Source organism: Mastigoproctus giganteus, chromosome 2 (assembly GCF_048544385.1).
Source record: "Mastigoproctus giganteus isolate SK-2022 chromosome 2, ASM4854438v1, whole genome shotgun sequence".
In the NCBI taxonomy this organism is placed as follows: domain Eukaryota; kingdom Metazoa; phylum Arthropoda; class Arachnida; order Uropygi; family Thelyphonidae; genus Mastigoproctus; species Mastigoproctus giganteus.
Window position 1 is genome coordinate 55496068 of NC_143576.1, and position 72089 is coordinate 55568156.

General features: G+C 38.4%; 1 protein-coding gene across 1 annotated transcript; it reads left to right on the forward strand.

The window, feature by feature from the left end:
• Window positions 1–3408: 3408 nt before the first annotated feature.
• On the forward strand, window positions 3409–51552 carry LOC150089308 (cytochrome b-c1 complex subunit 10-like). Its single transcript, XM_090368487.1, has 3 exons — window positions 3409–3538; window positions 27192–27314; window positions 51314–51552. Exons 1-3 carry the CDS (start codon window positions 3495–3497, stop codon window positions 51315–51317), a joined length of 171 nt encoding a protein of 56 aa, XP_090224613.1. The 5' UTR covers window positions 3409–3494; the 3' UTR covers window positions 51318–51552.
• The last annotated feature ends 20537 nt before the right edge of the window (window positions 51553–72089 follow it).

Consider the following 72089-nt stretch of genomic DNA (forward strand, 5'->3'; position numbering starts at 1 on the left):
ATAATGGACCCAACACTGAGCCCTGAGGGACTCCACTAATAACATTAGTCCACGATGAGCAGTGTCCATTGATTACCACTCGCTGTCTTCTCCCCCTCAACCACCCCTTTATCCATAGCAGCAATTTGCCTCCAATGTCACACTGCTCCAATTTGTGTAGCAGTCTTCCATGTGCAACAGTATCAAAAGCCTTTCTAAGATCCAAGTATGTAATATCAAAGTTATTCCCTGCATCCAGTTCTTTTGTGACTGCATCATAGTATCCAATCAAGTTGGTCAGGCAAGACTCCCCCTTAACAAAACCATGCTGTGTCTGAGCTATAACTGAAGTCTTGTCTAAATGATCCTGCAGTGCTTCTTTAACCAGTGCCTCCATTAATTTTCCTGGAACAGAAGTTAAGCTCACAGGTCTATAATTACTTGTGTCAGCCTTTGATCCTCCTTTGTGAATTGGGGTCACATTTGCACATTTCCAGTCTATGGATACCTCCCCTGAGTCCAAGGAAGCTCTCATAATTATGGCTAAGGGTTTGCTTACTTCCTTTGCTGCCTCCTTTAATATAACTGGATAGATCCCATCCACCCCGGGTGCGTTTCTTGTGTTTATCTTCAACAGTTTCTCCTCCACTTTACTCCCAGTTATTTCAAGATTCTCTAGCTTACTGCTAGAGTTGAATACACCTCTGGCATTCCCCTTGCTGAATAACTCCTCATGTGTGAATGTCGATGCAAAATATTCATTTAGTTTGTTAGCTACCTGAGCAGGATCATCAACAGTTGACCCATCAATATCAAGTGGACCAATCTGATTCATCCCTTCTCTTCTAGAATTTACATAAGTAAAGAACTCTTTGCTGTTTTTTTGCATCCCTTGCCAAGGATTTCTCGTAATCTGCCTTCGCCTGCCTAACCTTCTTTGTAACTTGGTTGCATATCAACTTGTATCTATCATAGGCTTCTGTGTCATGTGTTAATTTGTAAGTATCCCATGCATTTTTCTTCTCTGCCATATGCCTCATTAGTTCATCTGACATCCATTTTGGCCTAAACCTTGAACAATATTTCTTAGTTGGTATGTAAAGCCTAGTAGCTTCCAAGATAATTTCTTTGAATGCTTCCCATTTTGAATTTGCTGTTAGTAACATCATCAGTTGGTCCCACTGTATAGAATTTAAATACTGTCTCAGTCCATCGTAGTCGCCTTTACGGAAGCAATAACCCTTCCCTTTACCCCTAATGGTAGTTACCTCTTTGAGTAAATCCCACTTCAGCACACTGTGATCACTGCCACTTAGTGGTTCATTTATCTGCAGATTCTTAATGCATGAAGAATCACTGCTGATAATCAAATCAAGAGTATTACTCCCTCTAGTTGCCTCCCGAACATGCTGATGAAGAAAACAATCATCCAATAAATCCACAAAAGCCCTGCTAGTGTGTGAGTAACCAGCCCCCAAATTCCAGTCAATATCTGGGAAATTAAAATCTCCCATTATTAGACTCTCTGATTTACTGGCCCACTCTATTTCCCTGTACAGTTCCTTATTATACTCATTGGAGTCATTAGGCCTATAGCATACTCCTACTCTCAATTTTGATCTCCCAATGCTTATGTCACACCAAACTGACTCAACACTGCACTGTCCAGCGATGTCGACTGGCTTCACTTCCTTGGTGTTTATGTGTTTCTTAACTAATAGCATAACCCCTCCCCCCTTCCTATCCTGTCTATCCTTTCTGTAGACGTTGTACTCCCCAAATTGCAGTTCTGCATCCCTTATATCTGTGTGACACCACGTCTCTGATATCCCAACAATATCTGCCTTTGATGTTTTGAGCAATACCTCAAATTCATCAAATTTATTACTAAACTCCTAGCATTGGTGTACACGCAAGTATACCTGCAATTGTGGTTCCACTGTTTGCTCTATCAGTTTATCATTGGTTTCTTTGGAATTTTTACCTTCTGTAGCTGGTCCTGGTCCAAGAGCCTGGTTATCAAGATCAGCGTGGTCATTCTCCGATTCACATTGATGGTGATTGTCTAATTACGAAGTTGGTAATTGATTTGGATTTTTTGATAGTTTCTTGCAATTTGGCACGCTTTCTCTTTGCTGCACCACATTCATATTTTTTCATTTTCCCACAAAACTGATCTGAAGTAAAATCAAAGAAAAAGAAAACAATATTAAGTAACAAATCTTAATTTTGTTCAACTTACCAGGGGGAGTAAGTCCCCTTAAAATCGTAGGCCCATACCAACTGGCCCACTTGGCTCCCCCCCCGAAGTGGCCTGGGCAATGAGTATGTATGGATTCTGTATGAGTAGCCCTCGTGGGTAACATAGTTGGTAGGATCGCCGTCACCTCCACCCCGGTGTTTATAGAGCTGAGTTCGATGACTGGAAGAATTTTTATGGGACTTTTTTACAACGTGGTTTGAGACCAACATGGTTGGTCTCAGGCGAGGACAGCATGGTTTTTCTTCCTGACCGCAAACTCGGGTTTTTCGTGGCAGCAAACAGAAAATCGGTCACAGAACAGACAAATTTACAGACAATATATACAGAGCAATATAGCCTTAGTCGCTGATGATCCTAAAACATTACTACTACTACTACTACTGTTGTTTTAATTATATTACAACAACAAAAATGTAGTAGATTTATGGGGGTGACCACATCTTGAAGGCTATTTACAAGCCAAATCAAAGCCAGTAGAAAATAAATTCAAGGAGGAAGTGGACAAACTTTTAGAGGGAATGGATGTGTGAAATTGTCTTTTTTTGGCTGATGCTACATAATCTTGCTCTCTTGCATCAATCTCATGTCCTCAATTACTACTACTACTACTTTGTCACAATCACGGTAGTTAATTACGTTATTTAGACAAGATCTCCCCTTATCAAATTCACACAGTGATTGCCATATAACTGCATTTCTGTAGCGATAAATCCTGTATTACATATTTAATCACTGACTTCGTTATTCTCCCTGGCATTAAAATCAAGATTACTAGTCTGAATTACTCATTTCCTCTTCGCAATCCCCTTTGTCAATTGAAGAGACTTTGGAAAGCATTGGTGGTATGGAAGTGTGTAGTTTTAACACGTTTTAAAGGAGGTTTTGGCAAATTAGTAGTGTAATGAATAAAGTAAGTTTTTTTTTTTATGCTGCATTATAAGATTTTCTTCTTTGAAATTTAGCTATATTTTACGATCTACTCATAAATTTGTGGATGGTTGGCCATGTTTGTTGAAAACCAGTGCGTTTAATAATTTCGTTCATATTTTCTTGGCCAGAAAGCTAAAGTTATTATATCGGTGTATGGATGTAATTATATTTCCAAAGAAACTTCCGGTTTGAGCCACCGAGTAGTAAGATATAGTACTACTCCGTGGCTTGAGCGTGCGTAGTCGAAAGCGCTTCCTGTTTTGTCTGAAGTGTACAGAACGTTATTTGTAATCTGAGAGTACGCAATTTTTTAAATTATAATATGTCTGTTATACCACCGTTATATAGCCAATTTGTGAAATCATGGTAGGTAACACATTTAACACAAAATGTTAAACTAATAGCAGAACCAGGGCAATGCACACCCAGGGTCCTGAGCTGGATATCATTCTTCTCTTTCTTGATGATTCTTTCTACTTTTGACTCTCTCATGATAACTCGGGAATTTTTTTTGTTTGGTGCAGCATAAGCTTCAGGCTTCCTTGCACCATATGGCTAATAATAATAATAATAATAATAATAATAATAATAATAATGCTACATTCGTACTGTTAGTGGTATAACATGCTTCATTTGGAAGCTCTAAATACACAAGTTTTATAAATGTCTTTCTAATTAAATTCATCCATCCCTTTATATAGTTTGCGAAATCATGGTAGGTGGGTAATAAGGCAGAAAAGCGTGCAGTTAGCGGTTGTTTCAACCGTGCAACCGTTTTCAGATATGGAAGTGTCAAGGCATTTTTCTCTTCATATATTGCGGATAGACAAAAGCATAAAATTTTGAGGCTGGGATATACTTTGCTCAAAAATTAAAAAAAAACCTCTAAATATCAGGACAAAGTGCCTCAAGCCATGAAAGCTATAAAAAGTCGTGTAGTGTTAGGCATAGCCTTTTTGCTTCATAGTGCCTTGAGCTCATATTGTAGTATCACTTTGCCAGGAGTTGCCTTGGTATTGCACAATTACTTAATTTAAAACAGTGCTCCAGTGGAGAGGCATATTGCTTTTTTTATTTAAAGCTGCCTTTACCCAGATCCAGGTTGCAATCCTTGCCTAACTTACTGTCTACTTTACTCACTACCATTTTGCATCTCACATATTGTGACCATATCTTGTCACTCGGTCAGTTAAGTCTTCACAATAACTGTGTGCCTACCAATGAGATTCTAAAAGGATCAAAACCCAGAACAGTTCCTTGCAAAGTGGTGCCACAATATGGCATTGATGCACTAAAATAAAATAAAAAAATACATTGATAGATCCAAGCATGCATTAATAAATATAGGCATATTATGTCTGTATCTGTGGGTTGTGTTCACAATGTGATTTGCTTGTTGGCTGAAAACCAGAATAACAGGAAAAAACCATACACCCTCTGCATGAGATTGGCTATTAGTAGGACTTCAGAAATTCCCTTGGGTGTCGATGGGAATTGAACCCAGACCAATCCAAATGAGTGGCAGACTGCCATGTAGATTGCCATATACAGCATCACTGAAATAGGGAGAAAACCCATTTTTCTCAAAGAAAGGGCTTGGCTAAAATAAATTTGATAGATCCTTACTGGAGCAGTTGCCTTTCTGACAGTTGGGTTGGATCATGCCAGGTTTGGGTTTCAGGATTTGTTGACATTTCTCTGTGGTACAGAAAATATAAAATTTCCATTCCACTTCAAAACAAATCTATTATACATTACCAGAATTGTGCTCGATATCAGTTACATATACTGGGTGTCCCAGGAGGAAAGGTCAATATTCCAGGAGGTGAAAGGATAGGTCATTTTAAGCAAAAAAGTTCATATAAACATGTACCCTATCCCGAATGGTTTCCGAGATAGAACTACTTTAATGTACATTTGTTTTGAAATTGGCACGCAATATTTTCCTTCCCTCCCATCAGACTGTGCCATTTGATTGTCAGTTGCCACTTCTCAGTTGATTGTTGTGACTGTAGAAGTGAATCAGACTGCGAGTGAATCAGTGAGTAGCGTCAGTTGTCAGTGCTAATTGTAGAAGTGTTTGCTAAAAATGCTTCACATTTTTAATAATGCCAAATATGCAGATACGCTATATGTTTACGGCTTCTGCAATGGTAGTGCCCCTGCTGCTGTTGAAGAATACTGTCGGCGCTTTCCTACACGTTGAATTCCGGATCATAGAGCGTTTTCCAAAGTTTTCAACATATTGTGTGAAAGTGGTATGCTTCCCAGTGCTCATGTTTCATCTGAACGAGGATATCAAGAAAATGTGCAGGAACGGGAACACATTCTCAACATGGTTCAGTGTAGTCCTACAATTAGCACGCGAAGACTTTCTGCATGTTTCAGTGTTTCACAAACACGTGTATGGCGAACACTACAGAAGAGAGCTTGTACCCATTTCACCCACAGCATGTGCAAAATCTTCATGTAGGTGATAGTGCCACGCATCTTGAATTTTGTCAAAATTTGTCAAAAATGTGTACTGATGAAGCCACGTTTACCAGGAATGGAATCAACAACATACGTAACACTCATAGATGGTCGCACGAGAACCCACATGGTAAAGTGGAAACAAATTTCCAAGTTTGTTTCTCAATCAATGTGTGGTGCGGTTATGATCGATAACCTGTTGATAGGTCCTGTTATTTTAGAACGTCTAATGACAGGACACAATTACCTTCAGTTTTTGCAAAATACATTAGGTGAATAACTAGAGGATGTTCTTTTGGCCACACAGTGTGCTATGTACTTTCAGCACGATGGGGCCCCTTCCCATTCTACCAGACATGCGAAGCAACATCTGGACAAAATTTTCCCTAATTGGTGGATTGGTCATGGTGGTGCCATTAACTGGCCACTAAGATCTCCAGACCTAACCCATTAGATTTTTGTTTATGGGGTTGGATGAAGAGATCATCTCTTGTATCCACCTTTCTTCTGTACAGAAGTTTACAGAAGAAAGGTGGATACAAGAGATGATCTGCTATCTTGCATAATGGACGCTGTTGCCCATATAAAGGAATGTGAAGATACTTAGACAAGCAACATGCCATGTTCTCATGAGAGTAGAAAAGTGCATAGAAGTTGATGGTGACGTTTTTGAAAATTTATTATAAACTGTTCCAAATTTGTCACTTGAAAAATAAATATTTAAATCCCTCCATCTTGGAAACCATTCGGGATAGGGCACATGTTTATATGAACTTTTTGCTTAAAATGACCTATCCTTTCACCTCCTGGAATATTGACCTTTCCTCACCCTGTATGTTGCAACTGAAGCATTGCAGATAGACAAAATTGTTGCCATGTGATGGTGGATGCACAGAAACAAAATGTTCTCAGTTCGTGCATAAAAGTCATTGCTTTTTATTCGTGTTTGTGTGTGTATATGTTTATAATTGTTAATTAATACTATATGCTGATGCATATTTAATGTAACACACTACATTCATTAATTAACTTGTTGCCATGTGTGTAGTGTTTAAAAACATTTATTTGAACAAAAGTATATTTTTCAAGAAGTGGTTATTAAAATTTTGGAAGTTGAACAATGCACTTAAGAAAATAATTATTATTTGAATTAATATGAATAATTATATTTTGAATCAATTCATTCATTATTAGCAGACTTGACAGAGAATTTCTGATAGAAAATTTTTAGTTTTAACATTATGTAGTTATTGTTTAACTTATCTATAAATTGATATATGTATATATATATATATTTTTTTTTTTTCTTTTTAAGAAGGAAAATTGTGCTTGCTTGAATGTAGTAGTTAGTAGTGGTGAATAATACAAGAAAGCAAGTTTATATAGCATCACCCAAAAAAAAAATGCACTGTATGCTTCTCCCATCTGTACACCCAAAGAATTTGTCTAGTTCTTTGAATTTATTCAAACCATCCACTTCCACAGCAACAGATGAAAGATTGTGCCAACAATCAACTACCCACTGGTTAAGGCAAACTTCTGCACATCTATCCTGCACCATACTTCCTCAACTTAAATTTATGCCCCCTCGTGTGTATTCTCAGCAAAAGAAGAAAGACCATTCACATTCAGCTTACTCAATGCATTCAAAGCTGTAAACACCTCAATCAGATCACCCTGCAGGTGCCTAGTCTCCAGAAGCTGCAATTTGCAGAACTGAAGCCTTTCTAAGTAAGAGCACCCTTCTGTTACTTCCTCATTGGCCTTCTCTGCACCTGTTACAACAGATCTACATCCTTCCTGAAGTGAGCCCTTCAGATTCTGTATACAGTATTCAAGATGCAGCCTAACCATGGCCTTGTACAAAGGGATGATCACTTCCTTATCCCTGCTAGCAAAGTTTCTGTATATCATTGGCAAAACCCCATGAACTATTCTGGCAGAATGTCTGCTAGAATAGTTCTTTTGGATTCTTAGACATAAGAAATAGCCTTATTTTAAGAAAGAAAGATATAAATACTTAATGAAATGTTGTTCATTTATTCTTGCTATCTGTAATGTATTATTTCTCATAAAATGCACAGATTAGCATGAAATTCTAAAAACTATGGAATGATGTGGCATTCATACCTCATGTAACAAAAAGCAGCAGATTTCATTATACAGCTGAAGCTCTTTATAGCGATCCTCTTTTTAAGCTAGTCTGTACTCACACACTAGTCAGACTTTTGTCGATTTATTGGATGATTGTTTTCTGCAGCAGCATGTTCGAGAGGCAACCAGAGAAAGTAACACTCTTGATCTGGTTATCAGCAGTGATCATTCGTGTATTAAGAATTTGCAGATAAAGGAACCACTAGGTGGCAGTGATCACAGTGTGTTGAAGTGGGATTTACTCAAAGAGGTAACTACCGTCAGGGGTAAAGGAAAGGGTTTTTGCTTCCGTAAAGGCGAGTACAGTGGTCTCAGACAGTTTTTAAATTCTGTACAGTGGGATCAACTGACGATGTTACAAACAGTAAATTCTAAGTGGGAAGCATTCAAGGAATTAATCGTGGAAGCTACTAGACTTTATATACCGATTAAGAAATATTGTTCAAGGTTTAGGCCTAAATGGTTATCAAATGAACTAATGAGACTCGTGACAGAGAAGAAAAATGCATGGGATGCATATAAATTATCAGGTGACGCAGAAGCCTGTGGCAGTTATAAGCTAGTCTGTAATCAGGTCACAAAGGAGGTTCGGCAGGTGAAGGCGGATTACGAGAAATCTTTGGCAAAAGATGCTAAGAAAAACAGCAAGGATTTCTTCACTTATATAAACTCTAAAAGGAAGGGGATGAATATGATTGGTCCACTTGACATCGATGGTTCGACTGTTGATGATCCTGCTCAGATAGCAAACAGATTGAATGAGTATTTTGCATCTACATTCACACGTGAGGAATTATTACAGTTTGAAAATGGAAGGTTATCAAATTGTAGCAGTGTGCTTAATGATTTTGTAATAACTGAGAGCAAAGTGGAGGAGAAATTGTTGAAGTTAAACATAAGAAAGGCACCTGGGGTGGATGGGATCTATCCAGTTATTTTAAAGGAGGCGGCAAAGCAACTAAGCAAACCCTTAGCCATAATTATGAGAGCATCCTTGGACTCAGGGGAGGTTCCCACGGACTGGAGATGTGCAAATGTATCCCCAATTCACAAAGAGGGATCGAAGGGTGACACGAGTAATTACAGACCAGTTAGTTTAACTTCTGTTCCGGGTAAAATAATGGAGTCACTGGTTAAAGATGCATTGCAGGATCATCTAGACAAGACTGCAGCAATAATTCAAACACAGCATGGGTTTGTTAAGGGAAAGTCTTGTCTGACCAATTTGATTGGTTATTATGATGTGGTCACAAAGGAACTGGATGCAAAAAATAATTTTGATATCATATACTTGGATTTCAGGAAAGCTTTTGACACTGTTGCGCATGGAAGACTACTGTACAAATTGGAGCAGAATGGTATTAAGGGTAAGTTGCTACAATGGATAAAAGGATGGTTAAGTGGGAGAAGACAGAGGGTGGTAATCAATGGGCGCTGCTCTTCGTGGACTAATGTTATTAGTGGAGTCCCACAGGGTTCGGTGTTGGGTCCACTGTTGTTTTGTGTATTTATCAATGATATTGATGAAGGTATATCAGGCTTAATGTCGAAGTTTGCAGATGACACAAAGGTTGGCAGGGTTGTTAATGACAGTAATGGCAGTGTGCTACTGCAACAGGATCTAGATAATTTGGGCAGATGGGCTAAGAAGTGGCAACTGAAGTTTAACCTTGACAAATGCAAAGTACTGCATATGGGTAGAAGTAACCCCAGAGAAACGTACCAACTGTGTGGTACTACACTTAAGGTGGTAGAAAATGAAAAAGACCTGGGAGTAATTGTGCAGTCAGATATGAAGTTTTCTGAGCAATGCAGACAGGCTGCTAGGGCAGGTCATGGGGTTTTGTCAATGATATATAGGAATTTTGCTAGCAGGTAAAAGGAGGTGATTGTCCCTCTGTATAAGGCAATGGTCAGGCCACGCCTTGAGTACTGCGTACAGGTCTGGAGGCCTCATTTTAGGAAGGATGTAGATTTGCTTGAGCGTGTACAGAGAAGAGCAACACGATTGGTGAGGGGAATGAAGGGATCCTCTTACCAAGAGAGGCTTAAGTTCTGCAAATTGCAGTGGCTGGAGACTAGGCACCTGCGCGGTGATCTGATTGAGGTCTATAAGGCCTTGAATGGGTTGAGCACGCTGAATTCTGATGGGATCCTTCCACTTGTCCAGATTACGAACCTACGGGGACATAAGTTCAAATTAAGAAAGGACAGATGTAGAATAGATGTGCGGAAATTTGCCTTTAGCCAGCGGGTGGTTAATTGCTGGAACAAACTTCCATCTGTCGTTGTGGAAGTTGATAGGTTAAATAAATTTAAGGAGGAACTGGACAGGCATTTGGAGGGAATGGTGTGATTTTTTTTTTTTTTTTTTTTGGCTGATGCTGCATAAGCTCCTACACTTGCTTTCTTGCATCATGTGCCACTACTACTACTACTACTACATCCCACATGTTATAACGTCCTATGTGGTTGGTCCCTGCCAATTTCTCATTAACCTAATGCTATTTTATGAACAATCGATATAACACCCTTCTGATAAATGACCATTTTTCTCATTCCTCTTGGGGGGTCATTATATAGAGCTTCTACTATATGGTGATTTTTTTTATAAGATTTGAAGCAAATGATGGAAGCAAGGAAACTTATAGAGCATCGCAAATAAAATGGGAAAAAATAACCACCATCCACTTCATTGTCCATCCCCTCTAATACATTCTCAAATTCTTAAACTTATCTAAACTACCTACCTCCACAACACCAAATGGAAGTTTGTTCCAACAATCAGTCACTCTGGCTGAAAACAAATTTTCATACATCTATTATAATATTCCCTTGTGTGTCATTAGGATGCCATCACATTTAATATAAACTACCCTTTAAAGTCTTAAACAGTCAGGTCTCTTTGCATGTGCCTAGTTTTCAGACACTGCAGTTCGCAAAACTGAAGTCTTTCTTGGTAGGGCACTCATTAATGTTCCTGATTATTGATCTTATTGCTCTTCTCTGGACCTGTTTCAAAAGATCCATATCCTTCCGAAAATGAGGCTTCCAGACCAGTATGCCATATTCGAGTTGTAGTCTAATCATTGCTTTTTACAACAGATCAGTCACCTCCCCGCTAGTTAAATTCCTATGTATCATTGTCAGAACCCCCCCCCCCCCCCACCCTCTCTACATTGCTCAGAGGGCTTTGTGTTGGACTGTACAATTATTTCCAAATCTTTTTCTGGAGAAGGTAAAGAAAGCCAACATGAGAACCATGGGTAACTTCGGGAAGCTTTTAGCGGTCAAATGCGTTTCTCGGTAAACAGATGACACGTGTTATCGATAATGGCAGTAGAAGTCGATAACAATGTATTGATTAGTTTTTTCTCATTATTAAAAGCAGATTATTGGAGTTCACGAATGGCTGAAATTTACTTATGAGTACACTCAACAGACTGCCTCATCTTAGGGTGTTTATCCCCCCTTCCTGCTGTTTTAACCCAGTAGGAAAACAACTTCTACTGCAACTACTGATAACACGCACTATCTATAGAAGTCGTTTTTGTATCAGGTTAAAACAGCAGGAAGTGGGGGGTAAACACCCCAAGACTGGGACGGTCTGGAGGGTTACTCATAATTAAATTTCAGCCCACTCATGAACTCTGATAATCTGCTTTTAATAATAAGAAAAAACTAATCAATACATCATTATTGACTTTTACTGCCACTACCGATAACGCACACCATCTGTTTTACGAGTATGAGTGAGAAGCTGCGGTACCAGGAAACGCTTTTGACCAGTAAAAGTTTCCTGTCATTCTCGTGTTGGCTTTCTTTACCTTAGCCCTTTTTCTTTCTCCAGTGCTTTCAGTGTGGTACCATCTAATTGGTATGTTATTTTGGAATTACTGCTTTCTATATACAGTAACCTACATTTTTCAATATGAAATCTCGTTTGGCTAATTTTTCTAGGTCTTGTTGAAGCATCATACTCTGATTTCTATCATTAATCACCCTGTTAACCTTCATACTGTCTGCAAACTTTGACATTAAATTTGATATGTCTTCATTGTTAACAAATATTAAAAACCATAAAGGGACCCACCCAGTGGTGAGCAAAATATTTTAACAATGGACTCGCCTTTTGCTGACGTTTTGATGTGAAACATCCTTGGGGGGGGATACATACCGAGTAAATCTGATCAGTCACAGAAGTGACGTCATCTACCAGAGGTGCTTCCCACGCTCACACCACTAGTCTGTGTGGGGCACTCACTAGTAGTATAATTACAGCGCATGACGCATTTTTCGTGACCAGAACGATATCTCGAGTTCTAACTTTTTAGAATTCTTGAATAGTATGGCGTCAGTCATACTTTCTGCAGTTACTACTGCAGTAAGTATGATTGCAAGTATTTGTCATATAACTGCAACAATACAAAGATTTGTCGACAATTTCTTTTTTCGTCTCGCATTTTCGCATATGCAGCTGTTGTGGCATGTAACATTCCTCAATTGATGCAGTTTTCAGAGACATTTAGATACATTGCAGTAGCAAGTATACATCTCTTACTTTAGTTATCATAAATCCATTGTATATTGTCTTCCAGAAATTATGGAAATTTGTGAATGATCAATGAAATATTTACAATAAAAAAGCTGTTTTATTTCATAATCAGTACATAAAAATCAAAATATCTAAAAGAAATGCGAAGGATGTTTCACATAAAACCATCTACCCTGCATACTTGGGAGATGCGGGACTTTTTTATTCTTTTTTTTTTAAACTAGGGAAATATAATGGATACATTTTTTCATGATAAAATTTTAACATTGCAAATAAAAATTAACACAATATTTTCCTTATCACAAATAACAAAAACTATCACAAAACATTCCACAGTATAAAAATTATTACATAAAAAAAAACTATTCCAGGAAAGGTACACAAAAAGCACAATTACATGAAAAAAAATTATTACACAAATTCTAAAATTTGCCAATTTACTTTTTTATTAATTTGTTGTCGAGCTTTGCTCAATAGCTGAGCGATGATTACAGAAGAATGATTTGGCATAAATGATCCACATCAAATTGAAGCAATGGTTTTTCATTTAGATGTATGATCATCATAAACTGCAACGTGTTTAATTGTCAACATTATTCATTCAATCACACAATAGTATTCATTGCGCTGAAAGCTCGCTGAGCTTCAGCAGTGCTAATCGCAATGGTTTCAAATATATTTCTGGCTTTCTTAATTGAAGAGGGAATTTCACTCGATTTTAAAGATAAACTGTCTTCAACAAAATCTCTAAAATCATTCATTTTTATTTCATATTTTATCAGAAACCAAATTTCTTATTCGGTTTTCACCGTCTTGCGACTAAGACGAAAGTTCTTTCATATTCCACGATTTCGGGTAGCATATGTTTAAAATTTCTTTCAATGGTATCATTATTTTCTTTATTTAATTTAAAATTGCCCTGTTCAATTAATAACTTATCCATTAAGGATAAAACAGTGCATTTAATAACTCGTCACAAGGTAATTTTTTTACTTTCGATTTTGATTCCTTCAAATTCTTTCCACTTCAACATGCTCTCAATTCAATTTTAGCTTCATAATTTCCTTCGGAATTTTTCAAATTAGCAATAGCAGTGATAGTTTGAATATTTAATTTATATGCTTTTACCATTGTAATTCTGTAAAGCTTCTGAAAAGTAAAAGAGCTCCTGCAGGATGTTGATCATTAGTGCTAAATGGTTAAGAAATTCCAAATTTAAAAGTCGATTTAATAATCCAGAATATTTAACTTCTGATTCAAAATGTTTGTACAAAGCAGATAATTCCTCCAACCCCACAGTTGCCATTTGCAAGCTACAAGCTGCTCATCATAGTCCGAACACACGACCGATCTTTATAGTTTCCCCATAAAGTTCTTTAGCAATCATCCTTAATTTGCGCTTTTTTTTGGAGATTGGTGATATAATGCATACAGTTTTTTTTAATTATTGCCTGCATGCCATTATATTTAGAACATTTTCTATACAGTGAAAGCTTTGATGAAATTTCAAAATCTGCCAACATTTTATCTTCATAAAGTTTATACAGCAGACTCTCGATTTACCGGGATTGGATTAACTGGGACACCTCAAGACTCCAAATTAAAAACCAAGCAGAAATCATAAACTTCAAGTAATAACCAGAAGAGGTATAAACAGATGTTTTGCAAGTCATAAATATGCTGCATTATAAGTTGTCATTGGGAGATTAGTGTACCTATTATCTTGCAACCCGCCCCTCAAAAAAAAAAAAAAAAAAAAAAGAGACCAAATGTTTAGTTTGTTTTAGTGTGTCGCATTGATTGTTGCATTCCGTTGCACCGCAAAAAGACAAATTTGTTTCGTTATTTGTCAGGGATGTCGGATTTTTTTTTTTTTTTTTTTGTTGTTGTTGTTTAGAAATCATAAAAATGATGGGTAGATGCAAAACAGTTGCATTTTCAGTTAAACAAAAACTTGAAATTATTAAAAAGTTTGAAAACGGTGCATCCGTTAAATCTCTAAAGACCCATTATAATGTTGGTGACCAAACCATATACGACATCGTAAAAAATATAGGAAAAAAAATAAAGAAAATATAGACTTAAAAATTGACATTGCAAAAAATAAAGGGAAGCATCGTATTGGACACGCGAGTAGAGCAAGGTAAGTTTTTTCGTTTTTTATCCATCGCCATATTTTTCTGTGTAGGTTGCTGAACATTTTTCTATACAGTAAGTCCCCGACTTACGCAACTACGGATTTACGTAAAATGTTTTTTAGGATTGTAAAATTTAAAACAAACAAAAATAATCAATAAATAAAATAAGCAATCAGTAATGACGATCACAGCACGCACAAATTCACAAGTGAAATACATGAGTAACGTGAGCAAGTGAGTAACAAGCAAAAAAATTGGAAGAAGAGAAGATTCTTACAATTTATTTATGATTTTTTTTTTTTTTATATGACTGAAGATTTCAGTGAAGGGGGGACACATATTTCATAATAATAACCTAAAAACCCACAGAATTCCAGTTATTGGTATTATCACAAATGCAATGAGATCGATTTTACTACCCGCACGAACAGAAAAGCCCAATAAACCGGAAAGGGCAAATTGATTTTATTGTTTTATGGCAGTGACCTTCAGAAATGTGTTTTAGTAAAATGTCAGCCTAGGGTGGAGTGATAATAGTGAGTTTTTGCCTTAACCCTGTGAAGTTCTTTACAGAAATCAAGGATGCCTCCATAGCCAGGCGGGCAGGAGCAGCAGTGTGTAGCACACGCTTGTTGATTAGATCGGGGTTCGAGCCGGTGACCACCAAATATGGAGGATGCGGAAAGGTCAGGGAATGACCACCGCATATCCCCGGAGCAATATGCCCTCAGTTGCTAATGCTCCTAAAAAAAAACAACCAAATAATAGAAATCAATCAAAAAAAAGGAAAGCGATCAAGTTGGATCAGAAAATTAAAATAATAATGATGTATGAAAATGGCCAAACGTTAACAAGTATCGCACTGCATTCAGATTTATCAATAATATAGTAGCAGTATGTTATTAGTCATTCCTGAGTTACGTAAGAAGTCCTGGAATGTATGTCGTGGAATTTTGTATTTTTGGATTATCCGAGATTTGTTTTTTACCATCTATCCCAGAAAATTGAGAGTCTACTGTATATCTTAGTTGCCTCAATCCCTCCCTACGTTGCTACTGTCACTAGTTAGCATTAGCATTAGTAGAGGCATATGATGCAAGAAAGCAAGCTTATGCAGCATCAGCCAAAAAAAAAAAAAAAAAACCCACTTCCATTTCACCCCTCCATTTTGTTCGAAATACCTGTCCAGCTGAGTCTTAAATTTGTTTAGGCTATCAACTTCCACAACAAGGGATGGAAGTCTTCCACCAACCAACTACCCACTGGCTAAAGGCAAATTTCCGCACATCTATCCTATATCTGTCTTTCCCCAATCTGAATTTATGCCCTCTTAGGTGATTATTCTGAGCAAGAGGAAGAATCCCATCAGCATTGAGCATACTCAAACCATTCAACGCTTTATACACCTCTATCAGATCACCTCACCAGTGCCTAGTCTCCATACACTGTAATTTGCAAAACTTAAACCTTTCTTCGTAAGAGTAACCCTTTGTTCCATTCACTAATCTTGTTGCCCTTCTCTGTACTCGTTCCAGCAGCTCTACATCCTTCTTGAAATGAGGCCTCCAGACCTGTATACAGTACTCAAGGTGTGACCTGACCATTGCCTAATACAAGGGAATAATCACCTTATCCCTGCTAGAAAAATTCCTGTATATCATTGACAAGACACCATGAGCTACTCTTGCAGCCCGTCTGCACTGTCAGAGAACTTCATATCTGCCTGCACAATTACCCCCAGGTCCTTTTCAATCTCTACCACTGTCAGTGTAGTACCACTGTCAAACCAGATGGAACCCAATCCTGTGTTGGGTAGATTCTGTAAATAACATCCTAGACAGTATCATTCAGACTGAAACTGGGAATCATTCCCCCACCCAGCTAGACATTATAAAAGAAAACACTGAATATGACAATGCCAATATTGAATCTCTGTTCACTATACAAGACTTAGAAATAGCACTGTCTAAAACCAATAACAATAAATGCCCAGGTTTTGACCTCTTAGAGGTTGAGATTATCAAAAAATTAGCAGAAATAGCACCAGATAAATTAATAGCACTATATAATAACTGTATGACAGAAGGTATATTCCCAAAAATATGGAAACAAGCTGTGTTAAAATTAATTCTCAAAAACCCCGAAAAACTCCTACTGATCCCAAATCATATAGACCAATAACCCTACTTCCTGTACTAGGGAAAATATATGAAAGACTAATATATAGCAGATTAGCTCAATATTACACAGAAGCAGGTTTGCATTCAAACAATCAGTACGGTTTTAAGCTGGGCAATTCTATGGAGGATGCTATGCACTGCCTACTGACTACAGTTAAAAACACAGAGGAGAAATATATGCTGGCAATCTCCATTGACTTTGCTGGGGCATTTGATTCACTCTGGTGGCCTAGTGTCCTTAGGAGACTTCGCCAGGCAAATGCCCCACAAAACCTCTATAAGGTAATAAACAGCTACCTTACAGACAGAAGTGTCTCAGTACACACAAGGTTCCAGGAATTGACATGCTCTGTGAATAAGGGCTGCCTATAGGGTTCAATCCTTGGCCCTTTGTTCTGGACGAATTTCTGGCCTTGGATCTTGGCCCTGCGGAAAGCCTGGCCTTTGCAGATGATATGATTTTCCTTGTAAAAGATAACTCACGAGTGGTTGTAGAGCAAAGATCAAATGCTGTCCTCTTGCAGCTGCAGGAGTGGGCACAAATGCACATGCTCAAAATATCGCTTGAAAAAATCAAACAAATACTTCTAAAAGGCAATTTGGACATAAGAAGACGTCCACAAATCAAAATTAACACAATCATTATAAAAATGGTAACAGAACTAAAATATCTTGGAGTGGTCTTTGTTTCAAAATTAACTTTTTACCCCCATTTGATCTACTTGGCGAAGAAAGTGAGAAATTATGCAGGTATGATTGCCAGGATCAGTCGAGCAGACTGGGAACTCAAAAGAAAGACCCTGGAAATCATATACCATGCAATGTTCCTACCTGTTATCGTCTATGGAGCCGGTGCGTGGTTCATCCGCTCGGCCATAGTAAGAAATAGGAATAAATTAGAATCGATACAAAGGACAATACTACCACTATTACCAGAGCATGTCGCACAGTAAGCACACCTGCACTACAGTTGCTGGCCGGAACTTTCCCACTTTACCTGGAAGTAGCCAAAAGAGGCTTATATTATAGATTTAAAAAGGGCATACCCACAGAATTTCTGGGGATAGGCCTTGACACAACCAACACCTTCAATGATGAAAGAAATAGAATAGCCACAAAGCTCCATGAGCTATGGCAAACAAAGTGGGAGCAGGAAACCAGAGGTCTGGTTACCAAACGGTTTCTGCCACGGGTGTCAATGGTTAGCCCAAAGCCACCTAAGTGGTATGCCCCTGGACTTTTTACAACATTTATATTGACAGGTCGAATTTGAAAGTGTCTGCAATACTGCCCAGACACGATAGGAGGGATTGTGCAAGGCTCAAGGGGTAGAATTTTTTTCAGCCTGGTCTGTACTTGTTAACAGGAGAGACTGCTTCTACAGGGATGGGATACACTTAAATAGAAAGGGTGCAAGAATTTTTGCTGATGCTGTCGAGGCAGTGTTAGGTGGGTCGAAAAACTGCTAGTTAGGGGGGATACAAGGACTAATAGATTAACAGTAGCCACTGGCAGAGGTGGAAGTGATTCTTGCACTGCTTCTATTGAAATGAGCAGAAGCCTGAAAAACAAGATGCAGGATATTTCAGAGACTGCTGGGAGTCATTGCGGTACAAGTAAACACATGGGTTGTGTTAGGGTAGCTAAGAATAGAAACAGGTGCATGCATACTTGCGTGTACACCAATGCTAGGAGTTTGGTAAATAAATTTGATGAATTTGAGGTATTGCTCAAAACATCAAAGGCAGATATTGTTAGGATATCAGAGACGTGGTGTCACACAGATATAAGGAATGCGGAACTGGAATTTGGGGAATACAATGTGTATAGAAAGGATAGACAGGGGAGGAGGGGTTATGCTATTAGTTAAGAAACACATAAAATCCAAGGAAGTGAAGCCAGTCGACATCGGTGGACGGGGCAGTGTCGAGTCAGTTTGGTGTGACATAAGCATAGGGAAATCAAAATTGAGAGTAGGAGTGTGCTATAGGCCTAATGACTCTGATGAGTATAATAAGATATTGTACAGGGAAATGGAGTGGGCCAGTAAATCAGAGAGTCTTATAATGGGGGATTTTAATTTCCCAGATATTGACTGGAATTTGTGAGTTGGTCATTCACACACTAGCCAGGCTTTTGTGGATTTATTGGATGATTGTTTTCTACATCAGCATGTTCGTGAGGCAACAAGAGGAAGCAATACTCTTGATCTGATTATCAGTAGTGATTCTTCATGCATTAAGAATCTGCAGATAAATGAACCACGAGGTGGCAGTGATCACAGTGTGTTGAAGTGGGATTTACTCAAGGAGGTAACTACCATCAGAGGTAAAGGGAAGGGTTTTTGTTTTCGTAAAGGCGACTATGATGGTCTGAGACAGTATTTAAATTCTATACAGTGGGACCAACTGATGATGTTACCAACAGCAAACTCAAAATGGGAAGCATTCAAGGAACTAATCTTGGAAGCTACCAGGCTTTACATACTAACTAAGAAATATTGTTCAAGGTTTAGGCCTAAATGGTTGTCAGATGAACTAATGAGACATGTGGCAGAGAAGAAAAATGCATGGAATACATACAAATTAATGGGCGACATGGAAGCCTATGATAGATATAAGTTGGTCTGTAACCAAGTCACAAAGGAGATTAGGCAGGCAAAGGCAGACTACGAAAAATCTTTGGCAAAGGATGCAAAGAAAAACAGAAAAGAGTTCTTTACCTATTTAAACTCAAGAAGGAAAGGGATGAATCAGATTGGTTCACTGGATATTGATGGTTCAACAGTTGAGGATCCTGCTCAGGTGACTAACAATCTAAACGAGTATTTTGCATCTACATTCACGCATGAGGAGTTATTCAGGAAGGAGAATGGCGTAGGTAAAGTAGACATTGGCAGTGAGCTAGATGATTTTGTAATAACTGAGAGGAAAGTGGAGGAGAGATTGTTGAGGATAAACATAAAAAAGGCACCTGGGGTGGATGGGATCTATCCAGTTATATTAAAGGAGGCAGCAAAGGAAGTAAGCAAACTCCTAGCCATAATTATGAGAGCTTCTTTGGACTCAGGGGAGGTACCCATAGACTGGAGATGTGCAAATGTGACCACAATTCACAAAGCAGAATCAAAGGCTGACACAAGTAATTATAGACCTGTGAGTTTAACTACTGTTCCAGGAAAATTAATGGAGGCACTGGTTAAAGAAGCACTGCAGGATCATCTAGACAAGAATTCAGTTATAGCTCAGACACAGCATGGTTTTGTTAAGGGCAGGTCTTGCCTGACCAATTTGATTGGATACTATGATGTAGTCACAAAAGAACTGGATGCAGGAAATAACTTTGATATTATATATTTGGATCTTAGAAAGGCTTTTGATACTGTTGCACATGGAAGACTGCTGCACAAATTGGAGCAGTGTGGCATTGGAGGCAAATTGCTGCTATGGATAAGGGGATGGTTGAGTGGCAGAAGACAGAGAGTGGTAATCAATGGACACTGCTCAACATGGACTAATGTTATTAGTGGAGTTCCTCAGGGTTCAGTGTTGGGTCCGTTGTTGTTTTCAGTGTTTATGAATGATATTGATGATGGTATATCATGTTTAATGTCCAAGTTTGCAGATGATACAAAGGTTGGCAGGGTTGTTAAGGACACTACTAACGCTATGCTGCTGCAACAGGATCTGGAAAGGTTGAACAGATGGGCTGAGAGGTGGCAAATGAAGTTTAACATTGACAAATGTAAAGTACTACAAATGGGAAACAGTAACCCCTGAGCAACGTATCAACTCTGCGGTACTACACTGACAGTGGTGGAGAATGAAAAGGACCTGGGGGTAATTGTGCAGGCAGATATGAAGTTCTCTGAGCAGTGCAGACGAGCTGCAAGAGTAGCTCATGGTGTCTTGTCAATGATATACAGGAATTTTTCTAGCAGGGATAAGGAGGTGATTATTCCCTTGTATAAGGCAATGGTTAGGCCACATCTTGAGTACTGTATACAGGTCTGGAAGCCTCATTTCAAGAAGGATGTAGAGCTGCTGGAACGAGTACAGAGAAGGGCAACAAGATTAGTGAATGGAACAAAGGGTTGCTCTTACGAAGAAAGGCTTAAATTTTGCAAATTACAGAGTCTGGAGACTAGGCACCGGCGAGGTGATCTGATAGAGGTGTATAAGGCTTTGAATGGTTTGAGCATGCTCAATGCCAATGGGATTCTTCCTCTTGCTCAGAATAATCACCTCAGAGGGCATAAATTCAAATTGAGGAATGACGGATGTCGGATTGATGTGCAGAAATTTGCCTTTGGCCAGCGGGTGGTTGGTTGGTGGAACCGACTTCCATCATTTGTTGTTGAAGTTGATAGCCTAAACAAATTTAAGGCTCAACTGGACAGGTATTTCGAACGAACGGAGGGGTGAAATGGGAGTGGTGTGTTTTTTTTTTTTTTTTTTTTTTTTTTTTTTATGCTGAATAAGCTTGCTTTCTTGTATCATATGCCTATGCTAATGCTAGGTCACGGCTCCCTAAAGGTGAAACTAAACACCTTAGGCCTGACCGATGGCCCAAACTACATCTGTGGCAAAAGTGAAGACTGGGCACACATTCTATATGAATGTATAATATATGACATCCCCAGAACAGAGCTAATAGCACAGATTGGTCCCCATAGAAAGTATTTGAAATATGTAGAGCAATCCAAAGAATGGCAATTCAGCCCCCCAGCAATTAAACAATAATCAATAGTAAAATTGCGCAAGTTTCCCACCACACCCAGATGATGACTTAAAAACTGTTAGGATAGCAGTATTCTGCATCCTAACAGAAACCTGACATAACAAAACTCCCCAGGACTACCCTGCCATGTGTAGGAACCTGGGACCCCACATCAAATAAGTAACCATGTAGGGGAAGGAGGTGTACAGGCAGCCAGGGAAGCAGATTAACTGAAAAATATCAGTAAGTTAAAATATCAGTAAGTAAAATATCAGTAGCAAGGGGATGCAATGTAGAATGAAAGAAGAATGAATGAGTGAAAATGAAAGATGGAATGAATAGGCTGGGCACTGAGTGAACCAGGAATTATGGTAAAAGGGGATAAATGGCAGTTTTGGTGAAAGAAAGAGTGACCTAGCATGTGGGAAAGAGGGGGTGAATGGGAATGAGTTGAAGAGCAAATGTAATTGGCCGAAAGAATACAAAGTTAAAAATAACTTACATTACTTTATATATACTGTACTAACAAACATTTACCAACCACTATCACTGCATTTTCCCCTGGCCTGCAAAAGAAAAAAAAAAACTTGCGGCTAGGCCTGCACCACAACGGAAGAATAACAGTAAGTTGAGGTGCCCAGAGAGTGCAGTGCAGAAAGTATGAGTCGAATAAATGAGATGAGAGTTAGATGAATGAATAAAAGTGTAAGCATGTGAGAAAAAGAACACAGACCATAAATGCTACAGTTAAGTACACTAACCCTAGTTTTAATTAGTATATAAATTTACACTATACATCATTGCATCCCCTCCTGGTGTGTGAGAAAAAGATGAATGAGTTGAGTGAAAAAAAAAAAAAAAATATATATATATATATATATGTATATATAAAAAACTTGGAAAAAAAATTATAAAATAAGAAAAAAGTATTAAAAAATAAATAAATAAATAAAAAAAAAAGAATGCAAGTAGAGTGAGAATGCAGATTATGAATGAAGTAAATGTGTGTCTCTCCCATCCTCTCGCCTGGTGGGTTCCCCACTGCCAGCTAACATATCCCACTCCCGGAGCGAGATGGGCAGCTTGACCTTCATACCGAATTCGACACTGCTTGGGCATGACACCAACAAAGACATTCTGCAGCTTTGCTGCCAACACGCCATTGACGATCTGAACTGGGTACTCTAACCTGGTTCCCTTTAAAACTCCATCCCCAGGCAGGGGAGGGAGGAGACGGATCTCTATCTCCTCCCTGCCTACCCCCCATACTTCGCCTGGTGGGCCTCGTCTCCACTGACCTCTTTGGGGATGCCTACTCTATCGTCCCTATTCTTCTGTTTTTCCCCCAGTCTTCAGTCTTCCCCCCTCACTAAATCAACCGAGTACACCCTCAACAATGCCGCCGAATTCTAATCAAAATCTAAATTCTACCGGTTTCATGTAAATCTCTAAGACAACTAACACTATTAGCTTTTATCTAGCGTATAGCCTCACATGTCTAAATTTAATAACATCAAAATTTTGCCCGACCTATTAGGCCTTTAACACATCTCTTTAGCGTTCAACCCCAACAGATTTCCTAACAGCAATCCCATTAAGCATTAATGTCAAAGATATGCTTATCCATAGCAGCAAAGATTTGCTGCTATGGATAAAGGGGTGGTTGAGGGGGAGAAGACAGAGAGTGGTAATCAATGGACACTGCTCATCGTGGACTGATGTTATTAGTGGAGTCCCTCAGGGCTCAGTGTTGGGTCCATTATTGTTTTCTGTATTTATAAATGATATTGATGATGGTATATCGGGCTTAATGTCCAAGTTTGCAGATGATACAAAGGTTGGCAGGGTTGTCAAGGACACTACTGACACTATGCTGCTGCAACAGGATCTGGAAAGGTTGAGCAGATGGGCTGAGAGGTGGCAAATGAAGTTTAACATTGACAAATGTAAAGTACTACACATGGGAAACAGCAACCCCAGAGCAACGTATCAACTCTGTGGTACAACACTGACAGTGGTAGAGAATGAAAGGGACTTGGGGGTGGTTGTGCAGGCAGATATGAAGTTCTCTGAGCAGTGCAGACGGGCTGCAAGAGTAGCTCATGGAGTATTGTCAATGATATACAGGAATTTTTCCAGCAGGGATAAGGAGGTGATTATTCCATTGTATAAGGCGATGGTCAGGCCACACCTAGAGTACTGTATACAGGTCTGGAGGCCTCATTTCAAGAAGGATGTAGAGCTGCTGGAACGAGTACAGAGAAGGGCAACAAGATTAGTGAATGGAACAAAGGGGTGCTCTTACGAAGAAAGGCTTAAGTTTTGCAAATTACAGTGTCTGGAGACTAGGCACCAGCGAGGTGATCTGATAGAGGTGTATAAAGCCTTGAATGGTTTAAGCATGCTCAATGCTGATGGGATTCTTCCTCTAGCTCAGAAAAATCACCTGAGAGGGCATAAATTCAAATTGAGGAAAGACAGATGTAGGATAGACGTGCGGAAATTTGCCTTTAGCCAGCGGATGGTTGGTTGGTGGAACAGACTTCCATCCCTTGTGGCGGAGGTTGATAGCCTAAATAAGTTTAAGGCTCAGCTGGACAGGTATTTTGAACGAACAGAGGGGTGAAGTGGAAGTAGTTTTTTTTTTTTTTTGGCTGATGCTGCATAAGCTTGCTTTCTTGCATCAAATGCCTCTACTAATGCTAATGCTAATGCTAATATAATAATTTTTTTTTTCTTTTTTTAGGTCCTAGCCACTGAAATCCCAGGAAACTAGGTGGCAGGACCTGCCAGAGCAATTTGTTGTGATACTGGATACACCCGGCGAGCCTCCACGTGGCAAGGTATGGGCAACGTCGGGACCATACCTTTTGGGCCTGGCGGCCAATAAGTCAGACAAACAATGGGCACAACATATCACACTGCACAGACACAGCCCACACACTTTCAAGTCTCTGGCTTGACAGTGTACTATCCTCAATACAGCGAAACACATGCGGAGATGGGAGAAATCCCAGGTGCCGTCTGACCCGAACATATCTTATACCTTGTCAGCGTAGTACCACAGAGTTGATATGTTGCTCTGGGTTGCTGTTTCCCATATGTAGTACTGTACTTTACATTTGTCAATGTTAAACTTCATTTGCCACCTCTCAGCGCATCTGCTCAACCTTTCCAGATCCTGTTGCAGCAGCAGCATAGCATCAGTAGTGTCCTTAACAACCCTGCCAACCTTTGTATCGTCTGCAAACTTGGACATTAAGCTTGATATACCATCATCCATATCATTTATAAATACAGAAAACAATAATGGACCCAACACTGAACCCTGAGGGATTCCACTAATAACATTAGTCCACAATGAGCAGTGTCCATTGATTACCACTCTCTGTCTTATCTCCAATGCCACACTACTCCAATTTGTGCAGCAGTCTTCCATGTGTCAAAAGCCTTTCTAAGATCTAAATATATAATATCAAAGTTATTCCCTGCATCCAGTTCTTTTGTCACTGCATCATAGTATCCAATCAAATTGGTCAGGCAAGACTTTCCCTTAACAAAACCATGCTGTGTCCGAGCTATAACTGAAGTCTTGTCTAGATGATCCTGCAGTGCTTCTTTAACCAGTGCCTCCATTAATTTTCCTGGAACAGAAGTTAAACTCACAGGTCTATAATTACTTGTGTCAGCCTTTGATCCTCCTTTGTGAATTGGGGTCACATTTGCACATCTCCAGTCTATGGGTACCTCCCCTGAGTCCAAAGAAGCTCTCATAATTATGGTTAAGGGTTTGCTTACTTCTTTTACTGCCTCCTTTAATATAACTGGATAGTTCCCATCCACCCCAGGTGCCTTTTTTATGTTTATCCTCAATAGAATTAACCCCAGGGGCTCACATCTGGTGAGTATAGGCTTGGCATACTCATGATCCTGATCTGGATATCATCATTCTTTTCTTTCTTGGTGATTTCCTTCTCTCTCTCTCTCTCTCTCTCTCTCTCTCTCTCTCTCTCTCTCACAGGGTAACTCAATTTTTTTTTTTTTTTTTGCCTGGTGCAGCAAAAGCCTTAGGCTTCCTTGCACCATATGGCTGATAATGATAATTTCTCCTCCACTTTCCTCTCAGTTATTACAAAATCATCTAGCTCACTGCCAGAGTTTACTTCATCTCTGGCATTCCCCTTCCTGAATAACTCCTCATGTGTGAATGTAGATGCAAAATACTCTTTTAGTTTGTTAGCCACCTGAGCAGGATCTCAACACGGCTCGCACCCCTTCATTTTAAGTATATCCCATCCCTATAAAAACACTCTCTACTGTTAACAAGCACAGAACATACCGCATGAGCTGTGGCACAAGTTTTTCAGGGCTGAATTTATTAATAATGCTCTTATCATATATTCCTTCCTATCATGTCTGAGCAGGATTTCTGATACTTTCAAATTTAATCCTAATTTGAAACATTATTCTGTACCTGTTGAGTAAATTGTCACATCTCCTATTTCTTTAATATCATTAGTGGCAACATATACAACAATATCACCTTTTGTGTCCTTAAAAGATAACTGCTCTACAATATCATTAACACTGGCTACTGCAAGCACACCTTAGTTCTGTTCCACCTATACTGTTTTGTACAATGTATTTCCTGTTTCCCTGACAATAGATACCTCCTATGGAATCAGCACTTTCAGTGGTTAGAATTGTTGCTGTGCTGTTTGATTTACAAGTGTAGGCACTAGTTTTGATTTAGATTGCTGAGAGTGTGATAGGTCCCCAGTTTTAATTCATTTGAGGGCATTGACCCTGTTCATCAGGCCCTCATAGTGCACCAGTGAGAACAATAAATTTTGCTCAATTTCCTTGCACTCACACACACAAAGATAACTCCACAAACATCAAACAATTAGCATATTTTATGAAGCTGTGAGTTGAGCTCTTTGCTTTCCTGCTCTAATCTGAGGCATGATTTCCATTTAAATTTATTATGAGAATACTACATTAAACTAAGAGATACCATAGTGAAATAATAATGCTACACTATTCACAGGTTTTGACACAATCCACAGGTTACAACACATTACACTACAAAGTTATATTATATATTACACTGCCAAGTTATTTTATATATTACAGTTATATTTGTAATGTTATAAACTTCATTTATAGCTTTAGTAAAATCACTTCTAATATTAATTATGCTTCTACAAAACCACAAAGGTATGTGAAATAATGAGGAGTTTATCAGAGTGAATTTTGAGATGGCCTTTGCATTACTGTTGCTCTACCTTTGCTCAGAAGAGTGTGGCATAGGATGTAGATGAATTCGGGCAATTTTCTGATGTCGATGATAGAGTAGGAAGTAGTGAAACTGAACTACAGTTTCATCAGTGTCTCTGCCTTAATGCTATGACTTCAACAGTGCTTACATTAATAGCATCACTATGTTGGAAACTGCTCTCAAAAAATTAAGTTGAAAGACAAATACTTGAAAAAAGTACATACAAATCTTCAAAATAGCTGAGAGTGAATGTGCCCACCTCAAACAAGCAACTCAGAAGGATTTGTGATGAGGTGCAAGTTACCATTGTTCAGCAGAAACTTCATTCTTAAAGTGACCATTTCTAATTTACAGAGGTTTTATTTTGGAAAAAGATGCGAAACAACTTTTATCTTTGAAATGAAAAAACTTCAAAACTTCATCCACAATAAATGTGTCATTAAATGTAAATAATGTTTAATTTGTCTTAATGAAGTCTTAATTGAGGTTTAATGTAATTATTTATTATATTTGTTTTTAGGGCTAGAACTGGTGTTACTTATGGAGCAGTAGCAACTGTAGGGTTATTATATTTTACTGATTGGAAAGTAGTCTTGCAGTACCTTCCAATATATAATACCAAGTTTAAAACAAGTGACGATAAGTAAGTAGAAAATAATTCATAAGGTTTTAATTAATTAAATATAGGAGGGTTTTTGAAAAATGATTCATGTCATGAATTTACGTAAGAATTTTTTTTTTTTTTTTTTTTATGGTTTCCCCAAACACAGAAGGTATAAGAACCAATAGTGCTCTACTGTGGTATAAAAGTTCACATGACTGAAGATAATTGTTGACTTTAGGCTTGAATTTCTATAGATTTTAATTTTGGGAAATACAGCTGAAGGAAGGTTTTTTCAAAAAACAGATATAGAAGGGATAAATACAGAAGAGGAAAATTTAGGTCTGTGAGTTTGAACTATGAGTGATTTTGACTAGTTGAAGCATTGGAGTGGTTTAGAAGAGAAGATAGATTACATGCCAGTTCAGAAGAGAAGTGCCCATGGAAATATCTAGAAAGGAAATATCTATGTGAAAATGAGAAGAGTTTGCAAGGGATGGATCATTGGTTAATTTAACTGCTTTTTTTAATAAAATTTAGGAACTTAAGAGATTTTGCAGGACCACTCTAGATATGGAAAAGCAGATTCCATGTGAGGTCAGAATTGATATTTCTAGAGTAGATAGCTACTTAAAATAAAAGTAACAGGGCGAGTGAGAAAGAAAACTTTTATTTTATCTGCTTATCTTCAGAGTGTTTAGTATTAATATTTTCAGTGCTTTTTTTGGGACGTTACGCAACAATATGGTGTACCCGCACCTTTATTAACAGTGACATTTGGATGCAGTGCACTCCGAAGTTTGTTAATATTTCATAAATTTTTTTCACATTTACCTATTATTCAAATAAACTTAAAATTATTTAACTAAATTTGCATTTTTCACTGTCTGTTGTTAAGATATTTTCTATATAAAACTGTATAACCATTTTTGTAATTCTAAATTACTCAGTCGGATCTCTGTTTAACGAAGTCCTTTTATAGTGAATCATTTTGAATTCCCCCTGGAAGTTACATTTCAAATACTTTCCGTTGAGTGAAGAAAATTTTCATATAGCAAACAGATTAGGAGAGAATTAACTCGGTGTTCACTGTTCGCATTTCTGGCTTTCAGGCAAAAAGTGGTGCTGAGCCAATTAAGAGAGTTAAAGGGTTAGTGGTACCTGGTAAAACCTATCTGACCACCTGTCCCACATATGGAGAAGTCGCGCGGGTCAACAGTGAGCAGATCAAGGGGTATTCCCAATGGGCTCTGGTCCACCTTCTACTGCAGTGGTGTCCAAATTTTTGCTGTACAGGAAAAAAGTGTTTCAAAAAAAAAAAAAAAAAAAAAGAAAAAGAAAAAAAATTCAAATTTAAGCACTAGTAACAATATTGGTGATGAGAGAAGGAAAACGAGGACAACGAAGGTATTAAACCTTCTAAACATAAATTGTTGGCATTTGGTGAAAATTAAGTTAGAAAATTATCAATTAGTTAAATTAGTAAATTAATAAGAGGAGTTTACCTCAATATAGTACGTGGAACACTTCCGTATGATACCCTCCAGAAATTAAAACGGAAAAAACGAAAAAATCGACAACTTACCGGTACATTAAAGTAAAATATAAATAATTAAATAATCAATTTAACACAATTCAAAACAATTAAAATTCAAATTAACGCAATTAAAAGAATCTAACGAAAATATTCAAAACGATTTTCCTTCCTGAAGCTGACAATGCTTTTCGACCGACTGTCGTGATCACAGGAATGAAAATTACCGAATCCGGCTAAACCTGCACCTTAAATAGTGATTGTGTCTTCGCGCATGCGCGTAAAGGTCCACGCATCGGAGATCAAATATGGCCGCCGAACATTAACAGAATTCTCGTGTAATTTAATTTCAACGGTTTCTGCAATTAATAGTCGCGTATAATTACGTTGAACGTTAAGTATTTTGGCCTCGTTAAATAAAAAAGTATGTTTTTCGTTAATGGCATGAAAGGCTAATTCTGACGCTGCTGAACGAGAAGCACGAACTGAGGCTTCGTGTTGATTTACACGGATATTAAGAGAAAACCGCGTCGAACCCTGATAAGACGAGTCGCAATCACCGCAAGAAATGTTGTATACTAGATCATTAATTTGTGTTGCGAACGCCGAAAGAACCGAGCGATTGTTCAGTATAGTGTGTAACTTCCGTATAGGCCTAGCTATAATTTTAAATTCGGTATCTTTAAAGAATCTGTTAAGCTGTTTGTGCCACTGTTCAACATATGGGACAGAAATAAAGTATTTTTTGATATTACTATTGTTGATTGGTGCAGTATTTTGTATCTTATCCTTAGCTTGTACCCTAATTCGATTTATTGTGTTAATGGGATAACCCCTGTTCAAGAATCTGCTAGTTAATATTTGTATTTCTGAGTCTAAAGCAGAATCCGTCGTTGAATATTTATAGGCATTTAGAAATTGATTAAAGATAATCGATCTTTTGTAGGTGAACGGGTGGTAGCTATTATAATGTAGAAGCATGCCGGTGTTTGTGGGTTTTCGATAGATGCTAAATTGTATTTTGTTCGAGTCCCGGGTAAGCGTGAAATTTAGAAAGTTTAATGACTTAGTATCCGTATCTTCCCTTTCCAATGTAAATTTGAGTCTAGAATGAATATTATTGAATGAATGTAAAATGTCTTGGATAGTACTACTATCGGTAATAACTAGAACATCGTCTAAATACCTCCCATAGTATGTGATACGGGGACGAAAAGGTGTCAAATGTATCTGCTCAATCGTTGAGAGATAGATCTCTGACATTAAGCCACTCAGGCTCAAACCCATAGGTAATCCAAAAATTTGTTTGTACACCTTGTCTCGAAAGGTGATGTAGTTAGCCTCAACTAATAGTTTAATTAAGTGAAAAATCTCCTTTATAGGCAGCTTCGTATAATTAATCGGTGTCGAGTTTTTATTTAACATATCCCAAATAATATCTAATGTGTATTCAACGTTTACATTCGTATATAATGAGGTAACATCTAATGAGAATAAATTGTCATTGTCGCCGAGTCTACAGTCTTTAAGATTATTAAATAATGTATCGTAATTCTTAATTCCAAATTGTATACCCTGTCTAAAAGGTTTTATAATGTTATATACATGTGTGGCTAAGGCTGAAAATGCCGAGTTCCTGTAGAAAACAATAGGTCGAATCGGAAATCCAGGCTTGTGTAATTTTACCTGACCAAAAAGTGCAGGAATATTGTATGTTCTGGACTTCAATTCCTTCAACTGAACCATAGTAATGTAGTCGTTTTTACGATATGTGGTTAACGTTTTATTGTATTGATTTACCAAATTGGTAAACAGAGTCGGGTCCACTTCACAATAAGTGGAGGTATCAGATACAACTGAATCTAACTTATTAATATAATCATGTTTATCTAGTATTACCACTGTATCTCCTTTATCTGCCCTCTGTATAATAATGTCCTTATTTTCTCGAAGTTCTCGTAAAGCTGAACTGTCATGTGTATTCAATTTAGGAAGTCGCGTTTCTTTTATGTTATTCACTACTTGGTTAACTTGTTGAATAAATACATCTTTTTGTGGAACACTACGAAGTCCAAATTCAATATCAATTACGCATTGTTTTTTTGGCAGCTTTCGAGGTGGTAAATTATAATTTAATCCTTTGGATAAAAGTGAAATCTGGTCCTGCGATAGTGTACACGAGGAAAGATTTGTAACCTGTTGATATGTCGGTTCGTTGGATACTGGGTGAGGGGGTGTTCGTGAACTAGCCGACATATTCTGTGGTAGAGCGTTATGTGTCTGTGGGGGGGATGTCACCCAACTCGTGTGAACTTGGTCGCAAGCTCGCGACAATGCGTTAGAATTCGCATGAACGTGTCTTGAACTATTCGATAATGTTTGCAACTTATTAACGTGTCTGTTTTTTATTTCTGAGGCTTGTGCTTCCCGTCGCGAATCTATGGAGGTCTTCAATACAGACCAATCGTTCGGATGTAGATAATTTTTTAATTTATCGCAAAGCTTCCTAACCTGTGAAAGGTATTTTTGTTTATCCGAATATCGAGATTTTAAGGCAAGCTTAACAATATTACGTGATGTCGCCAGTGATAGTTGTTTTATGCCTGAAATTTTTTGATTTAAATTCACCCTGGCAAATTTCGGAACGATGTTGTTTTGAAGGCAATATTTTAGGAAAGAAATATGGTAACTTTGGGCCGAGTACCTTAGTGTAGATTTAATGTAATTTTGTACCAAGCCATTCAAAAAATCTCCCATAATTGTGTGTATCGATTGTATACTACTGGAGAGACAGGAAGTGAATGAAATCGTCAATAAGAGTTTGAAAATTAATTAGATAGTATGAATCAGAGCTGAAATACTCAATATGTTCTACGTTGATAATAATATTAGTAAATTAATAAGAGGAGTTTACCTCCATATAGTACGTGGAACACTTCCGTATGATACCCTCCAGAAATTAAAACGGAAAAAACGAAAAAATCGACAACTTACCGGTACATTAAAGTAAAATATAAATAATTAAAGTAAAATATAAATAATTAAATAATCAATTTAACACAATTCAAAACAATTAAAATTCAAATTAACGCAATTAAAAGAATGGGTTTGAGCCTGAGTGGCTTAATGTCAGAGATCTATCTCTCAACGATTGAGCAGATACATTTGACACCTTTTCGTCCCCGTATCACATACTATGGGAGGTATTTAGACGATGTTCTAGTTATTACCGATAGTAGTACTATCCAAGACATTTTACATTCGTTCAATAATATTCATTCTAGACTCAAATTTACATTGGAAAGGGAAGATACGGATACTAAGTCATTAAACTTTATAAATTTCACGCTTACCCGGGACTCGAACAAAATACAATTTAGCATCTATCGAAAACCCACAAACACCGGCATGCTTCTACATTATAATAGCTACCACCCGTTCACCTACAAAAGATCGATTATCTTTAATCAATTTCTAAATGCCTATAAATATTCAACGACGGATTCTGCTTTAGACTTAGAAATACAAATATTAACTAGCAGATTCTTGAACAGGGGTTATCCCATTAACACAATAAATCGAATTAGGGTACAAGCTAAGGATAAGATACAAAATACTGCACCAATCAACAATAGTAATATCAAAAAATACTTTATTTCTGTCCCATATGTTGAACAGTGGCACAAACAGCTTAACAGATTCTTTAAAGATACCGAATTTAAAATTATAGCTAGGCCTATACGGAAGTTACACACTATACTGAACAATCGCTCGGTTCTTTCGGCGTTCGCAACACAAATTAATGATCTAGTATACAACATTTCTTGCGGTGATTGCGACTCGTCTTATCAGGGTTCGACGCGGTTTTCTCTTAATATCCGTGTAAATCAACACGAAGCCTCAGTTCGTGCTTCTCGTTCAGCAGCGTCAGAATTAGCCTTTCATGCCATTAACGAAAAACATACTTTTTTATTTAACGAGGCCAAAATACTTAACGTTCAACGTAATTATACGCGACTATTAATTGCAGAAACCGTTGAAATTAAATTACACGAGAATTCTGTTAATGTTCGGCGGCCATATTTGATCTCCGATGCGTGGACCTTTACGCGCATGCGCGAAGACACATAATCACTATTTAAGGTGCAGGTTTAGCCGGATTCGGTAATTTTCATTCCTGTGATCACGACAGTCGGTCGAAAAGCATTGTCAGCTTCAGGAAGGAAAATCGTTTTGAATATTTTCGTTAGATTCTTTTAATTGCGTTAATTTGAATTTTAATTGTTTTGAATTGTGTTAAATTGATTATTTAATTATTTATATTTTACTTTAATTATTTATATTTTACTTTAATGTACCGGTAAGTTGTCGATTTTTTCGTTTTTTCCGTTTTAATTTCTGGAGGGTATCATACGGAAGTGTTCCACGTACTATATTGAGGTAAACTCCTCTTATTAATTTACTAATATTATTATCAACGTAGAACATATTGAGTATTTCAGCTCTGATTCATACTATCCAATTAGTTAAATGAAAGATACAATTCTTGGATTTTGGGAATACCTAATTGAAAAGATGGTTTTGGAAGAATTGAAGCATTTGATGGATGCTCTGAATACAATACCAATTTCATCGAGTGAATGTGAATGAGGATTTTCACAAATGAATCTGATTGCCGGCCCAACCAGAGCTTCGTTAATGACAAAAACAGTTTCTTCCCTATTGTTTCTTAAAATTGTAGGCCCACCACTGACCCGCTTCAATCCAGCAAAATATGTCGATTTGTGGCTGCTCTGGAAACGTCATTGAGCAAAAGACACACAAAGAGGAAGAAAAGAAGTCGGCATTGGGTGTCGGATGAGAACTTAATAAAAATTTGGAATATTCTACAAAAACTTTATTATGAAATTATTTTTGCTTATTATTTTTAGGGTCTGTAGTCTAACGAAGGACTCTCTAGACGGCCGCTGTAGCCGAGTGGTAAATCGCGTGGGTGATTAAGTGCACCTTGAGTGACGGGGATTCAGGCCTGTGACTGATAAATACGGTGCTGTTTCTTGTATTCTGTCTATCTTGTGAACTCCTCTGACCATTTGGTCGTCCCGGAGTATAAACAGAAAATTTATTTATTTATTTATTTATAATAAATAACCTATAGCTTATTACTCGGTTGTCTGTCTGTCCGGCCGTCCGTCTGTCACAGCATTGTATCTCTGGAACCACTCAACCTACTGACTTGAAATTTTGCATGGGTTTGTACATCATGTGGGCCAACACGATGCCATATTGATCATTGTTGAAAAAAATTTGTTTGAGAAATGGGGGGGGGGGGGGGTAAAATGTTTTTGACAACCTATAGCTTATTATATACCATTAGAAAGAGCTCAACAAGTAGGCTTAAAATATAATTTTAAAATATTTTTAAAATTAAAAATGGTGGCGCCAGACAGGAAAATATGAGTATTTTTTGTTTTCCCCCACCTATATTTCCGTCACTAATGGAGCTAAAAATTTAAAAATCACATTTGCAATGCATTATTCAATGCTTTTCAAGAGAAAACTATTCCGATTGAAATCTATCATTTACTTTTTGTGTTAAAATTTAAAAAAAAATTATTGGACTTCGATAGCTTTGTACTTTGTTACTAGTAACTAAGTAATTATTTTGTACTAAGTAACTCTCCTTTTGGTGACAAAAAGGTTGCTAAATAGTTAATAATTCTATAAAGGTCATTTATAAATTTTGCGACGAGAAGTATTTTTTAACAATTTTCAAAGCTGGAGTTGTTCCGGCAAGGAGGTACTCAGAGAGCCAGTGTTGGGGTGGTGATGGTGGGGAAGCACCTGTGCGGAGGCTTGCACGGCTCTCACCAGCCAGTCGCTTCTCCCAAAGACTTTAATCGCTTCTCCCATCCTTGTCATTCACAACAACTGGAAAGACTCAAATAGACAACATTTTTGTTAGTTCCACAGTTTTAGGCCAAGCTGGGGGTACTAGAAACTTTTTTTCAGTTACCATAAACCTCTCTATTTGAGATACTACACTAACGACCATTCGTGACTACGGACTCTTCACCCGAGTGCCCGGCAATCAGTAGTTGACCAATTTATTTAATTATTTTACTCACATTTTACCTATTTTTTTTAATATACTTGAATAATAAATTTATGCCTAATAAACTGTGTTAATATACTAAATTTGTTGTTCTTATTCAAAAAACATTACTACTAAAGTAATGATAAAGTAATTTTTCCTGATAGCAAAGAATGAGTACCGGCACCTATTTTTCACAAAAAAAGCACTGACTATTTGTAATGGCAAATGATGCAAGAAACCAAGCATATAAAGCATCAGTTAAAGAAAAAACCTACACACTCCACCTATCCATACCCTCCAAGAATTTGTCTAGTTCTTCCTTGAATTTATTCAAACCATGCACTTCCACAACAACACATGGAAGCCTGTTCTAACAATCAACCACCTGCTGGCTGAAGGCAAATGTCCACACATCTGTTCTGCACCATCCATCCTCAACTTAAATTTGTGCCCCCTCGTGTGTAGTCTCAGTAAGAAGAAGAATGCCATTCACATTCAGCTTACTCAATCCATTCAAGGCCTTAAACACCTCACTCAGATCACCCTGCAGGTGCCAAGTCTCCAGAAGCTGCAGTTTGCAGACTGGAGCCTTTGTAGGTAAGAGTACCTTTCTGTTCCCTTCACCAACCTGGTTGCCCTTCTCTGCATCCATTACAACAGATCTACATCCTTCCTGAAGTGAACCCTCCAGATCTGTATACAGTATTCAAGATGCAGCCTAACCATGGCCTTGTACAAAGAATGATCACCTCCTTATTCCTGCTAGCAAAGTTTCCATGTATCATTGGCAAAACCCTGTGAGCTGTTTTGGCAGCATGTCTACATTGCTCAGAGAATTTCATATCTGACTGCACAATTATCCCCATGAGTAATTGTGCAGTCTCACTTCTCAGCCCATCAACCTACGTTTCCTAGATCTCCTTGCAGTAGCTCCCCCTGAATGTCATTAACCAACCTGCTAACCTTTGTATCATCTGCAAACTTAGACATTAAGGCCAATATACCTTCTTCAATATCATTAATAAATATTGTAAACAACAATGGGCCCAGTACTAAACCCCGGGAGATTCCACTAATAACATTAGTCCACGAAGAGAATTGCCCATTGATAACCACTCTCTCTTCTCCCACTTAACCATCCCTTTATCTATAGCAGTAACTTGCCTATGCCATGTTGCTCCAGTTTGTACAGCATTCTTTTATGTGCAACAGTAACAAAAGCCATCCTGAAATCCAAGCGTATGATATCAAAATTATTTGCATCCAGTTGCTTGGTCATTATATCATAGTATCCAATTAGATTGGTCAGACAAGACTGCCCCTTAACAAATCCATGCTGCGACTGCAGTGTAATTGCATTCCTGTCTAGATGATCGTGCACTGCCTCATTAAATAGTGAATCCATTAGTTTCCTTGAAACATCTGTTAAGCTAACAGGTCTCTAATTACTCGTCACCTTTTTAACCCCCCCCCCCGGTGTAAATTGTGGAATATCTCCAATCGATAAGGATGTCGCCTGTATCCAGGGATGCCCCCATAATTATTGGTTAAGGGTTTGCTTACCTCTTTTGTTGCCTCTCTTAATATAAATCGGTAGATCCCATCCACCCCAGATGCCTTTCTTATGTTTAGCTTCACCAATTTCCCTTCCACTTTCCTTTCATTTATTACAAAATCATTTAGCTTCCTGTTAGAGTTCGATAAACTTCTGGTATCCCCTTCCTTAAGGAATTCCTCACGTGAGAATGTAGATTCAAAATACCTATTCAATTTGTCAGCAACCTGAGCAGTGTCATCAACAGTTAATCGATTGACATAAAATGGTCCAATGTGATTCAACCTGTTCCTTATATTATTAATATAAGCATAGAAGTCTTTGCTGCTGTTTTTTTGCATTCTTTGTTAGAGACTTCTCATAATCTGCCTTAGCTTGCCTAACCTCCTTTGTGACTTAATTTTTATTCTGTGATATGTTTTTATTCTCTGCCACAATGTATTATTAAATTGTCTGACATCCATTTAGGTCTCAGCTTGAACAGTATTTCGAAGTTGGTATGAAAAGACTAGTAGCTTCCATGATTTGAAAGCAAAAATTCTTCCTCTGATGGTAGTTACTAAGTAAATCCCACATCAGTACACGTGATCACTGCCACCTAGTGGTTCTTTTATCTGCAGATACCTAATGTATGAAGACTGACTGCTGATAATCAGATCAGTTGTATTGCTCTCTCTTGTTGTTAGCCTGCTGTAGAAAACAGTCATCCAATAAATCCACAAATGTCTTGCTGGTGTTTGAGTGATAATAAGACATTCTGATTTACTGACCTACTCTGTTTCTCTGTATAGTTGTTTGATATATTGATCAGTCATTAGGCCGAAGCACACTCCTCATTTTTGTTTTTCCAGTGCTTATGTCACACCACACCGACTCAACATTGCACTGGTCATCCATGTTAACTGGGTGCACTATCTTAGATTTAATGTGCTTCTTAACTAACAGCATAAAACTTCTCACTCCTCCTGTGCTGGCTGTCCTAATCAAATTTGGTATCGTTTATGTCTGAGGGACACCATGTCTTCGCAAATCATACGATATCTGCATTTTATGACAATCAATACTTCAAATTTATTTACAATGCTCCTAGCATTATTGTACATGCAGGTATATATGCACATGTTCTTACTCTTAGTTACCCTAACAGCCTACATATTTACTTGTTCCACAATGACATACAACAGGGCTTGAAAACCCCCACACCTTGGTTTCAAGACTGCCACATGTTCCAACAGAAGCATTGCAAGAATTACTTTTACGTGAAGCTCTAGTTAAGCTATTAGTCTGCATATCCCCCAGCTCATATATTTACTTGTTCCACGATAACATACAACACCCCCACACCTTGCTTTCCAGACTTCCACATGTTCCAACAGAAGCATTGCAAGAATTATTTTTACCTCTGCCTGAAGCTCTTAAGCTATTAGGCTTTTTTTTTTTTATGTAAACCCCAAACACGAGAGATATTAGAACTTATAGTACTTAGTACCGTGCTTGGGTTGGAGGTTGAGTAGACGAAAGAAGATGTTTGTTGACATTGGACTTGAACTTCTGTGGACTGTAATTTTCAGGAAATACGTACGAAGGAAGGTTGTTTCAGAAAACGGCAGTTGAATGAATAAATGAGGAAGATGAAAAGTTGGTTCTGTGAGTTTGAAGTTGGACAGTAAATGGATGTTGGCTGGTGGCGGCACGTGTTCGGACTGTTTTGAAAGAGAGAGCGGGAATTATAGAAGCCAATTCAGGAGAACAGTGCCCGTGGAAGTATTTGTAGAAGAGGCATGTAGCAGAAACAGTACGTCTATGAGACAGCGAGTAGAGAGACTCTGTTAGAGATGAATCATTAATTAACCTAACTGCCCTCTTCTGAATGGAATCAAGAAGCCTGAGAGACGTTTTGGGGGCACCTCCCCAGATGTGGAAAGTCTGCATATCCCTCCCCAAGCTAGCAGTTTTCAGACTCACCTATGATTTAATATTAGCATTAGTTGAAGCATACAATGCAAGAAAGCAAGCTTATAGAGCATCAGCAAAAAAAAAAAAAAAAACTCATTTCACTCCAAATGTTAGTCTAGTTCAGCCTTAAATTTATTTAAGCTATCACCTTCCACAACAACAGATGGAAGTCTGTTCCAGCTAGCAAACCACCAGCTAGCAAAAGGCAAACTTCTGCACATCTATTCTGCAACTGTCTTGAATCCTCAATTTGAATCTATGCCCCCTCAGGTTCTTATTCTGAGCAAGCAGAAGTATCCCATTAGCATCGAGCCTGCTCAAACCATTCAAGGCCTTATACACTTCATTCAGATCACCTCACAGGTGTCTAGTCTCCAGATGCTGCAGCTTGCAGAATTTAAACCTCTCCTGGTAAGAGAACCCCTTTGTTCCTCTCACCAATCTTGGCCCCAGGTGCCAAGCGATTTTGTGATTGTGTCTCTGCCAGTAAATTAGTGCTCTTTCTTGGTGAAATAAAATCATTTTTCTTATTTTCAGCGTTTCATTAACACTCAATTCATTCAGTAAAGAAAGCACTTTACTAGATCAGAAGGAAAAGTAATGTTCTTTCTGTCTTTCTTCCAATTCATTTATTGTTTTATTACTAACTCACTACCACTTGGTCACAAAGGTGGCATTGCTCCTGCCTCCATATGGCGGGGTTGGTAACCTGGAGGGGAAAAGCTCTCCCTTCTGGGGTGAAATGGAGAAAACAAATCCTAAGACCCAGAAATCCACTGGGTGCATGGATTTTTAGGCTAAAACAGTCGGAGCCTGATTTTGTTGCAGCTAAACATCAAAAGACTGACGTAGCCAAAATTAGAACTCCAACCTTTCTTATCATTCACTTAACTGAAGAACAACCTATTGGCAAACTTTCACCATTTCTAGTGCAAAAATGCCTAGAAAGCATAATAGGTACCCCCAAGACAGTTTGTCGCTTAAGATCAGGAGACTTACTGGTTGAAGTTGACACTGCTCCACAGTCTGAGCCACTACTAAAACTAAAATCTTTTGGTGGAACTTCCATTACCATTTCACCACGTTTCCCTGAACACGTCAAGAGGTGTCATCACCGAATGGAACCTCATGAATCTGTCAGATGAAGAGTTAAAATAGGAATTACAAGATCAAGGGGTAATCACTGTAAGAAGAATAATGGCAAAGAAAGATGGCATACTAGTTCCCACTTGGAACATAACACTCACTTTCGATAACCCTAAACCACCAATAGCAATCAAAGCAGGTTATCTTAATTGCCGTGTTAGAGTACATTCCAAATCCCTTATGCTGCTACAAGTGCCAGAAGTTTGGGCACTCACAGACAGTCTGCAGAGGAGCAGCTGCCTGTGCCGCATGTGGGTCCACTGCGCACATGAACACGGAATGCACAGCTACAACACCTAGTTGTCCAAACTTCAGAGAAGCACATCCACTGTTTTCTAAGGAGTGTCCCCTTTGGAAATGTGAAAAACACATACAACGATACAAAACTGAACACAATGTCACCTATCAAGAGGCCAAAAAATCTTTACCAGCCCTGAATAATAATAAACCAACCTATGCTCAAGTAACCAAAAGACATATATCAATTGCAACCCAAATGATGGTAACCATATCGCCAAGCAAATCGCTATCTCAGTGGGCAAGGTCAGTATGACCACCGTACCAGTAAACTAAACGACAAGCAAAGTAAAGCCATAAGTACTTCAATTACTGTACAATCAGATGCCTCCCCACCGCAAAAACACTAAAATAACTACCTCTCCTGATGCAAACCAAACAGATTGCTTGGATTTAGAAGATAGCTCACAGCAAGATGAGCACGTACTAGAACTATTCACTGATGAGGATATGGACATGGGAAAACCATACCTTGCAAAGAAGGGGAAAGGGAAACCTGAGTGAAACAAACCTTCAACCCCCTCGAAAACAAATCGAGGGTTCTACTAAACCCAAATAATGCTTACATTTCTGCAATGGAACTGCAGAAGATATCACAGTAATTTAAATGATATCCGAGATCTCCTCACACAATATGATCCTATCGCTTTCTGCCTTCAGGAAACCAATCTGACTCCACATATAACTGTTTCTCTCTGGAACTATACAGTTCATTGGCAAGATCGTGTTGTACACAACCCTAACAATCAGGCTCGTGGAGGTGTGGCATTGATAATCAATGCTCAAATACCCTCCAAACCATTCCCATTAAAAACAAACCTTGAGGCAGTTGCACTGTGATTCAATGTTAATTTTGACTTGACTATTGTCTCGCTATACTTGCCGCCTAATCAAAATATAAGCTACACCGACTTAGAAGAACTAGTGGTACAACTTCCTCAACCCTACTTCATCCTAGGGGACCTCAGTAGTCATCATATTTTATGGGGAAATCAAAATATGGACAAACGAGGACAAATTATAGAAAAGTTACTTGACCAGCACAATTTGATTACTCTCAATAATGGCTCACACACCTATACGCATTTACCTACAGGATCTACCTCAGCTGTTGATGTCTCACTATGCTCAGCATCCATATATCCTATATTTAGATGGACTACTCACAACAATCCACTGGGTAGTGACCATTGCCCAGTGATATGCCAGACTGATACAAACATCCCCCACTTTTCTAACAGAACTATTAAATGGAACTTTCCAAAGCGAAATGGGATATATATACAAACAACTAGCAATACTGGAAGAAAAGCAGGTCCAGCAAGCATCCATAAACTCAGCCACAGAATATATATCTAACCAAATACTACAGGCTGCAGACCAAGCGATTCCAAAGCAATCCAACAAAATATCAGCATGCTCAAAATTTTGGTGGAATGATGAATGCAGCACGGCTAAAAAAGAAAAGAATAAATAATGGAACATCTTCAGGAAGTTTTCAACAACTGCAAACTCATCCACTTTAAACAGGCTCAGGCAGAAGCAAAACGTATTAGACAGACTAGCAAAAGGTAAGTATGGAGACGTTTTGCCTCCGCAATTACAAAAACTACAAAAGCACAAATGATATGGACCAAAATATGACGTATGTACTCTAAACATCCACACATCAACCTTCCCGTACCAACTGTAAACGGTTGTGATTTTACACCAGTGGAGATCGCAATTCATTGGGCGAATCGTTCAAGAAAATCTCAGCCACGACATCTTACACACCTGATTTTCAGGTACTCAAAGCACAGGCTGAGAAATATTTTATCAACTTTGAATCAGCATTTACTGCTACATACAATCTCCCCTTCACAATGACAGAATTGCCACCACCAATCTCAGTGCAGCAGGACCAGATGGAATACATTAAATCATGATAGCACAACTTACTGAAACAGCCCTTAAAACATTTTTACTTTTTTATAACAGAATTTTCGAACAGAATACCTTCCCGGACAAATGGCACCACACTTATGTTTTGACATTTCCAAAACCAGGAAAAGATCCTACAAATCCACAACATTACCGACCCATAGCACTCACCAGCTGTATGAGCAAGGTCCTGGAAAAAATTATAAATGCCTGCCTAACCTGGTTTCTAGTCCAAAACAAGCTTCTTAACCCGGTACAATGCAGTTTCTGTCAAGGCAGATCCACCCTTGATTTACTGATCAGGGCAGAAATAAACATCCGTGATGCTTTTGTATGAAAAGAAAACCATGTCATGGTTCTTTTTGACATAGAAAAAGTGTTTGATGCAGCTTGGAGGTACGGCATAATGCGAAACCTATACGATCTAGGATTACGCGAACACCTGCCAGAGTTTATCAGAAACTTCCTACATCATCGCTCATTCCAAGTTAGAGTCAACAGCCAGTTATCTTTAAATTTTATCCAGGAAGAAGGAGTTCCGCAAGGTTCAGTACTGAGTGCCACCCTATTTAACATAATAATGAACTCAATAATACAGGATCTACCACAAACAGTGTCCACTATCCTGTATGCCGATGACTTCAGTATCTCCTGCCATTCGCCTAATATGCGAATGGTAGAAAGACAGTTGCAAGGTGCCATCAACAAAGTTGTAAAATGATCACAAAACAATGGCTTTCGCCTCTCGCCCCAAAAGACTGTTGGGATACACTGCTGTAGGAAGCGTAACCTACATCCAGACCCAGAACTTCACCTAGAAAATCAAATGATCCCAGTGGTTTGCAGTGTTCACTTTCCTGGTATGGTTCCAGACCAAAAACTTACCTTCCTCAAACATATAAAACAGCTCCGGTTTACTTGCCTTAAGAAGCTAAACTTCTTAAGAGTACTACCTGGCACAACATGGGGAGCTGACCATTACACGCTACTTCATTTGTATCATGCATTAATATGGTCACGTCTAGACCACAGCTCTGCTAGACCAAGTGCCTTACGTTGGCTTGATCCCGTACACCACAATTCTCTTCGTCTTGCACTAGGGGCATTCCATACATCTTCAGTTCAGAGCTTATATGCTGAAGCCACTGAAATCTCTTTACATCTACGCAGACAAATGCTTCTGATAAACTATGCAGCAAATGTCAAAGGGCAACTGGACAACCCTACTCAGAATGAACTTTTCTCGCCCAAATGGGAAAATCTTTACAAAGCCTACCTATCTAAAAACCCGTCAACAGGGATACGTTCCCTGTTCAGTGATTGCCAAATTGACTCTTAGCATGATACAGCCGGCCACTTTGTGTACAGTTCCACCCTGGATGTATCACATACCGCTGTGCGACCTTTCATTCACATTGTTGGGGAAACATACCTTATCCAGCAGAATTCATACTGAAAATTCATGCCACATTGAGAACCCAGCATGCAGAGTACACACTAATCTACACGGATGGATCTAAAACTGACACCCATGTTGGTGCAGCAGTAGTTTTTCCCAACCTTACTATAGCCAAGAAACTCCCCATTGAATGCAGTAGCTACACTGCAGAACTCTATGCTATCTACATAGCATTAAATTTCACCCTCTCAGCAAATAGTTTGCACAGCGCTATCTACACAGACTCAATTAGTGCTATCCAAGCTGTACAGCAGAATAAAAATCATCATAACCCCTTACTCATACACATTTGGAACACCATGACCAAGTTAAATAAGAACAAACAATAAATTCTCTTTTGTTTGATCCCTGGTCACATTGGAATTGTTGGAAATGAATGTGCTGAGCTAGCTGCCAAAACTGCTACAGATCCTGTAGATCAACCCTTTAGCATACCGCTCTCCAATTTCAAATTAATTATAAAGAAGCGAAATGTTGAGCAATGGCAAGATATTTGGCAAAACCAAGTTGGTAACAAACTGCTCCGTATAAAGAAAGATCTCAAGCCTTGGAAATCGAGTACATGTGAGAATAGACATGAAGAAGTAGTACTAGCTCGACTATGAATAGGTCATACGCACCTGACTCATCTCTATCTTCTTGCAGGCACTGATCCACCGTGGTGCACAGGGTGTAACACTCAGCTCACTGTTGAGCATGTGCATATTGATTGCTCCAAATACAATACTGATCGACAAGCTATGTTTACCTCATTTTCCACGACAAAACACCTCTTTCAGCATTTCTGACCTCCTAGCAGACACGCCACATGTAACCGATATTTTTGGTTTCCTCAAACAGATAAAACTGTACAATGCAGTATAAATTTGAATAACATCTATACAGATAGAACTATGTATTTAATATCACCATAGTTAGGTACATTATGGCCTTTGCTGCACTTGCACCTTAAAGCCTACATACAAACTCACCAATCTTGTTTCCTTTCTCTGTACTTGTTCTAGCAACATTACATCTTTCCTAAAATGAGGCCTCCAGGACCTGTACACAGTACTCAAGGTGTGGTCCTGACCAGAACTTAAGCCTTTCTTCGTAAGCGCACCCCTTTGTTCCTCTCACCAATCTTGTTGCCCTTCTCTGTACTCATTCTAGCAACTCTACATCCTTCCTAAAATGGAGGCCTGTACTGCATACAGGCCTCCAGACCTGTCGCAGTACTCAAGGTTGGCCTGAACTTTGCCTTATACAAAGGGATAATCATCTCTTATCTCTGCTAGCAAAATTCTTATATATCATTGACAAAACTCCATGACCTGCTCTGGCAGTCTGTCTGCATTGCTCAAAGAACTTCATATCTGACTGCCCAATTACCCCCAGATCTTCTTCATTCTCCACCTTCATGAGTGTAGTACCACACAGTTGGTACTTTTCTCTTGGGTTAGTGCTACCCTATGCAGTACTTTACATTTGTCAATGTTAAACTTCAATTGCCACTTCTAAGCCCATTTGCCCACCTTGTTTAGATCCAGTTGGAGTAGCATACTGTCTTTACTGCCATTAACAACCCTGTCAACCTATGTATCATCTGCACACTTGGACATTAAGCCTGATATACCATCATCAATATCGATGAATACACAAAACAAGAATGGGTCTAGCACCGAACCTTTGGGAACTCCACTAATAACATTTGTCCATGAAGTGCAGTGTCCATTTATTACCACTCTCTACCATCTCCCACTCCACCATCCCTTTATCCATTGCAGCAACTTGCCCTTAATGCCATACCATTCCAGTTTGTACAGCAGTCTTCCATGTGCAACAGTGTCAAAACCTTTCCTCAAATCCAGTTATATGATATCAAAATAAATTTTTTGCATCTAGTTCCTTTGTGACCATATTGTAGTATCTAATCAGATTCATCAGACAAGACTTCCCCTTAATAAACCCATACTGTGTCTGAACTATCACTGCAGTCTTGTCTAAATGTCCTACATCACTTCTTTAACCAGTGACTCCATTATTTTCCCTGGAACAGAAATTAAAATGACAGGTCTATAATTATTTACATCACCCTTTGTGAATTGGGAATACATTTGCACATCTCCAGTCAATGGAGACCTCCCCTGAATCTAAGGATGCTCTCATAATTATGGCTAAGGATTTGCTTACTTCCCTCCTGGCTCCTTCAATATAACTGGATAGATTCCATCTTCCCCAGGTACCTTTTTTATGTTTAACTTCAACAATTTCTCCTCCACTGTGCTCTCCGTTATTACAAAATCATTTAGCTCCCTGTTAGAGTTTAGTAAACTTCTGTCCTCCCCTTCCTTACAGAATTCCTCATATGTTAATGTAGATGCAAATTACTCATTCAGTTTGTCAGCTATCTGAGCAGAATCAGCAACAGTCGAACCACCAACATCAAGTGGACCAATCCGATTCATCCCCTTCCTTCTAGAGTTTATATAAATAAAGCAGTCTTTGTTGTTTTTCTTTGAATCCTTTGCCAAGGGTTTCTCATAATCAGCCTTCGCTTGCCTAACCTCCTTTGTGACTTCATTACAGAACAGCTTATATCTACCATAGACTTCTCTGTCACCTGATAATTTATATGCATCCCAAACATTTTTCTTCTCTGCTATGAGCCTCATTAGTTCATTGGACATCCATTTAGGTCTAAATCTTGAACGGTATTTCTTAGTTGGTATGAAAAGCCTAGTAGCTTCCAAGGTTAATTCCTTGAAGGCTTCCAATTTGGAAATCAGTTTTTATTGTTATTTGTTATTTGGTTTTTAGGAGCATTAGCAACTAAGGCCATATTGCTCTGGGATTTGCGGTGGTCATTCCCTGACCTTTCCGCATCCTCAGTATATGGTGGTCACGGGCTCGAACCCCGGTCTAATCAAGAAGCGTGTGCTATGCACTGCTGCTCCTGCCCACCTGGCTACGGAGGCGCCTCAGTTTTTAACATCATCAGTTGATCCCATTGTATAGTATTTAAAAACTGTCTGAGACCACTGTAGTCACCTTTACGAAAACAAACTCTTCCCTTTACCCTTGATGGTTGTTACATCTTTAAGTAAATCCCACATCAGTAGACTGTGATCACTGTCACCTAGTGGTTCCTTTATCTCCAAATTCCTAATGCATGAGTTGTCACTATTGATAATCAGATCAAGGTTATTATCTCCTCTGGTTGTCCCTCGAACGTGTTGCTGAAGAAAACAATCCTCCAAAAGTCTTGCTAGCATGCGAGTGACCAATCCACAAGTTCCAGTCAATATCTGGAAAGTTAAAATTTTCCATTGCACTGTCCACCCATGTCAACTGGATGCACATCCTTAGATTTTGTTTCTTAACTAACAGTATAACCCCTCCTCCCTTCCCACTCTGTCTACTTCCTCAGTAGCATCATCAAATATTCTTGCATCCCTTCTATTTAAGTGTATTCCATCTCTGTAAAAAATCTCTCCTATTACAAGCACAGACTACACCTAGAAAAATTCTACCCCATGAGCCTGGCACATTTTCTGTAGGGCCAAATTATTTGAAGAGACTCTCAATGTGTACTCCCTCCTATTATGTGTGGGCAGAATTTCAGACAGTCTCAAATTCAGCCTGAACTTGTGACTTCCTCAACATTTTCCTGTACTTTTTAAGTTCTCAGATCTCATACTCTTAATATCATTGTGGCAATGTGTACAGCAGTAGCACATTTTTTGTCCTTAAAAGATATATATGCTCTACAATCTCCATCTACCTTTTCTCTGGCAGGTATATTCTGGTCCTATTTCACCTATCCTTCTTGCATAATATAATTCCCTGAGAATAGAGTCACTGACAATAACCACCTCCTGTAGGATCATTTTACTTTGAGGATTGTTGCTGTGTTGCCTGATGCACAAGTGTAAGCTCTGGCATTGAATTGGGCAGCTGAGAGCTGGATGGGCTCCATTTTAAATCCTTCAAGTGCATCCATCCTACTCTTCAAGCCCTCCTAAATGCCCATAAGAATACTGAGTTGGCACCTGATCTCTTCACACTCTCTGCAACAGACAAACACAAAGACATTCTCCTTGGCTGTATCATGTCATATTGCACAAATTGCACGTTTTGTTAGATCATGATTCTTAGGAGAATAGACCTTCTGTTTTCTCCTGAGCCACAGCACTCCTGCTACTTTGTGCCCGTTGCTTTTCTGCTCTTCTCTGGGGCATGGTTTCTGTTTAAATGCAATTTAATTGATTAACAATGAAAATTAATCAATGTAATTGATTAATTGATGATACTACACTAAGCTGATAGATGTGTAAATGCAATGATATGTATTGCACTCTCAAGTTTACATTGTTGAACTTATGTTATCGGTTAAAGTTATATGTTTTGCTATACTGTTATTTTCACAGTTTTAAATTAGTTATATCCTTACTAAAAGTAAAATTTCTTAGCTAAAAAGAAAAAAAAAAAAAATTCCAAACTACATGATTAGTACCTTTGAGATACTTATTTGTCATTAAATTCTGAAATTCCACTGCACTGCTGGTTATGTGCGATGATAATCGATCCAAAACACCAGTACAAAAGCTCTATGAATAACAAGTCAACCTACAGAATCTCTAGCTAAATTTTTTATTTTTATTAATAACAAGAGACACAACGGGTAAAAGTGTATCTGAATTTAAATATAGGCTGATGAATGTGACTAAAACTATTACTCGGTTTGTCACACACAATTTAATATGTTACTTAATCAAAAAGACAGTAAAAATATCTGAAAAACATATCTGTTTTCAGTGTCGAAGCTCAACATAATAGCAGCACTCCTCTTTGCAAAAAATAAGACAGGACCATGTTTTTGAAATTAAATAATTTTTTTTGTCCCATTCAAGAATTATGTGGAGATGGGTGCTTAAATAACTAGCTGGTGAACTTGACATTAAAGCAAGCTTTCCAAAACTTTAAGTCAGAAAGTGTGCTATCGTCAAAGTTATAATCATCAGTGACCACAACAAAATGAAAATTTTATTTTCATTTTGTTGTGGACAAGGCTCTTGTCCACATTTCCTCTTTCATTTTGGTGAACAGCTTTAGGCTTAATAAGTTTAGTTTGAATCTATTCCTGCATTGTCTGTAATATTGAGTATGGGCTTTCAGTTAGTTCAAGTATAGGTTTAGAGGTTTGCTTCCTTCATTTATTTTCTAAGATTATTGCCCTAGGAACTATAGAATTTTTTTCTGCGGGCAATCTTAGTTGTTTTCCTGATAGTTACGTAGTCCTAGTACTCCTAGCAATAGGACAATCCATTTGCCTTTAGCCAGCGGGTGGTTGATTTCTGGAACAAACTTTCATCGATCTTTGTGTAAGTTTATAGATATAAGACAGTCTTAAATAAATTTAAGGAAGAGCTGGAGCAAATGGATGGGTGAAATGGGAAGTTTTTTGGGGTTTTTTTTGGCTGATACTGTATTAGCTTGCTTTCTTGCACTTACACCTCTACTAATGCTAATGTTTTGCTGGTAAATACTTATTGAGGTAAGATCTTGAGTTCATTTCATCAAACCAGAAGATATATTTTTGAGAGATATCACACATGATAGTAATATTGTTGTCATAAGTTAGGTTCTGAGCTCTCTTGAATGGATTGACTCATGATACCAATTTAAAAAAGTAATAACAATTAAAATAAATATAATAGCAATTACTGTACTTACTTATTGCTAGACATATAGAAAATAAATTGAAGTATTGGTTTGAAGTAATGAGTTTGAAGTATTGGTTAAGTCGTCAAATGCAGACATTATAGGCATAACATACACATGGTCACTCTGATATTAGGGATGCAGAATTTGAATATGGTGATTATAATGTTTACAGATAATTAGTATTAGTAATGGCCATATGGTGCAAGGAAGCCTGTAGCTTATGCTGCACCAGCCAAAGAAAGAAAAAAAAATAATAATAATAAAATAATAATAAAAAAAAATGAAGTAAATAATTAATACATAATAAAAGAAAAGTTAGGTTATCTATTACCTTTTCTTTTCATGATGATGATGAAAAGAAAAGGTAATAGATAACCTATGCATTTCCCTCCTGACCAGCTGACCTTTGAATTTTGACCTTTGAATTTTTTTTCTCCAAACTGTCTACCACCCATGTAGGTAACTTATTCCAGTAATTTATGACTTGCTGCTAAAATAAAACTTTCTGCAATCCAGTCTAAATATCTCTCCCCACAACTTGAATTTATGGCACTTAGTTCATTTATGACTGTGAAAATTCCATCCTCATTCGTTTTACCTTTGCCTCTCAGAGTCGTAAGCACCTCAATCAAGTCTCCTCTAAGGTGCCTAGTTTCCAGGCTGTGCAACTCACATATTCAAACTCTTTCCTCATATGGACATCCTTTTGCCAATCTCACCAGGCGAGTTACCCATCTTTGGACCCTTTCAAGAAGCTCAATATCTTTTTCTAGGTGCATTCTCTATATTTGAACACTATTCCAAGTGTGGTTTAACAATAGCTTTATATAATTGGATTATGACATCCTTATCTCTTCTAGCAAATGTTTGAAAAATTATCAATAGGATACCATGGGCTTTCCTTGCAACCTGTCTACAATGCTCAGAAAACTTTACATTTCAGAATCCTCGTGCAGTGAAAGGTGTAAACCAGCATATTCGAAATGAAATAAAAAAACTTGGGTAACTGCTGATTTATTTAAAGAATGGTTTCTAAATTGGTGTGTGCCAGCTGTGGAAAACTATTTAAAGCTGAAAAATCCTAGATTTAAAAGTTTTATTACTTACTGCTGGATAATGTGCCAGGCCATCCCAAAGATTTAATTCATCCAAATGTTGAAGTAATGTTCCTAATAAACTTCTTTAATTCATTCAATCATTAGATCACGGTATTATATCTACCTTTAAAACTCATTACATCAGAAAATCATTACAGTGGATTTTGGAAAAAAACTGATTCCGAATATATTGAAGTGATGGAGGCATGGAAACATTTTTCAGTTGTTGATTGTATTGAAATCATAGTTTTATCGCTCGAAGGAGTAAAACCATCAACATTAAATGTGTTTTGGAAAAATGTATGGCCAGAGTCAGTTCATTCAGGAAATATATTGGTGAACCGACAGAAAATGGAATCGGTGCGATAGTAGAACTGACTAAGTCAGTAGGAGAGGAAGGTTTTGTTGATATGACTACTGAAGACATTCTAGAATTACTGGTGGAAAAAGAGGCTGGCAAAGCAGATTTGGTGGAAATGACATCGGAGGTAAACCAGATCAATTCAGAGGATGATAGTGCAAATTTATTTGAAAATTCTGAAGTTCCAAATTTTACACAAAACCATACAGGAAGGCATAAACTTAGCCAAGCAATTATAATTTTATTTTTTGAATGCAGATCCTTCAACTGAAAGGAGCACAAATTTCAAAAGTGAGCTTCAAAAATGTTTAGCTCTATACCATGAAATTTACAAAGATTTATCAAGCAAAAGCAAACAGACCCAGATTACTGGTTTTTTAAAGAAAGCAGAAGATACACGAAATCTAGATGGTGCAGAAGAATGAAAGCTCAGAAGGTGAAGTTAATCTGAAACAGAGAAAATGTTCTCATTTGATTGTGCTTAGTAGCGACGAAGAGGAAGATAATTAAGTTAACGTACATTATCTGACATATACGTATCACAGTTTGTAAGGCTTTTGTTCAGTTATTACTGTTTTTAAGTTTCCGATAGTTATAAAAACATGATATATTTTTGTTAGTTTTTGGAATGTAACCCCCCCATTTTGGTACTGGTTCTTAGTCCCGTATAACACGGTTTTGCACTACACAAGATTTTGTAGGCACCTAACTATCATGTTATACCAGAGTTAACTGTATATGATGCTATATAACAAGTATTTTGTACTTTTGTTACTCCAGTCAAACCTTATTTGGCATCCCTGGTTTAGATGGTTGCTGTTAAGATTTACCTATGTTCTAATTAAATGCATTTATGTAAGGGATATTAAATCTGGAGCTGAGCAATTTTTATTTTAAAATTGTTTTGCAGATAATATTTGGAGAAGAATGACCAGAAAATAAACAGCATAAATAAAATAAGCAAGAAGAAGAATTGTAATGTTTCAAATTTATTAGTTTTGTGCATGATCCTAGAATGCTGTTGATAGAAACTTTGTTCTGCCTTTTTTTCATTGATATACAGTATTATATTTACACTTTGAAAACTGCTTTAGAAAATAAAAATTGATTAGCATGACAAAACTTAATAAAGTTGTTGATATGTGCGAATTGTTGAATGTTGTTTTTTTTTCAAATTCTTGCATACAGTGCACTCAACATGATAAATATAACTGTGAAAACACTCCCAATCTGTTATTACCATATTAAAATTTAATTTTTTAAATTTAAATTTAATTAATTTAAGTTCGATTTAAGATACTAGGATTCTAAGACTTTAAAACATCATGAAGAAAAAATTTAAGTTAAGTTCAGAGATAATAATTGGAGGAAGACAGTGTGATTTACTTTTAATTTATGTTACAGATCTTGCTATTGAAGCTATAAGTATATCCATTGTTTATCACTTAATGTGACCAGAAAAACCAGCCTGCTATGTAAGCAGTTTGCTCATATGTATCTTAATTGTTTCCTGATGATGTCAGCAAACCACTTTTCTGATGGTGCCTCACTGACCACTTTGTGTCGATTCACCAGTCAATCCTGTATTATGAAATCCTGTATAATCCATATATCCAGAAAGAAGAATCTTTTTATATCCTTATGTCAGGTTTTATTATGATACAGTTATTTGTTGAGGGGATATCAAACATTAAAGTAATGAAAGACTTAGTCCAAATTATTAAAAGTGGCACAGCTGATGTAAATAAAGTTTGGAGAAGATAAAAAATGAGGTTATTGATGAAAATGCTGAAGAAAAATGAGGTGCAAAGATAACAGGATTTAGCTCAAGTACAGAAAGAAAAGATGGAGGAAGGAACCAAAGCACCCAGTGCACAAATAAACCAGAATGTGTGATTTTATTCTTTGGACCTGTTTCCAGAACTGTTTGGGAATAACTTAACATAACTTGATATCAATAAAAACCTATATGCTTTTTGAACGTGTAAATTGCGAATCTGGAACCCTTTGCCTTTCTTACCCTTTGCTAAAACTGTTAAAATAATTTTTTTTTTTTTTTTTTTATAGATTAGACAAAAAAATAATTAAAATAAAAAAGACTACATGCTTCAGAACATGTGAATAGACTGCAATAACAACACTGGTTTTCCATCGTATCTGCATAGTGTAGAGTAATTGTCCACATATAACCACCTTTACTAAACTGTGTGTGCTTAAATGTTCACCCTGAACAACCCCCTAAGCACATAAGTTCCAGAAACAAGTTGCTTGGCTATCTGGAATGGTAAAAAAAAAAAACAAAAAAAAACCTTACTGGGAATTTATCTTCCCAGAGGCAAGATAAATTCTATCCCTTTTCTTCCAACTTCTGAATGGTCCCCGTATGATCTTTGAAAACTATACCAAACTAGCCACTGCCCCACCAAAGCTCCACAGTCAGTACCTGACACTGATAATTCCATCACTGGATTATCCCGTAATCCCTAATTTTTTGTCTTCTCTCTTGGAGCCTCATCAGAAAAATACAGAAAATTACCCTCGTCTTTAATGTAGATGGAGCAAGTGACTTTAAAAATATATGTATTATGGCATTTTAAAGCTACTTGCTCCATTTACATTAAATATGAGGGTAATTTTCTGCAATGACAAATTAATAATTTGTAAGAAACATTCCTGATCACTGATCTGGTAGATTTGTTTTCCCATTTGTATTTTTTAAAAGTTGTAGCTAAATATGCTACTAAATTCAGATACTGTTATGTTAGGATAAACACTTATTAATGAACAAAATAAGATGTAGTGTAGCTATTGGCCCCCAGTAACAGCATGATCCATCATTGTTGTGATGGAGGGCATGTGAGCAGCAGCTCTGAAAGGAAACCCATGCTGTGCAGCTTCCTGTCGACTGTGGATGCAATAATTGACATCCTTTTGATATCGGGACTATGAGCTTGACATCCTTTTGATATCTGGACTGTGAGCATCATCTAAGGACTTCCAACTGATGCCCAATAAGCTTACATTATTTTGCCAAATTACTGATATTATGGCCGACCAGGCTAGCTGGGTGGGTAAAGTGCCTGCCTGGCAACCCAAAGGTTGCGGGTTCCAATCCCGCCTCGGGCTTGGATCAGAGTAGAAAATGCAAAAACTTTGGGAGGTGCATTATGGCTACAGAAGCCGATGCGCCAACAACTAACAAAAAAAAAAAAAAAAAACTGATATTATGAGGGGCATTCAATAAATAATCTACCTAAGGTACTTCCCCTTGTTATATTTCAGTGATTCATGCTTTATCATGTTTCTACATATCTCAATTTGAATCATACTAATTTTGATCTCACTATGTTTTTAGGTTGTGCTGCTGTAACGGAAAGAAGGAACACCGTATCAAATTATGAATTTGCTGAAATTGGAGCTTCATTCAGTCATCAAGTTTCTTACCAAAGAAGGAAATGTGCCAACAGCCATTCGTGAAAGGATGGTGGCTGTGTATGCAAACTTTCAGAGTACCAGGGGAAATTCTGGTCAAACCAATTCAAGTGGGGTAGAGAGATGTCTATCAAATCAATGATTTCATTTGATTCAATCATTAAATTTTTCAGAATCAAAAACTCTGGAACGTCTGGAGAAAAAGTAGACATTCAGCTGCTGATGCTCCATGTTTTTAAGAGGAAGCCACAAGGCACTCCAGTGACTGAAAGACAAATGTAGTATTTCGAGACCCCTCAACCCAAAGAGTGAGCAGCTGCAGCCCTGACACTACAGTAACCAGTAAGCAAACAGTCCTGACCAGTGAGGCTGATTTCAGCTACAGCTACAATTTCTTCTAGTCAAAAACTTGCTACCCAGTATAATTTCTAGTGGAGTTAATTGTGGACTGCTCAACCATACAAATATGTTAGTGACTGTAACAGTCACAAACATATCTTGGTATGGTTGAGCGGTAACTGAACACGTTACAAGTCAAACAAACAGCAGTAAGAATAATTTTCTTCAAAAAAGAACAAACTGTAAATGAAGGCAGCCATTAACCCACATCAAACACAGTGCACGCATTGTCATTTATATTGCACAAGGTTATTCCGTCAATCAAATCTTACAAAATTTTGGTGTTCGTAGTCCCGTTACAAATGGTAATGGGCATTGTCTCCATACAAATGGTAATGGGCATCGTTTCCTTAAAGAACATTCCATGGCTCTAGGATCTACTTCTGTTCCTCCTAAGTTGGGAGCAAATGTATGGGGATTTCGGCATCTCCTACAGGACCTTGCACACCATATATATTGAACTTGCAATTATACATTGAAACTGCAGCACCCAGAAGGAATGATCGGAAATGCTTGCAAATCAGCAGGCGGATGAGTTTTGCTGACATATACAAATGATTAAGATACGGGACAAATCGACCCATATTTTAGTCATTCAGTGAATAGTCGTGTCTTGCAGGAAACTTCATTTTCATTGCAGTAAATGTCGAGACGTCATGTTTGACTCCAATATCAGCAAGTCAGTGGCTTTAATAGAATAATTATTGCCCTTTGAGAGGTACAGATGTTGGCAACAGTGGCTCTGGGAAGGTATGACTGCTTGTTGGATGTGTCATGGACAACAACAGTAGACTGCAGAATGTCTTTTCCATCGACAGGTCGACATCACACCTACAGCTATGCTGATTACAATCCAAAGAGTTGCGAAATCAGCTGGTTGTCACCACTGACCCGTCAGACCACTGCCCATCTTCAGAAACATCTGGAATGGTACCGCATACTGGCCATCTTCGATACAGGATGGTATCAAGTGATCTTCAGCAACGAATCCCACTTACCTAGGGATGATTGCTGCATATACATGTAGCAATGTGGTGAACACAATGATCCTAGAGCCATTGTTGAATGCCATATGTAAAAAAAAAAAAAACAATTTTTAGGCCACCTGAATCAAATTCATCTGCTGTGCTGTCTTTTGTTTGTAAGTTTCATGTAGTCTATGGTTGTTTTGCTGGATGAAAAGCCCCAATTTCTGGCAGGAAATCTTGCTATCTCTGCCCGAGACCGACTAACTCAATCATGGAGTGAAAAGGCCCATTAAAGTTCCTTGCATCATCGACAGGATTCAAACCCGGGTATTTTCCACCCAGTGTGAGGAGGACGGTGATACCACTCTGCTACCCACACAGATATGCCATATGTATACCCTGCTGGTGTTGTGGTGAAGAGTGATTAGCTTTGATAAACAATCTTCATTGGTGTTCATCAAAGATAATCTGACTGCTCGCCGCTATGTTACTCAGATTCTGGAACCCATCACTCTTCTCTTACTGGGGTGCTTGATGCTATTTTTTAATAGGATAATGCCCGAAGACGTTGCAGGGATTTCTTTTGTGCAGATGTACTGTATTTGATCAGCCAGATCGAATTATTAGTATTAGTAGTAGCAATTGATGCAAGAAAGCAAGCTTATCAGCCAAAAAACCCCATATGGAATCACTCTCCCAGTATACACTGATGAGTCGAAACGTTATGACCAGCAATTCGTCATGGAAATCAAAGCAACTGCAGGTGAACTATGACATGTGCGAGGGTCAGAACATGGTATAAAAACACCTGATACTGAGCTCTGTTAATCAGTTTTACTATTGTTCAGATGGGAAAGGCAGCGTACTTAAGCAAGTTTGACAAAGGCCAAATTATAATGGCCAGACAACTGAGTCAGAGCATATACAAAATGGCACGGCTGGTGGGGTGCTCACAGCTGTGGTTAGTAACTACCAAAAGTGGTCCGAGGAGGGGAACCCCACGAATCACCCAGCAAGGTGTTCGGTGACCACGGCTCATCGATGCTTGAGGTGAGCAAAGGCTCTCCCAGATGGTACAAGGTAACGGAAGGGCGACTGTGGTGCAACTTGTGGTAATTGGAATGCTGGTGACAGGAGTAATGTGTCACAACACACAGTACATTGAACCCTGATGAAAATGGGCTGCGTAGCCGCAGGCCACTTCGAGTGCTTAACCATGGTTCACTGGCGACAGTGCCTACAATGGGCACGTGAGCATCAAAACTAGACCTTGAGTGATTGGAAGAAGGTCGTCTGGTCCAATGAATCATGTTTCCTGTTGCACCATGTGAACGGCTGCATATGTGTGCATCATTTATCTGGGGAAGTGACGGCACCTGGATGCACCGTGGGATGAAAACAAGTCAGTGGGAGCGGTGTCACACTTTGGGCAATGTTCTGCTGAGATACCCTGGGTCCAGTAATCCAGTCATGTGCCGGACACTCTGACATCTACCACCTACCTAAACATCATTGCTGACCAGATACACCCTTTCATGGCAACGACTTCCCCTCTGGCGGTACCATGTTTCAGCAGGATAATATACCATGTCACACTGCCCAGATTGTTCAAGATTGGTTCGTGGAAGACTTCGAGGTATTGCCCTGTCCTCCAAATTCCCTAGACATCAAGCCTCTATGGTTTGTGTTGGAAGAGCAACTCCAATCTGCAGCGTCTCAACCACAGGAGTTAAGGGATGTGTTGGTTACGTGTTGGTACCAGATACCACAAGACATTTAGAAATCTTGTAGTGTTCATGCTTCACCAGGTACGAGCTGTTTTGGCTGCATGTGGACCGACATCATATTAGGTAGGTGGTTATAATGTTTTGGCTGCACATGGAGGACCAACATCATGTTAGGTAGGTGGTCATAATGTTTTAACTCATTGGTGTATTATTTAATCACGAATGTTTGTTGCAGCTGTCCTGAGATGATGTGATAGTACAAAAATTCTTTCCTATTGCATTCCTTTTCCATTCTGTCCTCTCATGTCAATTAAATTACATTTGGGCAAAAAACAAGTTGCTGTCTTATCTCATCTACCGTTTTTGCCGAATTTATCCAGCAAATAAAAAATCAACCACAGAACACACAATTTACAGACAGCATACATGGAGCAAATATTGGCAAATATAGCCTTAGTTGCCAATGCTCCTAAAAACCAATTACAACAACTGCAAAAGTCGCATGTTCAGACTGCCGAAACCTGGTTACCAGTATTTTTTTACTGGTAACCAGGTTAAAAAAAAAAAAAAAAAACCTGGAAGGACATCAATGATATCATGCTTATAATGCAAATACTTAGAGCTTTAGAAAAGATGAAACCAAGGTATATACACCTATAAAAAACACTCAAAAGCTTAGTGAAGAAAATGAGCTGTCAACACTAGGGCTTGCAAACCGGTTTTATAAAACCGGTTAAATCGGTTTTCATATTGAGTTGTTAAAACCGAAACCGAGCTTCTAAAACGGGATTCGAATATTTTCTTAGTTAGCCCTCGAATATAGTTTTTTGTTAAGCAGATTTTCTTTTGTTGGTTCGTTTGTCTGGATCGTTCAACTGCTTTATGTTTTAAACATTTTTTTTTATTTTATGTTTAGGTACGAATCTCATGGGCAAGTGGCCAAAATCTAGGAGGGTTACCTTTTATCTTCCCACCTGTATCATGGCACGATGCAGGTGTACTCATTTACGACTGAGTGAGTCGGAGCGATAGCGTAAAAGAAAATGCTCAACACTTCTTCGTTCCATCTGTCTTGTTCGCCGGGCAAGTTATGGAACGCGCCTTATTGATGGTTACCCACTAGAAACAGATTCGCTGAATATTGCATCAAATTCCAATCGTAGAAAGTTTCTTGCTTCTTTATTCCTATTAAATTTGCGATCAAATGTTCTCCAAAAAGCAGCTTCACCAAATTTAGCTTTTATGTAATTTTGAAAATACAACAGATTTAATTGGGGGGGGGGGGAATATTGCAAGTAAATAAATTAAAAATTTCTTTCTTGAAAATTTTGAAACTTGCCTCGTTTAGACTCTTTATTCAGTGCTTGCGGGAGTGACGCATAGTATTGTGCCTTTGTTATCTTCAATATTTTTATTTAAAATTGTCGGTGATATAAATTCCTACTAATTAATATTTATTATTCTTAATATGTCTAAGATGCAATCGAATGTATGGAATTATTTTGCTAAAAAAAACAAAGATGAAGCACAATGTTCGAAATGTCAGAAAATAATGAAGTCATCTGGAGGAGCTACATCATCCTTGATGTTGCATTTAAAGAAAATGCATCATATTGACATTAAACAAGATAACAGTGAACCTCCCGTAAAAATGGTAAGAACGTTAGAAAACTTTATCGTTAAAAAATCTATGGAAGAAGAGATTTCAAAATTAGCTGCTTTAGATGGATTTTCTTTTAATTAAGTTGCCAAGAGTGAGTTTATACAATCAAGCCTTCACCTTTAGAGAAATAAATATGATAAATTACCACCAGCCTCAGTGAATGGAATTGAAAATATGGTTCTGAATTATTATAAAACTAAGAAAGAAGAACTCATTCAGCATTTCAAAAATTCATTGGTTTTGGGTGCACGGTATTCATTGACTCTAGAAGAATATACGTCTATACAAAATAAAAGGTATATTAATATAAATGTGCATTCAAAAGACAATCATTGGTCGTTAGGTCTTATTGAGATTAATGGTTCACTTGATAGCAGGAGAATATTGGATATTGTTGAGGATATTGTTGACTGCACCACCGATGGAGCAGCAATGATGATTAAGTTTGGCAAGCAAATTACACCTAATCATCAACAATGTATAGCCCATTGTATACATCTGTCAGTTATAGATGTACTTTATGAAAAAGCAATCAATTATGGTGCCACAGTCTCTGAGTCTCCCAAAGACAATGAAGAAAATGAAAATAATGAAGAAAGTAGTGACGATGAACAAGTTAAAGAAAGACAGCAAGGCATGCTTTATCAAACCGACTTTCCCGATGAGCTCATTTATTTCTTCAATCCAATGGCCAATATTGCACAAACTATTAACGAAGTCAGAAAAATTTGCAAGCTTTTTCGAAAATCGCAAAAATGACATATTACAAAATTTTGTTAAAGGAAAATTTAATGGAAAAGAATATAAACTTATATTAGATTGAAAGACTAGATGGGATAGCACATTCTATATGATTGAGAGATTTTTGAAATTGAAAAATTGCATTCCAAATGCTCTATGTGCAGTACTATCAACTGAAGCTGTCTGACGATGACTGGAAAACACTTGAATTGCTATGTGAAACTTTGCGACCAGTTGAAATTATTCTGAAGGCAATAACCTCAGAAGATACAGACTTACTTAAAGCAGAGTCTTCAATAGAATTTCTGCTTGCTAAGCTTGATACAGCAGAAAACCCATTTGCTTTAAAGTTTCGCCAAAGCCTTTTGCAGCGTTTCAATGCAAGACGAAATTGCCAAACTGTGGCTTTGATGAGCTATCTACACAACCCCAAAAAGTTTAGGAAAGAAGATTCAGGTTTAAAAAGTTTTGATTTTCCCAGTAAGCAAGTTTTGAAAAAGCATGCTGAAGAGATTTATCAGAGATTATTTGCAAAACATTCCGAAGGAGGCTTAGCGTTGAATGAAGAAACTGAAAATAAACGAACTGTTCTTTTAGAAGAAAACAAAGACTCGTCTAGTTCCGATGTTGGAGATACACTCATGCGAGAGGTATGATAGTGTAATAAAGAGATTAAATGAAGAGCCTTCAAAATATCCGAGTGAATTGGAAATGAGCTATGAATTTAAATTTTGGAGTCAACTAGCAGTAGAAGTGAAAACTGGAGAAAGTTTATAGAGCACTGCTGACCATTAAACCAACAAGCGTCCAATCTGAGAGTGTTTTCGATCACTGGTCCTCTTTAACACAAAAATAACGTCACGTTTATCAGTAAAAATGCTTAATATACTGTGTTTTTTAAAGGATCATTTTTAGAAAAAAGCTGAGCAATAAATAGGAAAGTAATTTCTCCAAGCTGTTTTTTTTTTTCACATAATTTTATTTATTATTATTATTATTATTGTAGGGCTTATTATTTTTTTTGTTTACTATACGAGAAGATAGTTTTTATTCAAAGGATTTGAATACAATTTGTAATTTTGTATAATCTCAAGCTGATTACTTTTATGGAGCATTTTAATTTTTTATTTTTTTTACTATAAGAGGTGATAGATTTTGTTTAAAAGATTTGATTACGATTTGTACAATCTACCCAAGATAAAATAAATACCTGTGTTATAAGCTTTTAATTATTTTCCCTAAGTCTGAGAAAATCGGTTTTAAAACCGGTTTTAAGAGTAAACTTCGGTTAAACTCGGTTTTGAAATTTCTCGGTTTTATGCAAGCCCTAGTCAACACCAACTTAGCCACCAAGTTTCATAATAAAGACTCCTGAAATATGCATAATGTTATTTCTCTGATGTCAGGTATTTTCTGCTGATGAAAACTTCCATGGAAAAATAATGTTGAAATGCTGAAAAGTTTGTAGAGTTCTCAAGTAGAATTTCTTAATTATCGTCCGAAAGCTGTGGGATAAGATTCGATAGTTAATTTCTCTGTTCATCAATACGGGGACAGTGGTGTAAAACATAACTCCATGTCTCTTCAGCAGGCAGGATTACTTTCCAGCCCCAGCAGATAGAGCCTTTAGAGATCCATGCCCATTAAGTAAGAAAGACGCACTGATAGAAGGGTAAAAGCAGTTTTTAATATTGTAGAATTCGATGATGCGATTGAAACATCGGGGATGAAAAACCTGTGACATGACCTATTTCATTAAAATTGCAGTGGGCTTGCCAGCTATTATAAAGCTCTTTCGAAATTTTTGTATTTTTCAGATCTTAAACTATTGGCTGGATTACAATTTACATCGGTAATGGAAGTTAAACTTCTTTAGTTAGTAAACAATACCCCAGAAAGCAATGAAGAGATCCAACAGTGGCGACTCCTGACTGATGTATGGGGGTGCGGCTTCTTAAAGTTACATTAAATTGCCTTGGTTATAAGACATTATTATTCTACATGGTTCAAGGAAGCCTGAGGCTTATGCTGCACCAGCCAAAAAAAAAAAAAAAATTCCCGAGTTACCCGTTACCCTGAGAGAGAGAGAGAGAGTTAAAATGGAATCACCAAGAAAGAGAAGAATGATGATATCCAGCTCAGGACCCTGGGTGTGCCAAGCCCATACTCACCAGATTTGAGCCCCGGGGTTAATGTAGACATAGATGGTAATATAATAATAATAAGCAAGTTAAAAATACTACAAAGTAAGTATTAACAGGACACTTACCATTAACAGACTTGTGTAATCTTGAAATTTTATTTAAAAATAAATCTATTGTTCGGTTTTTATTTGTTGAAAATAGATTAATAACTTTTTCGTTCAAGTTTCGTGCACTGCTAAAATCGGCACTGCTCGCTCTTCAGTTCCTTTGACTCATTTTACCACCTCTAACAAATGCGTATTGGTAACCTGCTAACTAAGTATTGCTCAACCGCTGCGTAGTGCACAGTTCCGCCTACGGTTAAACTTCAAAGTTGAAAACGATTTCGTGTTTTGATTCGTTTATTATTGAAATGATTATTGGAAATAGAGGATGAGTTTACTATATGCGAGAACTGTTAAAAATACTCATCGCGTTGCATTGTTTTTCACAAAATTTCATATAACTCCATTGACTGTATATTTAAATTTAAAAAACTCGGGGTGCTGCAGTTCTCAGTGCCTACCAACGAGCCGCCCCTAAGATCCAAAGGTATGGTCCAGGCAATAATCTGGACAGCATTTGTAGATACTGTTCGACATACTCTGGACATACTGTTCGACGAAATCTGGACCAAATCACCAGAACTACTATAAAATCTGAGCTTTATTTATATGTGAAATGTAAATAATTTAATGTAAAAATATATTGTAAAAGAAAAGCAAATTGTAATGACAGAAGAAATGAAATGTAGGACGACCTGCATTTCTAATTACAATATTAATTTAATATCAATCTTCTTTTAAAGTTACTGCTATTAAGTCAATATAATTTTCTAAACAATGTCATTATTTTAAATATCAAAAATTTGTATAAAATTGTATGCTGTATTTAAAAAATACAGCATACAATTTTATACACCCTCCTACCCCACTGGCTATTCAGGGGGTGAACCCAAGGTTAATAAACAGATAATAATAATAATAATAATCCATACATTGCCAAAAACATGGTACTTTGAAATGAAAGGATTTTGAGATTGTAGAACCAAATACCTGAAGCATAAGAAGAAATACGCCTGAAGCATAAGGAGAAATACAACTGCTTAATATAGCTGTTTTCTTATTGAAACCAATTCTGAACGGGCAATTCTTATAACGGATGCTGTAAATTACTTGACCTTATTTTTCAGGTTGTTGACGTGGGGTAAAAAGCTTAGTCTGTCGTCTAATATAATCCCTGAGTATTTGGTTTGAGCCACAAAAGGAAATTGTTCACTTTGGATGCAAATCGTTGGCGACGGTTATAATCAAATTTACGGTTGAAGACCATGTTTGTTTTGCTGTAAGATATTTTCAGCATATTAGGGGAAGCCCAAAAAGACGGATCCTTCAGGATGAGTTCATCAAGCTCTTCAAGAATCCAATGGGAATTTTCAGAGACCTAAACAACGAGATCGTAGGCGAATGCAATGATAAAGAAATATTAAGATTCTTGAAAGCCATTGGTCCAAAAAACTATTTCCAGAAGAGAGACCCCCAGGAATAATTCAGCATGTGCTATACCACTGAAAATTACCATCCATTCAGAAGCATCATACTAGCAAACCTCCACTCCCTTCTACGTGCAGTTGAACGTTTTCTCGTCATAGATGAGCAGCACTAGAAAGAACTCTCCACATTTGCACAGGCAGCCTTCCAGGGGCGGACTGGGTCAAAAATTCTTACAGGCGAAAACAAATAGAATGTATCGGAGTTCAGAATTTAATACATACTGAAAATCACACTGGACTTCATAATCTGGCCCATTGTGGCATAGTGTTTGGGTAAGGTGCCACCTGTAGTTTCCCACATCTGTGCCATCAGTACTCTTGTGATATATACAGAACTGTAAAAGCCAGAAAAAGTGTATTGTGTTGTATGTGAAGAGTTGTGTTGGGTTCTGTTGTAATGTTCTGGCTTCTTAGCCACAGGGACCCTAGTGGAACTCCATGTTGCCCACCACCACCTATGGGAGGTGAGCCAGACTTCCACTGTACTCTGGCTGCTCTCTGTCAGGGGCAGCCTGAGCTTCCTGATGGAGAACAAAAAAAATATATATATATATATAAAAAATTAAAATAATAAAAAATAAAAAAAATGATAATAATAATAAAAAAAATAAAATAAAATAGAAACGATAATAAATGGTCTGATTGAGTGGGGAGGATAGAATGAGAAGTGGAATCAAAGTGGGAACAAAGAGGAGAAATGGTAAGTGAAGGGAAAGAAGATATCCTCCAGCTGAGCAAAGAGGTGAGGAGGAGAATTGGGAATCACCCCTGGCATTGGGAACCCACCCATTGCCAGGGAAGAAGACCGTTTGCAGAACAAGGGAGGACTGCAAAGGAGAGCACCATGTTGTCATACCACTTCTGGCAAGCCAGATTTCAACTGCACCCGACCAACCCAAAGGTGTTCAGGTGTGAAAAAAAAAAAGTGCGAAGAGTTAGAGTCATCAGTTGGGTTTTCCTGGAATTGGTAATGTGTGCCTCACGTGGGTAGAACGCCTTTTCTGGAATACATCTTGAGCAAATTCAGTGAGAGCTATATAGAAGTTTTCTTCCGTGAGAAAAAGGTGCTCAGAATTTCGGGGATTTTCTTGTATCTTCGTGAATAGTCTAGTCCGGTAGTAGTCATACTGTGGACAGAGGTACATACATGACATGTTCCCAATTTTCTTCATGGCCACAGACACAGAATGGGTTTTCTTCAATTCCAAGCGCAGGTAATTTATGTCTAAATGGGCCATGCCCTATAAGCAGGAAGGTGACTTGGAGACCTGGAACAAACCAGGGAGGTGGCTTTGGGTATGTCAATGATACAGTTGGGATATATTTTTTGGTAACCACCTTTTCTTGTCGAATCCCAGTGATCTTGCCATATTTCACGCATTTTTTCTGCTATTCTTTTGTTTTCATGTTTTGGGTCATTTGCCATCTGTGCAAGGTGTCCCTTTTCTGAGTTTATGATGTAGCCTGCTCTTGATGACTTCAAGGTGGAGGGGCAAACAGGCAGCCAGAACCTGGAAAGCCGGGGTGCTTACAGTGCAACAAGCTCTTGTGGTTAAAAGCATAGAGCGTTGGATAGAATCCAGTTTTCTGCGATTTCTGTCAAGGATAACTCTGTGACACCATACAGCTGCACCGTAACAAACTATGGGAAGGAAGATAACTCTGTAGATGAGAGAGAGGGCCTCCGTTTAAGCCCCTAGTCTTTCCGGCTGACGCGTGTGATCATGGTTGTGTACTTCCTTATCTTAGAGGCTAGGTACTGCAAGTAGGGAAAAAATGTCAGCTATGCGTCTAAAGATTCCGAGGTATTTAATCTCAGAGTAGAGCCTGATTGGTCTGTTTGCGATCTTGATTGTTGGAGGTCTTGAAATCTGCAAGGTTCCCTTCAACACGATTGACTTGGTTTTTTCTCCGGAAATGGAGAGTCGATGCGAGGCAACCCAGTCCTATTATTTTCTGATTGCATGGTTGGATCTGGATTCAAGCTGTGCCCTTGTCTCAGCATGAACTATCAGGATGAGGTCATCAGCAAATGCCATAGAGGAGGCTTGCTCGAGTCCATCCCCAGGAACTCGTCCAGGACAATGGACCAGAAGAATGGTCCGAGGACAGAGCCCTGAGGGCAGCCCTGTGAAACTTGCCTGATGAAGCGCTGAAACTTTGTAGCAACAGTAATCTTTTTGTAGGTTAGGTATGAATGTATGATTTTATATAAGCTGGTTGGGATGTTGATCTGACGGATCCTCCTAAGGATGCTGGGCCATCATATCCTATCGAATGCTCTCGAAGTCAACAGTTATTGCCATAGAGTACTTGAAATCTGTGGTTGTAGCTGTAGAGATCAGTTGGTGTATTGCATCTACTGTGCTGATTCCTTGCTTGAATCCGAATTGGGTCGTCGAAGCTAGGTTCGCAGCTATGTAATGGCTGTTGAGTCTATAAATTGCAGTCTCCAGTAATTTAGCTAGCACGGGGAGGAGCACAATCGGACTTGTGTGTGTGTGTTTTACCTGTATCAAGGGTGGCTCCTAGGCCTAAGCCCATCTCCACCTTGCACATCTATGTTGGTGCAGAAACTCTGCAAAGCTTTTCGTATTGGTCTATTGCTTGTGTCAGTCCACCTCGCCACCAAGGAGCAGCCAACACCTGGGCAGCCGCTGCCTGCCCACAGGCACAAGCAGCCGAGCCTTGGTCTGCTATCACCTTTAGTGCCTTGTGCACAAATCCCGCATCCAATGGAGATAGTGCAATACCAGTGGGTGCCAGCAATCCCGTCCCCAGGTTGCCCAAACCTGGAAACAGCAAAAAAAAAAAAAAAAACCTAGTGGAAAAAATCCAAGCCTCAGCAGATACAAGCCAATTTGGAAAACTCCAATAAACTTAGCGAATAAACTTATTTACATTTGTACAAGATAATAGAATTTTAACTCTAAATCCTAGCAATACAATTAAATGTACATATCTTACAACAAGTCATTCTATTTATATTTAATGGGATACAAACATATATATTAACTTCTCAGCTGTCAGATTTATATTCGATTTTGGATTTGAGTTCTTAGTTCAAGTCTTTTCTTAAAGACCGATTCTGCAAAGATCTGGAAAGTCTCAAAGTTTGTTTTGTTCTCAACTAGTATTTTTACATTGTCCTCAGCCAGACCTGGAACCTGATTAAGTAGCAATACTCGATGGTCTGTATATTGCCGACAAAATAGTAAAACATGGATCCAATCCTCCATTTGACCACAGGAGCAAAAAGGATCCGGCTCCAAACCTCTTTCGAAAAGTTTGGCCCTCAAAGATCCAATAAATATGTCGTAAACATGCTTGGTGCAAACCATGAAACAGAAGGTTGAGTAGAAGCAAACTTAACATTTCAATATACTTCTTTTTGACTTCACCATACACAGACTCATTCCATCTACTTCGCCAAATACTAACCACTTCACTCCATAATCTTTTCCGTTTTGTCTTCAAGTTACTAACTGGGTCTGTTGTAATTCCCATAATAGATACCTGCAGTCCTTTGTTATGTTTATAAATCATGCCACGGTATAAGATAAATAAATCTAAAGGCAGTTCTCCTCCAAGGATTTGGAGTGCATTGTTTGATACTGCACGAGGGACATTATTTAGTGCCAGAAGCATTGTTCTTTGAATTGATTGTAGCATATTTTTGATTTTCACCTTAATGAAGTTCTGGTGCCAAATACCTGCTGCGTACGAAACTATAGGCAGAAATATTGCTTTATAATATAGTTTCATGGTCTTTTTTTTCAAACCCCATCTCTTTTGGAGATTCTTATGACTGAAGCAGTAAAATTTCTAATTTTTTCCTTCAGTTTGGTGACATGAGGGAGAAAGGTTAATTTATCATCGAGGATTATGCCAAGATTTTTGTTTCGAGGAACATAAGGTATCTGTGAACCATTCAGTTGAATTCTTGGCGGTCTTCCATAATTAAGGTGGTTTTTAAATGTCATGAAATTTGTTTTACTCTGAGATATCTTGAGCTTGTTGATTTCAGCCCATGCCACCAAATCATCTAAGATGGGTTGAATTTTTTCCTCTAATACCTTACGTGACCTTCCTTCTATAGCAATCACAAGGTCATCGACGTAGGCCACCTTTAGAGAATCTTCGTGTGTTCTCGTGAGCCACTGATCTAATACGGCATTCCAGAGGAGAGGCCCAACACCGACCCCTGGGGCATCCGCTCGAAACCTGGGCATTATAAGACAGATGGTTTGCCTTTACCATGATGTATCTCTCATTAAAGTATGATATCAGTACCCTGTACACATAATTATCACATTAACCTTAAAAACCTCAGGGCACTCTCCCACCAGAGGGAGTCGAAAGTGCCCTCAAAGTTCACAAAAATTGCCAAAACATATTTAGAAGATGAATTCTGGATAAAGGTAGTCAATGTAAGAATAGCATCGTTAGTGGACCTCCCTTTTTTGAAGCCAAACTGATAGCTTGAGCATAATTGCTTTCCCAGATTAGCAAATAAGGAAATTGGCCTGTAAGCACGAGGATCGGATGTGTTTTTCCCTGTCTTCTGAAGAATTTTGAGCAATGCCAATTTCCACTGATTTGGAAAGTATCCTTCCAGGAGGCATTTGTTCAAGAGATTTAGCAGTACTTGTGGGTATAAGTCGAAAAACTTGACGATAACAAGGTTCTCCACAAGGTCAATTCCGGGGCATTTCTTGCTGTTTAGTCTAGCTATGGCAGAACCCAGCGCAATCGGACAGTACGATTTCAGGTTTTCTGGTGGTTTGTCTGGGCTTTTCAAGATTAATTTAAGCATTTTTCCAGGTTGAAGGGAACTCGCCATACTCGAGGAACCTATTGAAGGTGGCGAGCAGCTGCAGAGGATAGTACTCTGCAAAGTTTTTAATGATATCTACCTCCAGTAGGTCATGGCCTGGAGTCTTTCCTTCCTTAGTCTTGTGGAGGGCAGCTTGTAGTTCATCCATTGTGAATGGTTCTTCAACGTTGTCTGAGGAGTAGTCATTGTTCATAGTGGCAATTTCGTTTTGGTCGAATGTCAGAGGGTCACTGTGATTGGGAAAGAGCATGTTTAAAATTCTTCAAACAGGCCTCTGAGGTTGGGTATATTCATATTGTAGATTTAAATGTTTTTCACCAACCTTGTGTAGAAATAAAACACAACGAAAACGAAAACTGAGATCTTGATAACTATGTGTATTTATAATAAATTATAATTGCCTGTATTTACAATAAATATATTTAACTTTACAACTCAAATATGTGAAATATACATTAAAATTTACTGGATTAACAACAATAAAATACATTAAAATATACTAAATTAAAAGCGGTAAAACCATAGCTTTCGAAGGCTCCTGCCTTCTTCTTCAGCGGTATTTTCTTTGCTCTGCTGTGCGTCTTTAAATACCAGCAGGTTCACGGTACTCATCATGTGTTTCATTCCCACGTGTTCCGTTCTCTTGTGTTATGGAACAGGAAGTGGCTCGAGAGGGGGTCATACGGAACCGTTCATCCCTTCTGAGGATAGTGGCCTCAAAGAGGGGATGGATCCGCGTTCCTCTATCTCTATTAATGTTCACTGTGGAACAGATCTGCAAACTCTCGAGCCACTTACGGTCCCAGAACTTATGCGCCCGATCGGTGATGATAGCATCGTCCGGGGAGATCTGGTGCGGAGGCTGCACACAATCGTGTCACAAGTAAAGGACCCCATTCAAAAAGAGAATGCAAGTGGGGTCGTATATAATATTAGATGCCCGGATTGTGGGGAGTGTTATGTAGGGGAAACAAAACGCCGTCTCAAAGATCGCCTGGGGGAGCACACTAAGGCAATAAGAAATGCGGAATATGGTAAGTCCGCCGTGGCCGAGCATTTTTGGGAGAAGCAGCACCAGATCTCCCCGGACGATGCTATCATCACCGATCGGGCGCATAAGTTCTGGGACCGTAAGTGGCTCGAGAGTTTGCAGATCTGTTGCACAGTGAACATTAATAGAGATAGAGGAACGCGGATCCATCCCCTCTTTGAGGCCACTATCCTCAGAAGGGATGAACGGTTCCGTATGACCCCCTCTCGAGCCACTTCCTGTTCCATAACACAAGAGAACGGAACACGTGGGAATGAAACACATGATGAGTACCGTGAACCTGCTGGTATTTAAAGACGCACAGCAGAGCAAAGAAAATACCGCTGAAGAAGAAGGCAGGAGCCTTCGAAAGCTATGGTTTTACCGCTTTTAATTTAGTATATTTTAATGTATTTTATTGTTGTTAATCCAGTAAATTTTAATGTATATTTCACATATTTGAGTTGTAAAGTTAAATATATTTATTGTAAATACAGGCAATTATAATTTATTATAAATACACATAGTTATCAAGATCTCAGTTTTCGTTTTCGTTGTGTTTTATTTCTACACAAGGTTGGTGAAAAACATTTAAATCTACAATATAATAGCATGTTTAAAAGTTTCTCAACTGAGTCTTCCCAAGTCATGGTAGTAGTTCCATCAGGTTTTGTAGTTGCATTCAAAGTCTCCCCTTTGGGGAGCTCGTTCATGACAACGTGGTGCACGAGTCCCCAGGGGTTATTATTTCCTGCAGTAGTGACCAATTGTTTCCAGGAGACTCTTTTGCTTTTTCGTATTATCTCAGTATATGTATTTCTGCAGACTGTAAACTTCCCTGGCTGTGTCCACTTCTGTCTGGGGTAGAGTAGCTCGAGCTCTTTGGAATTCCTTTCTGGAACGGTGGACAGCCTTTCTGAGATTATCCAGATCTGAGTTCCACCAAGGAGCTGCGTTCCTAAAGGGCTTCCTTTTAGGGATGGATTCAGTGCATGCATCTTGAATTATTTTGGTTAGTGTTGCAATGCATTGTTCAGGTGGATCCTGAGTGATAAGAGGAGTATCTTCAGATAGTTTTCTGTTGAGGGCTCTTGAAAGAGAGTCCAGTTAGCTTTCTTCGTGCAAAAGCGAACAATATCCTGCCGCATAGGTGGAGCTCTGTTAATAGTCCGACAAAGCGAGAAGGTAATGGCTCGATGGTCGGACGTTGTCGAGGATTCCTGAACTTTCCATTTGATAAATTTTGGGGCTATTGAAGCGGTGGCCAGAGTGATGTCTATTGTACTCTCCCAAAGTGTGGAGCTAAAGGTAGGGAGATTTCCAGGCCGATTGAGTACCTGAAGGTTTACTGCTGTGATGAAATTTCCGAGGTCCTCGCCGCTACGTGTCCCAGTCCAGTCAGGTGTGGTACTGTGCCAAAGTTGAGAACGACAGTTAGCGTCCATAGCGACAAGAATTTTTACGCCAGGGAGAGTATCCAGAGCTGTCTGAAGAAGAGTTGTTACAAATTCGATGTCAGCACCCGGTCTAGAATAGACCGAAAGCACGTGCAAGGATCCCAAGGCTGTGGCAAGTTCGGCACAGGCACTGACAGAAGTGCAGAGGAATGTTATCTTAGTAACGGTTATTTGGGTATTTTTGACTGCTATTCCAGCCCACGGAGTTTCAGTTGTGCACTGGATTATTCTGTAGTAGGAGGGGTATCCAGTTATATTGCCATTATATGTATATGGCTCCTATATAAGAATTACATCAATTTTTTCTTCTTGTGCTTTATGCTTGAGCTGTCCAAATACTGTTTTTGCACGTTGCTCGTTAATTTGAAGAAAATTAATCTTGGGGTATGTCTGTTTGTGGGGTGTCTATCCATAGTTAGTTCTGTTTCGGTAAGTACTCTTGGCTTTGATATAGGTGATACAGTCTGGATTTTTGATGGAGTGGTCGTGTGGCAGCTTGTTGCTCTTGCAATTTGCACAAATGGCAGATTGGCTTTGTTAGGGCATGTGCTGAATTCATGCCCGTCTTGGGCATAATGGACACAGTTCGACTGCCGTTGTTTACACGTATGCAACCTGTGTCCAAACTTTAGGCATTTGAAGCACTTTGGGACTGGGAGACCTTCTTCAAACCGATGGCAACCTCAGCCCACAAGACTCTTTCCTGTTGGGTAAAAATGTGCCAAGCGTCTGGAGATAGTTCGACGATCCAGTTTACCGATGAAGACGATCTAGTTTTGGTACAGTACTTTGGAATAAGACGCTGGTCTATGTGCTACTCATTCAGGTGGGGGTGGAGATTTTTATAGTATAATTCTTCTTTTAGTTCTTTGGGATTGATTGTTTTATCAATGCCAAACAACACGATTTATGGTCTCTTTCGTTTGGGCACTTCTCCTTTTAAACCGATTGAAGTGATGCATGGGTTCTGCAAAACAGAAATGGCCTCCTTCCTGGTAGCTGTTTCTATGACAAGTCCGGGTAGACGTGTCTTTCTCATACTCTTGATTTTTAAGGTCTTCATTTGCTCCTTAAGATTGGATGTGACAGCATTTTTGACTGCTTCACTTGTTTCTAGCTTCGACATGTCTGTGGGCTTTACTAATACAGTAAATGTGATTCTGGAGGTGTAGACGCTGGTTTAGCGGCCTGGGAAATCTGTTCTTTAACAACAGCAGGTGGTGCTGGCTGATCGCTCCTCAATGCCTCTGAATAGGAAGAGGATGTTGTGGCATTTCATTTTTCCATTCCGTGGTGAGTATTTCGAGTTTAGCTGTCAGGCGCTCATTATCTGTGTGGAGGTGTAAGATTATCCCTTCCATCTTGGACCATATTTCTATGATGTCAGTCCTAGTGGCCACTGTTATTCTGTTAGTTGGCTTGGCCATATATTTTTCAAGAACATCTCTAAGTTGGAGGAATTTATCAATTGGGATCCTTTCGAGTTTATCGTTTATCTTGGTATCATCTTTGTCAGGTTCACTAGATTCATCAGAATTCGGTTCCCTGGTAGGCGAGGAAGCCGTACAGAATTTAAGGTTCAACCTTTTGCTTTTTCTTTTAGCTGTCTGGGACTTTGTATCCTTGTTAATTGTCTCAAGGTCGTGAGGCGTGAAACCACATATAACCTGAGCTGAGGGATCAGCATGGTCCCTGTC

Bases quoted from the DNA above. Each gene is read 5' to 3' on its own strand.
- LOC150089308 (XM_090368487.1), top strand. From the start codon at position 3,495: ATGTCTGTTATACCACCGTTATATAGCCAATTTGTGAAATCATG. The intron at 3,539-27,191 runs GTAGGTAACACA...ATTTGTTTTTAG, and splicing joins AGCCAATTTGTGAAATCATG to GGCTAGAACTGGTGTTACTT.